Source organism: Oncorhynchus tshawytscha, linkage group LG09 (genome assembly GCF_018296145.1).
Source record: "Oncorhynchus tshawytscha isolate Ot180627B linkage group LG09, Otsh_v2.0, whole genome shotgun sequence".
NCBI classification, from domain to species: domain Eukaryota; kingdom Metazoa; phylum Chordata; class Actinopteri; order Salmoniformes; family Salmonidae; genus Oncorhynchus; species Oncorhynchus tshawytscha.
The window spans coordinates 15,817,485-15,878,689 of NC_056437.1; the positions used below are offsets into that span (position 1 = coordinate 15,817,485).

The 61,205-nt window shown below is 44.0% G+C and overlaps 2 protein-coding genes across 4 annotated transcripts in view; one reads left to right on the forward strand and one right to left on the reverse strand.

The window, feature by feature from the left end:
* Positions 1 to 2,732, forward strand: part of LOC112257430 (mucin-2-like) — a 57,224-nt gene extending 54,492 nt beyond the window's left edge. The window contains exon 4 of the mRNA XM_024430971.2: positions 194 to 2,732. Coding sequence (XP_024286739.2) covers positions 194 to 395 — 202 coding nt within the window. The 3' untranslated portion in view covers positions 396 to 2,732. The remainder of the gene's footprint in view (positions 1 to 193) is intronic.
* Positions 2,733 to 43,091: 40,359 nt separating this feature from the next.
* Positions 43,092 to 60,009, reverse strand: LOC112257437 (protein prune homolog 2). 3 transcript variants are annotated; one of them, XM_024430987.2, is made up of 12 exons: positions 59,884 to 59,981; positions 58,909 to 59,199; positions 56,654 to 56,729; positions 56,104 to 56,313; positions 55,681 to 55,857; positions 55,201 to 55,303; positions 54,396 to 54,527; positions 52,221 to 52,307; positions 45,483 to 45,581; positions 45,350 to 45,388; positions 44,822 to 44,869; positions 43,092 to 44,595 (listed from the first exon to the last, which is right to left on the reverse strand). In XM_024430987.2, the coding sequence occupies exons 3-12, from the start codon at positions 56,706 to 56,708 to the stop codon at positions 44,565 to 44,567; spliced, it is 981 nt and encodes a 326-aa protein (XP_024286755.1). In that variant the 5' UTR covers positions 56,709 to 56,729; positions 58,909 to 59,199; positions 59,884 to 59,981; the 3' UTR covers positions 43,092 to 44,564. The 3 variants fall into 3 exon arrangements, with proteins under 3 accessions (XP_024286755.1, XP_024286757.1, XP_024286756.1); XM_024430989.2 differs by having other exon boundaries at positions 44,818 to 44,869; XM_024430988.2 differs by lacking the exon at positions 58,909 to 59,199 and having other exon boundaries at positions 59,884 to 60,009.
* Positions 60,010 to 61,205: the final 1,196 nt, after the last annotated feature.

Below are 61,205 nucleotides of genomic sequence, written 5' to 3' on the forward strand. Positions count from 1 at the left end.
CATCAATTATTCTGCGCTCTGAGACTATCAAACCAGAGTGCACTTATATCGCAGTAGATTGCCAGAGTAAATTTATGAATGCACCCAATGTGAAAAGAAATATCCAAGCCAGCATGGTACAGTTTTCAGGTTGACATGATCATGTGAGATGAGTATTTGTGACATAAACCTTCCTTCTCTCCCTCCTTTGCAGTGTGGAGCATGACTTCCGACTGCAGGAGGGGGCAGTGACCCGCACGTGGAGGGTAGAGGACCCTCCAGAGGTTTCCCTCCTGCCCACTGTGACCCCTCAGCCCACCACGCCACACCGCCAGGAAACACCCCTGCCGGTGACACTGGCACGCCCCCCTCACAGCGGCAAGAAAAGCAGGAAGAAGTGCTTCTGGTTCTTGTGAACTTTAAACTTTGGAGGGAGGGTGGGATAGGGAAGGACACAATGAATAAGGCCACTCCTTCTTAAGATTGTGAAGGACGGAGATGGATACAGTACTTTACATGCTTCCTCTATAGACTGTGAGGCTCTGAATGGTAGTGTGTGAAGTGTGCGGCCCTGATGTGGATGGAGAGAGAGAAAGAAAATGGAAGCTCAAAACAAGTGTGAGAAGAAGCAGTAAACATGAGAGTTTAAAAGAGATATAAAAGAGGTATAAAATAGATATAAAATATAAATAAAAGAGGTATAAAGAGAAATCAAACATAAATAACAGAGGTATAAAAGAAACATAAAAGTAGTTAAAGGACCTGGAAGAACCGTGGTGTGTAGATGAATGGAATCTGTGCTGTTCCTGGTGTTGGAACTGTTTAGAGTGAAGAGTGAAACGAACATGCTTGTGTTGTAGTTGCACCTCAATAAATGCCTCTTCAGCACCTGTGGTCAGTTTTAAGTGCAGGGAGGGAGGTACTGTAAAGGCAATTGTTGAAGTGAAAGTGTAGAAGATGAAAATAAAGGGTAAGGACAAAATGAAGGTCAAGAAAGTGAGGAGGTATAAAAGGCTAGGCCATGGTGGGATTAAAAAAGAGCGGAAAAGAATGAGTGTACAGAGAGAAGAGTGGAAGGATCCATCCGCATCCCTAATGGACAAATGATGGTTAGAACACCAGCTTTTATACCCTGAGACGTTTCAACAAATCAATTATTATGATGACCCTTATTCAAAACTTTTAATAGAATTGATTATACAAAAACCACACACATACATACAACAAGACAGGCTGAGAAATGCACCAGGAGGAAAAGTGAGGGGGAAAAAAACATATTCTACTGGTTGAATTGCTATATTTCAGATACGGATTACTGCTCTATAAAGTATTTTACAACAACTTGTTTGGGAATATTGTCATTAATGCTGTCATTGATTTTTTACAAGATTAAGTCTTGTGATGAGTCACAAGTTGGTATAGATTGTTAGCAGTGCTTTTTGTCGTCGGGTAACTACAGAACACCTGTTGCCTGGCCTAAACACAATTAGCGTTGTTACCTCGTACCCCTGCACATCGACTTGGTAGTGGTACCCAGTGTATATAGCCAAGTTATCGCTGCTCATTCGGTATTTATTCCTCATTATATTATTTTTCTATTATTTCTAATTGTTTCTTTCTGCATTGTTGGGAAGGCCCCTTAAGTAAACCTGTTGTTTACGAAGCATTTGACAAAAACAATTTTGTTTGAGCTCCACTGTTATAGCATCCCACTCTAGCTCTCTGTGAATTCCCACCGATCCTCTTTTACGCGTTTCTGCCAGTGGTTTATATTCAGCCAACATTGAACTGGGTGCCTTTCCATTGATTCTTGTGGCTCCCTGTTGGCCAAGGCAGCCTTGGTTCACAGAGATCATTCTCCTTCAGGGAACAGTAGTTATGGTCACAATGTTACATTCTTAGAATGAGGTCAACCGTGAAACGCCTGTTGACCTAAATGCAGGACCCTAAACATTTATGCATCTAATATGATTACGCAACCCAACACAAGGAGATGCAGAAGCAGTGCATCATATTTCCCCAGATGGCTGTGCAGACAGCTCACTTCTCCTGGACGCTGCAGGGCCCATCACACAAAAAGAAGCCTCATCTGCTTTAAGACTGCAAACAACGAAAACCACGCCAGATTCCTTGTTAGTGATGGTCTCTCTCATCGTGACACATACTTGTGTCAACAATGTACACAAATATTTGATAACAACAGTGTCATTTTGTTTTCTTCTAAATTCTATTCAATTGATTCAAATGATTCTACCCATCCCTATTTGATTCAAATGATTCTAACCATCCCTATTTGATTCAAATGATTCTACCCATCCCTATTTGATTCAAATGATTCTACCCATGCCTATTTGATTCAAATGATTCTACCCATCCCTATTTGTAACAGAAATGTAGATGCCAGTTTCCCAATAGAGACCAGACAGTGTTCTCTGAAGGAAGGAGAATGGAGTATTTTGTATGTGAACAGATGTAGTCTGGCAGATATAGCAGAGAGGGAATTGATATTTCAAGGCTTCACAGACACAACCCAACAGCCTAACTGTTTCAGGGTGCAACGCTCTGAACAGGTTTCAAGCAACATGCCCCTGTTTGTCGATAGATAGGACACTTGGCTGGACATTTGGAGAGAGAGAACTGGCATGTTTTGCTGCCACTGAGCACTCAGACATGGATCCTCACACAGTCACAGAGTCTCTCTCTCTCTCTCTCTCTCTCTCTCACTCTCACACACTCAGTCAGTCACTCACACATACACTACCGCTCAAAATGTTGGGGTCACTTAGAAATGTCCTTGTTTTTGAAAGGACAAATACATTACAGTGTCTAGTTTGAGAAACAGACGCCTCACAAGTCTTCAACTGGCAGCTTCATGAAATAGTACCCGCAAAACATTAGTCTCAATCTCAACAGTGAAGAGGCGACTCCTGGATGCTGGCCTTCTAGCCAGAGTTCCTCTGTCCAGTGTCTGTGTTCTTTTGCCAATCTTAATAATTCATTTCTATCGGCCAATCTGAGATATGGCTTTTTTTTTGCAACTCTGCCTAGAAGGCCAGCATCCCAGAGTCGCCTCCTCACTGTTGACGTTGAGACTGGTATTTTGTGGGTACTATTTCATGAAGCTGCCAGTTGAGGACTTGTGAGGCATCTGTTTCTCAAACTAGACCCTCTAATGTACATGTCCTCTTGCTCAGTTGTGCACCGGGACCTCCCACTCATCTTTCTATTCTGGTTAAAGCCAGTTCGCGCTGTTGTGTGAAGGGAGTAGTACACAGTGTTGTACGAGATCTTCTGTTTCTTGGCAATTTCTCGCATGGAATAGCCTTCATTTCTCAAACAAGAATAGACTGACGAGTTTCAGAAGAAAGTGCTTTGTTTCTGGCCATTTTGAGCCTGTAATCGAACCCACAAATGCTGATGCTCCAGATACTCAACTAGTCCAAAGGCCAGTTTTATTGCTTCTTTAATCAGGACAGCAGTTTTCAGCTGTGCTAACATAATTGCAAAAGGGTTTTATAATGATCAATTAGCCTTTTAAAATGCTAAACTTGGATTAGCTAACACAATGTGCCATTGAAACACAGGAGTGATGGTTGCTGATAATGGGCCTCTGTACGCCTATGTAGATAATCCATAAAAAATCTGCTGTTTCCAACTACAATAGTCATTTACAACATTAATAATGTCTACACAACATTAACAATGTCTACACTGTATTTCTGATAAATATTATGTTATTTTAATGGACAAAAAAATTGCTTTTCTTTCAAAAACAAGGACATTTCTAAGTGACCCCAAACTTTTGAACGGCAGTGTACATTCTGGGATGTTGCATCACACAACCTAACTCAGTTTAATAGAGGCCCGAGGCATACCAACTGAACTGTCCATCCTGCTGTGCTTCAGCGAGGTATACAAATCAAGTCAAATCAAAATGTATTTGTCTGTCACGACTTCCACCGAAGTCGGCTCCTCTCCTTGTTCGGGAGGCGTTTGGCGATCGACCTCACCGGCTTTCTAGCCATCGCCGCTCCATTTTTCTTGTCTTGTTTTCATACACACCTGGTTTTCATTTCCCCGATCAATCTACTTGTAATTTACCCTCTGTTTCCCATCATGTTTTGTGTGTAATTGTTTTCATGTCAAGTGATGTTCGTTAAGCTCTTTACTTTATTGTTCAATTTTTTGATCGCGTTTGTTGTGCTCCCGGTTTGGAACTATAATAAAGTGCGCTTTATTTAATCATACTCTGCTCTCCTGCACCTGACTTCGCCTTCATACACACCTTGACATTGTCACATGCACCGAATACAACAAGTGTAGATCTTACCGTGAAATGCTTACTTACGAGCCCTTAACCTACAGTGCAGTTCAAGAAGAGTTATGAAAATAAAAGTATAAGTAGATGTGCTTTTGCGGTGCAAGTACCACAGTCCTAAAATTATAAACACACATACACACACCCTCCCACCAACATACACACGCATCAGCCCCCTATAACACACACACAAACACCCCAACACACACAGACCCCGACACACATGTATTGTGCTTCTCTCAGAGAAAATCTCTCAGACAGAGCAACACAGTTGTTTCTCACCCACACATCCAGAGGCCTATCCCCATCTCTCTTCCCTGGCTCTGTGTAAGGAGTATAGAGTTGTCAGTCATTAATCCTGTACAGCAGTGAGCTGTAATCCTGATGACAGAGCAGGGTTTACAGAACAGAGAAGAAGATCTGAGGTCCGCCTGGAGGAAGGAACAAAGGGGAAGAGAGGAAGACTGGCTCGGAATGCACAAAAAGCCAGCCAGGTTGGACTGGAAAACGGTAAGGTAAGACAGATAAGGGTGATACACAAAAGAGTCCCCCCTCTCACGCCAATGCAGCTCTGCTCTGTCGGTGTGAGTTCCAAGGCAGTTGTCAGAGTTTATCAGATGGGCTCGGCTCTGTGAGGGTCATTACGGAGAAGCAGGAGGGAAGCAGGAGTGATGGGTTCAAATGGATGACCATAATGTCTGTTATCGAGACACTTCAAAGCAATGCCAGGGTCAAAGTTGGCCCAAGCGACGCAATCCAATGCAATGTGGCTAATAGGCTTCACTGACTCTGACTCGAGGCATCAGCAAAAGTGCATGAAGTCCATGTGACAACTGAGACTTCCCTTGTGCAGTAGGTGCTGGAGAGCAAAGCTAATATGAATCATTGGCCTAAGCTGTTAAATAATAGAGAAATGAAGTCTCACTTACATCAGATCATAACAGAGGACATAACAAATGTACCTTTATTAAACTAGGCAAGACAGTTAAGAACAAATTCTTATTTTCAATGACAGTGGGTTAACTGTCTGTTCAGGGGCAGAACAACAGATTTGTACATTGTCAGCTTGAAGATTTGAACTTGCAACCTTTTGGTTACTAGTCCAACTCTCTAACCACTAGGCTACCCTGCCTAGTCTCAGTCAATGTGATAAAAACTGCCTGGGTGTCAGAGGCAGACACATAGAAATCATACCAACCCCTGAGACAGTTTGCCAAAATGTCTAAGAAATTACGCGGAGCAAGCTAATGTCGATTATTATTTCCTAAATAGTGGTTTCATTAAATACACCCCTGGCTTGCCAAATGTCTAGATGTGCAAAAGATGAATGTGCAAGTAGAGATTCTGGGAGAAGAAAAAAAAAGTTTAAATAAGAGTATGGGGATGAAGTAGTTGGATGGGCTATTTACAGATGGGTTTATGTACAGGTGCAGTGATCTATGAGCTGCTCTGACAGCTGGTGCTTAAAGTTAGTGAGGGAGATATGAGTCTCCAGCTTCAGTGATTTTTGCAATTTGTTCCAGTCATTGGCAGCAGAGAACTGGAAGGAAAGGCGGCCAAAGGGGGAATTGGCTTTGGGGGTGACCAGTGAAATATACCTGCTGGAACGCGTGCTATGGGTGGATGCTGCTATGGTGACCAGTGAAATATACCTGCTGGAGCGCATGCTACTAGTGAGTGCTGCTGTGGTGAACAGTGAGCTGAGATAAGGCGGGGCTTTACCTAGCAAAGACTTATAGATGACCTGAAGCCAGTGGGTTTGGCGACGAATATGAAGCGAGGGCCAGCCAACGAGAGCATACAGGTCATAGTGGTGGGTAGTATATGGGGCTTTGGTGACGAAACGGATGGCACTGTGATAGACTGCATCCAATTTGCTGAGTAGAGTGTTGGAGGCTATTTTGTAAATGACATCGCCGAAGTCAAGGATTGGCAGGATAGTCAGTTTTACGAGGGTATGTTTGGCAGCGTGAGTGAAGGATGCTTTGTTGCAAAATAGGAAGCAGATTCTAGATTTAATTTTGGATTGGAGCTGCATAATTTGAGTCTGGAAGGAGAGTTTATAGCCTTACCAGACACCTAGGTATTTGTAGTTGTCCACATATTCTAAGTCAGAACAGTCCAGAGTATTGATGCTGGGCGGGAGGGTGCAGTTAGCGATCAGTTGAAGAGCATGCATTTAGTCTTACTTGCATTTAAGAGCCGTTGGAGGCCACGGAAGGAGAGCAGTATGGCATTGAAGCTCGTCTGGAGGTTTGTTAACACAGTGTCCAAAGAAGGGCCAGAAGTATACAGAATGGTGTCGTTTGTGTAGAGGTGGATCAGAGAATCACCAGCAGCAAGAGCAACGTCATTGATGTATACAGAGAAAAGAGTTGGCCCGAGAATTGAACCCTGTGGCACCCCCATAGAGACTGCCAGAGGTCCGGACAACAGGCCCTCCGATTTGACACACTGAACTCTGTCTGTGAAGTAATTAGTGAACCTGGTGAGGCAGTCATTAGAGAAAACAAGGCTATTGAGTCTGCCGATATGAATGTGGTGATTGACAGAGTCGAAAGCCTTGGCCAGGTTGATTGACTACAGTGGAGAGGGGAAACATGATAATATGATACTGAATGGTTAGCAGAAAGATATGGCATTTCATGCAAGATTTGAGTCTTGTGTTATAGCATGTGCTAAACTCATTCCACGGAGGGCCAAGTGTCTGTGGGTTTTCCCTCCCTTGTTCTTGACTGATGAATTAAGGTCACTGATTAGTAAGGAACTCCCCTCACCTGGTTGTGTATGTCTTAATTGAAAGGAAAAAACAAAAACCAGCAGAAACTATGCCCTCCATGGAATGAGTTTGAAACTGCTGTATTAGAGGCACACTAATACACTCACACATATAGTGGAGCTGGAGAATAAACTTTGCTTAACTGCAGGGGGTTAAACAATGCCCGGCACATCTCCTAGCAAAGGCAGAACAGCCGTACTTATCCGAGTGCCATCTACATGTGTACTGCCGCTGCAGTGGCTGTCACAGGTGCGCAGTGAATGATTCATTAAAAAGACGAGTTTCTAAGTCAACTCAGGCTCAGATTGGTTTAATAAAATATTAGCTAAATTCTCGCCTGCCTCCCCCCACATCAACGAAGTGAAGAAATACCAGGACATTAGTCAGTATATGTAAATAAAGCCCAGTTAAATAAATTGCTTTGAATCCCATGGTAATGCTGGTGTGATTTAGTGCTTCCAAGCCCTTTTAAGCATTGTGTGTTTGAGCGACAGACTGCATTGGACTGTTTCATGCATTGGATTTGTCTATTTCTTCTGCATCCGCTGATACCAATGGGGGATGAACTAGAGCCGTGTTTGTGAGAAAAGAGTGAATGCCGAAAACAGGTCTTCTCACAAAAACGTCTATAAGGTCTGAACAGTATGAGTTACCAACTATTGTGACCACAATATGAAAAGCTGATACTCTCACGAACATTAACACATACATGACATTTTGCTTAAGTCATTAGAATTGTATTTATTATTTGTATTTAACCGTTATTAACTAGGCAAGTCAATTAAAAACTCATTCTTATTTGTAGTGATGGCCTTTCAAGAGTCAAAATACCTCCTGCGGGGACGGGGGCTGGGATGAAACATTTTTCATGTAGGAAAAAATACACATCACGACAAGACACCACAACACTACTTAATTAAAGAGAGACCAAAGACAGCAACACAACATAGTAGCAATACAACATGACATTCCTCTTGCCACATGACCTTTGTTGTGGAGGTGTTCAGAAGAAGGTTAGGGGCAGAGAAAGCTTGTTGGACAATAAGAAAGCTTTGTTGTAGAGCATTTAAGGAGGTAAGCCTTTTGGATTAATAAACATTGTAAGACTCCAACAATCTGCCTCCTGTGTCTGCATCTGGGTCTTGCCTTGTGTCATGATAGTTCACGTCAAATCGTTTTGTGTTCTACTTGTAGCCCTGGTTGTTAGGCTAAATATGAGGGCAGGGTAAGCAGGTGAATGAAAGCAGTGAATTGTAGGTTTTTCAACCAGAGGATTCCCTGGGTATGAAAGAAGTCTGGCTTCCATCATCAGGAGGAATAAAGGGTTGAGGTATTCATTGTGCTGTGAATTACACTGCTCAAAAAAATAAAGGGAACACTAAAATAACACATCCTTCTTTACAGAGTTGAATGTACTGACAACAAAATCACACAAAAATTATCAATGGAAATCAAATTTATCAACCCATGGAGGTCTGGATTTGGAGTCACACTCAAAATTAAAGTGGAAAACCACACTACAGGCTGATCCAACTTTGATGGAATGTCCTTAAAACAAGTCAAAATGAGGCTCAGTAGTGTGTGTGGCCTCCACGTGCCTGTATGACCTCTCTACAATGCCTGGGCATGCTCCTGATGAGGTGGCGGATGGTCTCCTGAGGGATCTCCTCCCAGACCTGGACTAAAGCATCCGCCAACTCCTGGACAGTCTGTGGTGCAACGTGGCGTTGGTGGATGGAGCGAGACATGATGTCCCAGATGTGCTCAATTGGATTCAGGTCTGGGGAACTGGCGGGCCAGTCCATAGCATCAATGCCTTCCTCTTGCAGGAACTGCTGACACACTCCAGCCACATGAGGTCGAGCATTGTCTTGCATTAGGAGGAACCCAGGGCCAACCGCACCAGCATATGGTCTCACAAGGGGTCTGAGGATCTCATCTCGGTACCTAATGGCAGTCAGGATACCTCTGTGCGGCCCCCCAAAGAAATGCCACCCACACCATGACTGACCCACTGCCAAACCGGTCATGCTGGAGGATGTTGCAGGCAGCAGAATATTCTCCACGGCGTCTCCAGACTCTGTCACGTCTGTCACGTGACTCAGTGTGAACCTGCTCTCATCTGTGAAGAGCACAGGGCACCAGTGGTGAATTTGCCAATCTTGGTGTTCTTTGGCAAATGCCAAATGTCCTGCACGGTGTTGGGCTGTAGGCACAACCCCCACCTGTGGACGTTGGGCCCTCATACCACTCTCATGGAGTCTGTTTCTGACTGTTTGAGCAGACACATGCACATTTGTGGCCTGCTGGAGGTCATTTTGCAGGGCTCTGGCAGTGCTCCTCCAGCTCCTCCTTGCACAAAGGCGGAGGTAGCGGTCCTGCTGCTGGGTTGTTGCCCTCCTACGGCCTCCTCCACGTCTCCTGATGTACTGGCCTGTCTCCTGGTAGCGCCTCCATGCTCTGGACACTACGCTGACAGACACAGCAAACCTTCTTGCCACAGCTCGCATTGATGTGCCATCCTGGATGAGCTGTACTACCTGAGCCACTTGTGTGGGTTGTAGACTCCGTCTCATGCTACCACTAGAGTGAAAGCACCGCCAGCATTCAAAAGTGACCAAAACATCAGCCAGGAAGCATAGGAACTGAGAAGTGGTCTGTGGTCACCACCTGCAGAACCACTCCTTTATTGGGGGTGTCTTGCTAATTGCCTATAATTTCCACCTGTTGTATATTCCATTTGCACAACAGCATGTGAAATTTATTGTCAATCAGTATTGCTTCCTAAGTGGACAGTTTGATTTTGCAGAAGTGTGATTGACTTGGAGTTACATTGTGTTGTTTAAGTGTTCCCTTTATTTTTTTGAGCAGTGTATAATGACTAACTTACTATATTACTCATATGGCTAGCCCTGCAGCCACTTGCCACAGTAGCTAGTACGTTTTATTAGAGGGGTTGTGTAGGTAAAGTAACCTGGCCTATTGCCTGTGTATTAGACTGTATAAAGGACATATTTAAAGGGAGGGCTAAACCATTTTCTTTTAGCAGTTATTACTGGTTAAAAGAGTAGCAATAGCTGCTGAAACACAGTCTCAGACCGAGATGGTCCCTGGAAACACATTCAAATAATTGAACAATCCAAAGGTTTTAATAGCAAGCAACAACAGCTGAAAACAAAAACTAAAGACTTTCAGAATTTCAAAACTTCAATAATGTTTTGTGTGTATTTCCATTCAACAACTGACCCCTAGGGACCTGTACACTAGAGGTGCAATAAAAGTTTGCATTACAGCAATACTTTTTAAAACCAAATAAATAGGTAGGAGGACTGGTGCCTTAGTTACCTGTGGGGCAGTCAAGGTGCTCAAGAACACAGTTTAACAATTATTTCCAGAGGAATTTGCCATTTATTTGAAATGAATGTTTTTAAACATCAAAGTCAGTCTCTCCCAGTATATGTTATATAACTTCAAAGTGGTGTGACTGCTTGCCGAGAGGTGCATTTTCTTTGTTTTGTTCAGCTTTCATCCAGTTAGTTTTTTTTTCCCAAAGTGGAATACTAGATTAATACTCCAATTCAAAAGGAATACATTTAACTCAAAAAGGGAATTAATCTTCGAGCACAACTATTGCAAAACATTGAATACACAATGCAGAATTACAATGAATGATTCATATCAATAATAAATCAACATTGGCTCGATGATGAAATTATAATATACAGTGCCTTCGGAAAGTATCCAGACCCTTTGACTTTCTCAACATTTTATTAGGTTACAGCTTTATTCTAAAACTGATTAAATTGTTTTTTCCCCCTCATCAATCTACACACAATACCCCATAATGACAAAGAAAAAACAGTTTTTTAGATTTTTTTTTGCAAATTAATACAACAAACCCCGGAAATATCACATTTATGTACGTATTCAGACCCTTTACTCAGTACTTTGTTGAAGCACCTTTGGCAGTGATTACAGCATCGGGTTTTCTTGGGTATGGCTACAAGCTTGGCACACCTGTATTTGGGAAAATATCCCATTCTTATTTTCAGGTCTATCTCTGGCTGGGCCACTCAAGGACATTCAGAGACTTGTCGCTAAGCCACTCCTGCGTTGTCTTGGCTGTGGGTCGTTGTTCTGTTGGAATGTGAACCTTCACCCCCAGTCTGAGGTCCTGGGCGCTCTGGAGCAGGTTTTCCTCAAGAATCTCTCTGTACTTTGCTCCGTTCATCTTAGCCTCGATCCTGACTACTCTCCCAGTTCCTGCCGCTGAAAAACATCACCACAGCATAATGCTGCCACCACTATGCTTCACTCTTAGGGATGGTGCCAGGTTTCATCCCAACGTGACGCTTCGCATTCAGGACAAAGAGTTCAATCTTGGTTTCATCAGACCAGAGAATTTTGTTTCTCATGGTCTGAGTCCTTTAGGTGTCTTTTGGCAAACACCAGGCAGGCTGTCATGTGCCTTTAACTGATGAGTGGCTCCTGTCTGCCTATTCTACCATAAACGCCTGATTGGTGCAGTGCTGCAGAGATGGTTGTCCTTCTGGAAGGTTCGCCCATCTCCACAGAGGAACTCTGGAGCTCTGTCAGAGTGACCATCGGGTTCTTGGTCACCTTCCTGACCAAGGCCCTTCTCCCCCGATTGCTCAGTTATGCTGGGTGGCCAGCTCTAGGAAGAGTCTTGGTGGTTCCTAACCTCTTCCATTGAAGAATGATGGAGGCCACTGGTTTCTTGGGGACCTTCAATACTGCTGAATGTTTTGGGTACCCTTCCCCAGATCTGTGCCTTGACACAATCCTGTCTCGGAGCTCTACGGACAATTCCTTCGAAATCATGGCTTGGTTTTTGCTCTGACATGCACTGTCAACTGTGGAACCTGATATAGACAGGTGTGTGGCTTTCCAAATCATGTCCAATCAATTTAATTTACCACAGGTGTATATATAGATTTTTTTTTCTACATTTTCAAAAATTCTGTTTTCACTTTGTCATTTTGGGGAATTGTGTGTAGATTGCTGAAGAAAATGTTTTATTTAATCCATCTTAGAATAAGGCTGTAACGTAACAAAATGTGGGGGGTCTGAATAATTTCTGAAGTCACTGTATATATATATATACCATTCAAAAATTTGGGGTCACTTAGAAATGTTCTTGTTTTTAAAAGAAAAGCACATTTTTTGTTGATTAAAATAACATCAAATTGATCAGAAATACAGTATAGACATTGTTAATGTTGTAAATTACTTTTGCAGCTGGAAATGGCAGATGTTTTATGGAATATCTACATAGGCGTACAGAGGACCATTATCAGCAGCCATCACTCCTGTGTTCCAATGGCACGTTGTGTAAGCTAATCCAATTCATTTATCATTTTAAAAGGCTAATTATTCATTAGAAAACACTTTTGCAATTATGTTAGCACAGCTGTAAACTGTAGTCCTGATTAAAGAAGCAATAGAACTGGCCTTCTTTGGACTAGTTAAGTATCTGGTACATCAGCATTTGTGGGTTCAATTACAGGCTGAATTTGGCCAGAAACAAAGACTTTCCTCTGAAACTCGTCAGTCTATTCTCGTTCTGAGAAATGAAGGCTATTCCATGCGAGAAATTGCCAAGAAACAGAAGATCTCGTACAACGCTGTGTACTACTCCCTTCACAGAACAGCGCAAACTGGCTCTAACCAGAATAGAAAGAGGAGTGGGAGGCCCCGGTGCACAACTGAGCAAGAGGACATGTACATTAGAGTGTCTAGTTTGAGAAACAGACGCCTCAGAAGTCCTCAACTGGCAGTTTCATTAAATAGTACCCGTAAAACATCAGTCTCAACGTCAACAGTGAAGGGACGACTCCGGGATGCTGGCCTTCTAGGCTGTGTTCCTCTGTCCAGTGTCTGTGTTATTTTGCCCTTCTTCATTTTGTGTTTTTATTGGCCAGTCTGAGATATGGTTTTTTTTCCAACTCTGCCTAGAAGGCCAGCATCCCAGAGTCGCCTCTTCACTGTTGTCGTTGAGACTGGTGTTTTGCGGGTACTAATTAATTAAGCTGCCAGTTCAAACCCACAAATGCTGATGCTCCAGATACTCAACTAGTCTAAAGAGGGCCAGTTTTATTGCTTCTTTAATCAGGACAACAGTTTTCAGCTGTGCTAACATAATTGAAAAATTGTTTTGTAATGATCAATTAGCCTTTTAAAATTATAACTTGGATTAGCTAACACACATGCCATTGGAACACAGGAGTGATAGTTGCTTTAGCTATTCCATAAAAAATCAGCCGTTTCCAGCGACAATAGTCATTTACAACATTAATAACACTGTATTTCTGATTTTAAAAATGGCTTTTCTTTAAAAAAAAAGGACATTTCTAAGTGACCCCAAACTTTTAAACGGTAGTGTATATATATCAGCAAATCATTTAAAACATTATCACGTTCTGGGAATGGATTGAGAATCAAATGTTCATTCAGAGGGTGTCAGTTCAAGGTCTTCTTAAAGTGATACTTTGGGATTTTGGCAATTAGACCCTTTATCTACAACCCCAGAGTCAGATGAACTTGTGAATACCATTTGTTTTTCTCTGTGTCCAGCATGAAGGAAGTCAGACCTAGTTTTGCTAGTCAATGCTAACTACTGTTAGTGTTAGCGCAATGATAGGAAGTCTGTGGGTATCTGCTAATACCCATAGACTTCCAGTCATTGTGCTAATGCTAGTTAGCAATTGTGCTAGCACTAATTAGAAACTTTCTTCAAACTGTAAGCAGAGACATAAAATGGTGTCCACAAGTTCGTCTGACTCATGAAAAGTAGATAAACGGCCTCATTGCCAAAATCTCTTTAACACAATAAATGCTGGTTTTAATGGATAACAGATAGCGATAATATTCCACTGACGTGTAGATCCCAGTTTATCCACTACCACTGTCCTGAACTGATCCTGAATGAATAGGAGGGCTCAACCATCTCTGAGTCTGCCATAATTACATTGTTAGCATCATCTCAAGGACAGCGGTGTCAACTCCTCACTAATCAGGCTACTCGTCTGCCATACAAAGAAGCCTAGTCTAGGCCTAATCATACTGTGCAATTCAACATTTCGAAGGGAGGGATTGTGTCAGTCACAACATGTGTCCGTCACTAAATCCTTCATACGCTAGGCCATTTATTAACTCTTAATGCTGTATAAAGTATTTGTAAATGACAAAATTGTTGTCAATCAAATCACACATAGGCTCCATACACTGAGTTTACAAAATATTAGGAACACCTTCCTAATATAGAGTTTCACCCCTTTTTGTCCTCAGAACAGCCTCAATTCGTCGGTGCATTGATTCTACAAGGTGTTGAAAGCGTTCCACAGGGACATTGGGCCCATGTTGACTCCTAAGCTTCCAACACTCGTGTCAAGTTGGCTGGATGTTCTTTGGGTGGTGGACCATTCTTGATGAAACTGTTGAGTGTTAAAAACCCATTCACCCTCTGAATAGAAGAGCACATACACAATCCATGTCTCAATTGTCTCAGGGCTTAAAAATCCTTCTTTTACCTGTCTCCTACCCTTTGTCTACACTGATTGAAGTGAAGTTAACAAGTGATATCAGTAATGGATCATAGCTTTCACCTGGATTCACCTGGTCAGTCTATGTCATGGAAAGAACAGGTGTTCCTAATGTTTTGTACACTCACAGTATAGTGAAATCTGCAGTTTGACCAATAAGCCTAGTTGATTTTATCACCTGTGAGTGACTGAAAGAAGATTATGCAGGGCCATTGAAGATGGCAATCTGATATCTAGGCTAGTCTGCTTTCTAAATGAAGTCGGTCCTTCAATGGTAGATTCAACAGAGAAAGTATATTAACTGTAACTAGAGTCCAATATAACTAGAGTCCACTGGAGGTGTTATTGACACACTCCTACATAATTTAGCAGCTGCATGACGTCCTGCACACACGCAGGCACACACGCATAAGACATACTACATTTACATAAATACATATATATGAATATAATTGGACCTTTCACCTGTAAGGAATTCAGCAGAATCAGCAAACATGCAAAACAAAAGTGTGCATTCCATACTAAGTAGCTGACAGTAGTGGTCCTGTAACCTCCATGTCTCTGGAGGTGGAGTGGATGCAGCAGCAGGTGGTCCATCAGATGACCAAGAGGAACTCCAGAGCCAGTCACATCTACTCAGTCGATGTCAGGACTAAACACACTCATCTAGGCCCCACCCAACCTAACCAGACCCAGAACTAGACCCAGAATCAGAACCAGAATCAGAACCAGAGCTGGACCCAGACACTGGTCTTTAATGACCCCCAGTAGAGCATTCTGTTGTGCATTGTATTATACTATCCCTCCACTGAGCTCAGACGAGGGCACAGACTACACTGCAGAAATAATGGCCCCGTTGCAACACTTTTAAAATGGATCCTTTGTTCTTACCTTGAGGTAATCACTAATCTGACATGACATGATTGATGAGAGCAATGTAAAGTGAAACAGATCAGTGATTACCTCAAGGAAGAAAGGAAGGATACATGTTAAAGTCACTTGAAAAGTATTATTGATTACTACATTGTCGGGGTTAGAGCTTGCAAGAAAGGCTGTACTTGTGCATGTGAAATTAACACTTGAAACTTGGCCTTTGGTTTACAAACATGCTGCAGGTTTGTGTGCATGACCCACATATGCCCCATTGTTTTGTGTTTTGCGAGGACCCCTTCCAGTTATAACTATTACTAAAGTAATAGATAATGATCCGACTTAACAACTAAACATGATATTGCTGTGGGACTTGATTCTATTCAGCCACAAGAGCATTGGTGAGGATGGAAATTAGGCCTGGCTCGCAGTCAGTGTTTCAATTAATCCAAAAAGGTGTTAAATGGGGTTGAGGTCAGGGCTCTGTGCAGGCTAGTCAAGTTCTTCCACACCAATCTTGACAAACCATTTCTGTATGGACCTTGCTTTGTGCACAGGGGTATTATCATGTTGAAACAGGAAAGGGCCTTCCTAAAACTGTTGCCACGAAGATGGAAGCTCAGAATCGTCTAGAATGTCAATGTATGCTGTAGCGTTAAGATTTCCCTTCACTGGAACTAAGGGGCTTAGCCCGAACCATGAAAAACAGCCCCAAACCATTATTCTCTTCCACCAAACTTTACATTTGGCACAATGCATTCGGGCAGGTAGTGTTCTCCTGGCATCCGCCAACCCAGATTCAAACCCAGATGTTGAAGCGTGATTCATTACCCCAGAGAACGCATTTCCACTGCTGAGTCCAATGGTGGCAAGCTTTACACCACTCCAGCCGACGCTTGGCATTGCAAATGGTGATCGTAGGCTTGTGTGTGGCTGCTTGGCCATGGAAACCCATTTCATGAAGCTCCCGAAACAGGTATTGTGCTGACGTTGCTTCCAAAGGCAGTTTGGAACTTGGTAGTGAGTGTTGCAACCGAGGAGAGATGGTTTTTGAGCACTACGGGCATCAGCACTCGGCTGGCCCATTCTGTGAGATTGTGTGAGCCATTGTTGCTCCCAGAAATGTCCACTTCAATAACAGCACTTAAAGTTGACCGGGGCACCTCTAGCAGGGCAGACATTTGACAAACTGACTTGTTGGAAAGGTGGCATCCTATGATGGTTCCACATTGAAAGTCACTGAGCTCTTCAGTAAGGCCGTTCTAATCTCAATGTTTGTCTATAGAGATTGCATGGCAGTGTGCTCAATTGTATACACCTGTCAGCGGGTGTGGCTGAAATAGCTGAATCCACTAATTCGAAGGGGTTTGGCAAATGGCCCAAATGTAAAAGTCCAGAGCTGAGACAATATGCAGTCAAAGCTCTTGGCCGGGAGATTTTAAACGTCAATGCAGAGTATTAAAATGGAAGCTAAATGTCTGGTGTACTTTCGTCTGCAGACACCGCCTGGTTGATTTGTGAGTAAATAGGTTCGGACTGGTGTGATGGAAGAAAAAGCACCAGACTAGAATGGAGGAAAAAAGGCCAATTGATCACTAACATTTTTTTATGTCAGTGTATCTTAGGACCCCTTTGCCCGTCATGATGTCAATGGGAATGATGATGATCCCACAGCCAGATATGACTCCAGCCATGACGTCTGCGCGACAGGTAGCCTAGAGGTTTAAGTGTTGGGCCAGTAACTGAAAGGTCGCTGCTTTGAATCCTCGAGCCGACGAGGTGAAAAATATGTCAATGTGCCCTTGAGCAAGGAACTTAAGTCAAACTGCTTCTGTAAATCGCTCTGGATAAGAGTGTCTGCTAAATAAGTCAAATGTATATTACAATGTACAGATCGCTTATTGCTAGAGCCAGGAGTTTTCCTTGGTTAGGCCACATGGTGGAGGCAGATGCCAGGAGAACTGCCAGGTCTCTGACCTCCTCCCAGCCCGAATGCATTGTGCCAACTGTAAAGTTTGGTGGAGGAGGAAAAATGGAAGCGAAGGTAACCTTCCTAAATGACTACCACCCCGTAGCACTCACATCAGTAGCCATGAAGTGCTTTGAAAGGATGGTCATGGCTCACATCAACAGCATCATCCCGGATACACGATACCCACTCCAATTTGCATACCGCCCCATCAGATCCACAGATGACGCAATCTCAATCACACTCCACAGTGAGTCCATGTGACAGTTCATAGGTGGTGAGTCCATGTGACAGTTCATAGGTGGTGCGTCCATGTGACAGTTAATAGGTGGTAAGTCCATGTGACAGTTCATAGGTGGTGTGTCTATGTGACAGTTCATAGGTGGTGAGTCTATGTGACAGTTCATAAGTTCATCAAAAGTTCAGAGTTCTTTATTAGTCGCGTTTATAAAAGCATGAAATGTGTCCTTTAGCGCCAACACACAAGACAGAAAATGAAAATATAAAAAAATGACACATACTGTATATTCAGTAGTTCAAGTTCAATTTTAAAAACAGCACATATGGGTAAGGGAGGCACAGTATATTGTATATTGAAGAGGCATACATACTGTATGTACTGCAGGTCAGATGGTCCCGTAAAAATAGAATCTCTAGTAACACTTTCTTTGTATAGTCCATCTGTAGATGCTCTACAAACTTTCTACTAACCCTAACCCTTACCCTAACCATTATTCTAACCCTTACCCTAGCCCTAACTCTAACCTTAACCCTTACCCTAACCATTATTCTAAGCCTAACCCTAACTGTAAGTTTAGCAAGCAGTTGCTTATCAACAGATAGTTTGTTGATAGTATGACCATCTGCAGAGCATCTACGGATGGAAAATCTGGACTATCCAAATAAGTTCCAGTCTATTCCTATGGGTGATTCACCCTATGTATTGAATGCTAAGGTTATGAAGGTCCCTCCCCCTCCCATGTCTGTAGGTATTCGTATGCTGGAAGGAGATGTGATGGACATGGTGGAGGCCCCATCGCTGAGCTTCAGGCAGCAGCATGTTGATATCTACTCTGCCAGCTTGGAGCCGGGGGATGACGGGAGGACGGTGGAAGGACCTGGCCATCTCCTCTCCTCGCCTTAGAGAACGTCATACACACTGTAAGTGGGTGTGTTTGTTTGTGTGCGTGTGTGGGTGTGTACATTAGAAAAGTTGATTATCCACTGTGTGTGTGTGTGTGTGTGTGTGTGTGTGTGTGTGTGTGTGTGTGTGTGTGTGTGTGTGTGTGTGTGTGTGTGTGTGTGTGTGTGTGTGTGTGTGCATGCGCGCCTGAATGTTTGTCTGTGTGCGCCTTCGTGTGTGTGTGTGTGTGTGTGTGTGTGTGTGTGTGTGTGTGTGTGTGTGTGTGTGTGTGTGTGTGTGTGTATGTGTGTGTGTGTGTGTGTGTGTGTGTGTGTGTGTGTGTGTGTGTGTGTGTGTGTGTGTGTGTGTGTGTGTGTGTGTGTGTGTGTGTGTGTGTGTGTGTGTGTGTGCGTGTGCGTGTGTGTGTTTCCGCGTGTATATATGTATATTTGTGTGTATGAGTGTTTGTGTGTGTGTTTGTCTTAGCCTGAAAATGTGTTTGTCTGTGTGTTAGTCTTTTGCCTTGGGTTGTATGTTTACTTCTAGGATTTATCTTATCAATATGTAAATAACAGAAGATGCCCTTAGGCACAGATCTAGGAAGGATAAGCTTACGCTCCCCAAATCCCAACCTAAACCAATAATGATGGGAATTATAATCCTAACCTAAACCAATAGTGAGGGGAATAATAAACGTAACCTAAACCAATAGTGAGCGGAATAATAAACGTAACCTAAACCAATCATGAGGGAAGTAATAAACGTAACCTAAACCAATAGTGAAGGGAATAATAAACGTAACCTAAACCAATAGTGAGTGTCACGAGTCCGACCGAGGGTGGCTCCCCTTCCCAGTCGGGTGGCGCTCGGCGCTCGGCGGTCGTCGTCGCCGGCCTATTAGCTGCCACGGATTGTCTTTCCTCCCCCTCCTTGTATGTTTATTGTTAGCACCTGTTAGTGAGTCATTAGTTGGGCTTTATTAGACGGCCCGCCTGTTTCTTTGTGCGGGATTAATTATTGTGACCTTTGGTTATGTAGTAGAGGAACGTGTTTGTTCCTGGTCGTGTATTTTGCTGTACTGTTTTCGTCCCCCGTGTTTGGGGCATTTGGTTTTGAGCACCCAGTGTTGCGTTAGTGCATTAAAGAGCACAGTATTGCATTCTCTGTTTCCTGCGTCTGACTCCACACCCATGACACCCGGAGCGTTACAGAATCCCGCACCATATGGAATGGAGTCAGCAGGAGCAGCAGCCAACCATCTCCCATCGATGGAGGAACGGGTTCTCCACCACACCACCGTCCTCCATCGGATCGGATCGTGATGGATCATACGATGGAGAGAATGGACCGATGGGAGAGGAGTGGTCTCCTCTCTCCACCTTCGGCACCCCCGGCTCCGGACTCCCCATCTCCTGACTCCAGCCTCCGTCTGATGCTCCCGAGGGCTTATGATGGAGCGGCGGCGGGTTGCCAGGGGTTTTTACTCCAACTGGAGCTATACCTGGCCACCGTCAGACCCACTCCCTCGGGAGCGGAGAGGGTGAGTGTCCTCATCTCCTGCCTCACGGGTCATCCTCTGGAGTGGGCGAACGCAGTCTGGGAATGGCCCAGACTCAGCGAAGGAGCACTACCCAGAGTTTTCCCGCCGCTTCCATGCCGTGTTTGATCACCCTCCAGACGGCCGAGCGGAGGGAGAACGACTATTTCATCTCAGGCACGAGAAGAGGAGCGCCCAGGATTACGCGCTGGAGTTCCGGACCTTGGCAGCAGGATCTGGGTGGAACGACAGGGCCCTTATCGACCACTACAGATGTCCGCAGGGAGCTAGCGTGTCGGGACACCGCTCTTTCCCTGGATGAGCCAATCGATATGTCCATCCGATTGGACAATCTGCTGGCTCAACATCAAATACCTCCGGGAATGCTAGCTAGTTACCTAACGTTAGTTAGCTACTAATACATCAAACTTGCCAGGCGGTATATTAACTATCTGCTATCAAACTAACTACCCAACATTTATTGACTTGATTATTCACATCATTCTTAGCTAAGTGGTATAGGCATTGAGCATTTCAATGGACATGGTTAATTCTCGCTCTCCACTCCAATTTCAGAGCACTCTGAATGCTGCCAGAGTGAAAGGCTCTGAATTTACAAATGGAAAATCTGACAAAGCTCTGGATTTACGAATGCCCAGAGTGAACTTTGGCACTCCAGATTGAATTTACGAACACACCCGAAATCATAAAATGTCTAGCTAGGAATTTATTATGCTAAAAATCTAGCAAGAGGTTGCATAGCAACAGCATCAACTTCCGGTAGACAGGCGAAGTGCTAGTATGCTCAACTGAAATTATACAGTTTGTTTACAGTGAACTAAAATGAACTAATAGTGTATAGTATGTAGTATATACTCATTAAGTATGTGGTATACAGTATGTTAGTATGGGTATCCGAACACACCTATTGACTTGTCAAGTCTGCTTCTCAATGCATTCCCGGTGGTATTGCGATGTTGAGCCTTTGGGTTTAGAAACTCTATCATAAAATGTCACATGGTCGTGTCGTGCCGAACTTTGTCACACGACCATTAGACCCGATGACATGTTTCTGCATGTGATCTTAGCTAGCTAACGTCGCCATGTCATCGCCTACGAGTGGCGAGCGTAATCAGGGATTTTTATTGGAGAAGCAGTTTTTAGGCATCTTCATAGTAAACTATTTGATTCTACAGTCACACAGCATTACTGTTTCTATCTGCCAGGTAACGCTAGACCTTAAACAAGGCAGCAAGAAGGAACATTCTGGGACCTCAGTCTCCACCCAAGTAACGTACTTTCCTAAAGATATCATCACTGATATCTAACTGTATTGAGAATAATATAGGTAGGACAAGGAGGTTTTCCTGACTACATGATCTGACCAGTAACAACTCTGGGCCCTAGTTACATGCCTTAGTTACAGGCACTATAGTTACAGGTCCTATAGTTACAGACCCTAGTTACAGACCCTAGTTACAGACCCTATAGTTACAGACCCTAGTTACAGGCCCTATAGTTACAGACCATAGTTACAGACCCTAGTTACAGGTCCTATAGTTACAGGCCCTATAGTTACAGACCCTAGTTACAGACCCTAGTTACAGACCCTAGTTACAGACCCTAGTTACAGGCCCTATAGTTACAGGCCCTATAGTTACAGACCCTAGTTACAGGCCCTAGTTACAGGCCCTATAGTTACAGGCCCTAGTTATTGGCTAAAACTTGGGCTGCAAATATTTCACTGTCAGAGAAACTCCTGCCTCTATTTATAATGTACTGAGAATATTATTTTAGTATTACGACATTATAATATGCTATACAGACTTTTTAACTTGTGTATGTGTGACCCTGATCCAGCCCACTGCTGACCTGGAGTTCAAACCCCCGAGCTGACAAGGTACAAATCTGGCGTTCTGCCCCTGAACAGGCAGTTAACCCACTGTTCCCAGGCCGTCATTGAAAATAAGAATGTGTTTTTAACTGACTTGCCTGGTTAAATAAAGGTTAAAAAATTTTTTTTTTTAAATGTGCAGCACATTATTGTCAGAACGTTACAGGCCAGTCACCAGACCGCCCATGACTGGCACTACAACAGAGCTGGATACAAGGGAATCTGGTTTGATTGAATTTGATTGAATTTGTTCCCCATACTCTGTGCAAACCAAAAAATGTAATTTTTGGATAAAAAACGTTCCTGTTTTAAACAAGATATTTTGTCACGAAAAGATGCTCAACTATGCATGTAATTGACAGCTTTGGAAAGAAAAAACTCTGACGTTTCCAAAACTGCAAAGATATTATCTGTGAGTGCCCAAGAACTAATGCTACAGGCGAAACCAAGATGAAGTTTCATACAGGAAATGCCCCAGATTCTGAAGGCGCTGTGTTCCAATGTCTCCTTATATGGCTGTGAATGCACCAGGAATGAGCCTGCCCTTTCTGTCGTTTCCCCAAGGTGTCTGCAGCATTGTGACATATTTGTAGGCATATCATTGGAAGATTGACCATAAGAGACTACATTTACCAGGTGTCCGCCCGGTGTCCTGCGTCGAAATTATTGCGTAATCTCCAGGTCCATGCGCGTTCCATTTCTTCAGAGGATTAACTAAACTGCCACAAATGACATCATCGAATAGATATGTGAAAAACACCTTGAGGATTGATTCTAAACAACGTTTGCCATGTTTCTGTCGATATTATGGAGTTAATTTGGAAAAACGTTCGCGTTTTAATGACTTAATTTTCGTTTTTTTTCTTACCCAAACGTGATGAACAAAACGGAGCGATTTGTCCTACACAAATAATATTTTTGTAAAAACTGAACATTTGCTATCTAACTGAGAGTCTCCTCATTGAAAACATCTGAAGTTCTTCAAAGGTAAATGATTTTATTTGAATGCTTTTCTTGTTTTTGTGAAAACGTTGCATGCTGAATGCTACGCTAAATGCTACGCTAAATGCTACACTAGCTATCAATAATCTTACACAAATGCTTGTTTTGCTATGGTTGAAAAGCATATTTTGAAAATCTGAGATGACAGTGTTGTTAACAAAAGGCTAAGCTTGAGAACTAGCATATTTATTTCATTTCATTTGCGATTTTCATGAATAGTTAACGTTACGTTATGGTAATGAGCTTGAGGCTGTATTCACGATCCCGGATCCGGGATGGCTAGAATCATTAAGGGGCTTTCTTTAATTTATATTTTTATTGTAATTTTCTATTAGCATTCAAGGGAACATAGAAGGATTTAATGCAAAAAGGAAGAACCATGACTGTAAAACTACACAACAAATGACAAACAACCACATTTAGGCTTTCCTATCTGATTGGCTCACTAATTGCTTCATTGATTGAGCCTATTGGTTTGTTTGTGTATTCGTTCTTCCTTCCTTTCTTCCATGCATCTTTCCTTCCTACCAGCCATACTTCCTTCCTTCCATCCATGCATCCTTCCTTCCATCCATGCATCCTTCCATCCTTTCTTCCATGCATTCTTCCTTCCTTCCATCCATGCATCCTTCCATCCATGCATCCTTCCATCCATGCATCCTTCCATCCATGCATCATTCTGTCGTGGAAATTACCACCAGAGACACCTGAAGTCAGTCTTAAATTAATCATTCTTTATTAACCGCAAGCTGGAGAGGTCACTGTCAAACTTAGATGCATAAAGTACCGGTCTGAAGTGAGCTCTGCCGGGGCAGTCCCGTTAGTTATTTTATAAACTGCTTACACAGACAAACTACATAGGCATTGTTCATAGGGTTGGTTCCTGCATGTGTCTGGCACCGTATCCTATCTTAACTTATAGAATATATTCTGGGCGTTCTGCCAAAAGGTCTGAGGAGAGGGTCATGACCGTCTCCCCCTCATATCTCTCCCCACCACCTACAGGAACCAATGATTGTATGTGACAAAATGTACAATTCAAGGCTGTCTCCAGACTATACATTTTTCCTCCACACTTCCATCCTTCCATCTAGTCATTAATTTATTAATCCATTCATTCATTCATTGGCAGTCCAGACTGGTCCTCTCCCAGCATGTGTGTGAAGAGGCTTCCATCCAACACAGCAAGAACGGGACTGGCTGCTACCATCATGGATACAATCCTCTATTTTCTCTGAAGCATATCCATCTCCACAGATAATAATTAAGCACCATCTCTCTCTCTCTCTTTCTCATCCCCCTTTCTCTCCCCTCCCCCCTCTCGCTCTCTTCCTTCTCCCCTTCTCTCTCTCCACCCCCCTCTCTCTCTCTCCCCATCCCCCTCTCTTTCTTTCCCCCTTCTCTCTCACCTCTCTCCCCCTCTCTCTTCTCTCTCTCCCCATTTCTGTCCCTCTCTCCCCCTCTCTATCTCTGCCCCCTCTCTCTCTTTCTCCCCCTCGCGCTCTCTCTCTCTCTCATATAACACAACTATTTCTTCAGGCCTTGTGATGAGGTCTGTGTATGACTCCACTGGCTGCTCCAGCCATCCCCTGCAGCACGTTGTCTATCTGGAGCACGTCGTCATCCAAGTCACTAACACCCGGAGTCACAGAGGTGACCTATCCTCTCCAGGTCACTCATTTCACATGTATGGGCCAAACCGAGCTGAACTGTACTGAGCTGTCCTGGTTACACATCCACCCATAGTTGCTGGAACCGTGAAAACAACCATGTGAAAAGGGACTATCTGAGCCAACACAATACGGTTCAGGTTGGTATATTAGTGTTAAAAGGGTATTATACTGTAGTATGGTCACTCCACCCACTCATAACAAACCCTAAATATATTTTGATGATACTAACTGGCTAATGTGCTGAGTGAGTTAAAGTGATAGTTACTTCGAAATTAGTCTCTCCGATTTTTTCTTACCTAAAACGTGGTCCATGTCCCATACCATCTGCTGTATAAGCCAGATACATCCCTCAATGCCAAATTAATAGGACATGTAGAATCACACAACAGATGGCATGGGACGTGGACTCATGTGGACATTGGATGACATTGGGTATGAAAACGTACTGACAAACCTTGTATTTGGAGAGAATCAAGAAGTGACAGTGTACCAAGGCCTGTGTTGAATCTTGGTTTGGGTCACAGTGGCAGTATATCATGCAATGGTTGCGTTTTGGTCCTGGTCACAATGGCACTTATATGTAGGATCTGAGTGTACAAAACGTTACGAACACTTTCTTAATATTGAATTGCACCCCCACCTTTTGCCCTCAGAACAGCCTCAATTCGTCAGGGCATGGACTCTACAAGGTGTCAAAAGCGTTCACAGGGATGCTGGCCCATGTTGACTCCAATGTTTCCCACAGTTGTGTCAAGTAGGCTGGGTGGTGGAGAATTCTTGATACACACGGGAAACTATTGAGCATGAAAAACCCAACAGCATTGCAGTTCTTGACACAAACCGGTGCGCCCTGGCACTGACTAATATACCCCGTTCAAACGCACGTAAATCTTTTGAGAGACTCATCATCAGTCATACCTGGACTTTATTACTCCCTTGATTACCTACCCTTTATATAGCACTCTTTTGTTATCAGTCATCAGGTAGAATTCTTTATGTTTCTATATCAGACGCTTCTCTTGGTTTGTATCGCTCCATGTTCGTTATTATTAAACTCTGCACCTGGTTCCTGAATCCTTGCGTCTACGTTACAGAATACTACCTCAACAACTAGAAGCAGCAGTTAACCAAGACATCTGCCAGATGGTCGGCGAACAGGGACACCTCCTTCATCAACACCATGACATCTCCCAGATGGTCGGCGAACAGGGACACCTCCTTCATCAACACCATGACCAGCTGGCTCATTTGGGGACGGCGACGGATGAGGTAACCCACGTTCTTTCAACATTACTCAAGAGGCATCATCTCGTAAACAGTGGAGGATTCTCTATCACAAATCGACCCAGCGAGCCAGTAGTCGCGATGGCCATACATCTAGATAACCTTCTTCGGGGGCATTGGTACCCCCATCGCCTCTCTCCCTCCTCCGTTGATCATTCTGAGTCAGAACCTGAACCCATGGAGGTGGGGGCCACATGTCTCTCTGCGGCTGAGCGACGCCCTCGTAGACAGCTGGGGCTGTCTTGTTCATCCAACGAAGCCCACTTGTTCATCCAACGAAGCCTTCCGCCTACTAAAGGGTCGTTTGACCTCCACCCAACATCCAGATCCTTCGCTGCCCTTCATAGTGTTGGTGGACGCTTCAAAAGTAGGTGTGGGGGCTGTCCTGTTCCAACGTCAAGGTAATTCACAGAAATTGTATCCATGCGCATATTACTCAAAAAAGCTGTCTCTTGCAGAGACAAACTATGATGTTGGCGATCGGGAGCCCCTGGCGGTGAAGTTGGCATTAGAAGAGTGCAGATACTGGCTCGAGGGCGCCCAGGAGCTATTTCTCATCCGCACCAACCATCAGAACTTGGAGTACATATGGACAGCGAGGTGACTGAATGCTCACCAAGCCAGGTAGGCCCTTTTATTCACCAGATTCGATTTCACGCTGACATATTGCCCAGGTTAACAAAAACATCAAAGCCGATGCCCTGTTCCATCTCTACAATTCGGGAGAGGTTCCTGTCTTGAGTGCACCCATAATCCCACCCTCTCGAATCATAGCCCCCATGCTCTGGAGAACATAGATGTGGGCATTCGCAAGGCCCTGGAGAGGGAACCCACGCCTGCCACCTGTCCTCCTGAGCGCATCTATGTTCCCACAGGGATACTGGATCAGTTATTGACCTGGGTGCACACAGCTGTTGTCGCTGGACATCCAGGTATCACCCACACCATTCAAATTAAATCAAATGTTATTTGTCACATGCGTCGAATACAACAGGTGTAGTAGATCTTACCGTGTAATGCTTACTTACAAGCCCTTAACCAACAATGCAGTTAAGAAAATAGAGTTAAGAAAATATTTACTAAATACAATACAGGTTAGGGGTACAGGTTAGTCGAGGTAATTTGTACATGTAGGTAGGGGTAAAGTGACTATGCATAGAAAATAAACAGTGAGTATCAGTAGTGTGAAAAAACAACGGGGAGGAGCTGTTAAGGAGCCTTTTGGACCTAGACCTGGCACTCCGGTACCGCTTGTCATGTGGTAGCAGAGAGTCTGACTTGGGTTACTGGAGTCTTTGACCATTTTTTGACACCACCTAGTATATACAGTGCCTTGCGAAAGTATTCGGCCCCCTTGAACTTTGCGACCTTTTGCCACATTTCAGGCTTCAAACATAAAGATATAAAACTGTATTTTTTTGTGAAGAATCAACAACAAGTGGGACACAATCATCATGAAGTGGAACGACATTTATTGGATATTTCAAACTTTTTTAACAAATCAAAAACTGAAAAATGGGGCGTGCAAAATTATTCATCAGGTTTGCCACCACACTGCCAGGTCTCTGACCTCCTCCCTATAGGCTGTCTCATCGTTGTCGGTGATGGTGATGGTTAATGATGGTGCTGGAGTCGTGCTTTGACCTGCAGTCGTAGGTAAATAGGGAGTACAGGAGGGAACTAAGCACGCACCCCTGAGGGTCCCACATGTTGAGGATTCCTACCCTTACCACCTGGGGGCAGCCCGTCAGATTGTATTGATGTGAGCCATGACCAGCCTTTCAAAGCACTTCATGGCTACCGACATGAGTGCTACTGGGTGGTAGTAATTTAGGCAGGTTACATTCGCTTCCATGGGCACAGGGACTATGGTGGTTAGCTTGAAACATGTAGGTATTACTATTATTTCAGGGAGAGGTTGAAAATGTCAGTGAAGACAGTTGCCAGTTGGTCCGCACATGCTCTGAGTACACGTCCTGGTAATCCGTCTGGCCCTGCGGCCTTGTGAATGTTGACCTGTTTGAAGGTCTTGCTCACATCGGCTAAGGAGAACGTGATCACACAGTCATCGGGAACAGCTGTTGCTCTCATGCATGCTTCAGTGTTGCTTGCCTCGAAGTGAGCATAAAAGGCATTTCATCTGGTAGGCTCGCGTTACTGGGCAGCTCACGACTGGGTTTCCCTTTGTAGTCCGTAATAGTTTGCAAGCCCTGACACATCTGATGAGAGTCAAAGCCGGTGAAGTAGGATTTAATCTGTCCTGATTAAATCCTACTTCATAGTCCTATATTGATGCATTGCCTGTTTGATGTTTCGTCAGAGGGCAGAGGAGGATTTCATATAAGCATGCGGATTATTGTCCGGCTCCTTGAAAGTAGTAGCTCTAGCCTTTAGCTCGGTGCGGATGTTGGCTGTAATCAATTGCTTCAGGTTGGGATATGTGCGTAAGGTCGCTGTGGGGATGACGTCGTCGATGCACTTATTAATGAAGCCAGTGACTGATGTGGTGAACTCCTCAATGCCATCGGATGAATCCCAGAACATTTTCTAGTCTGTGGTAGCAAAAAGGTCCTGTAGAGTAGCATCAGCGTCATCTGACCACTTCAGTATTGAGTGAGTCACTGGTACTTTAGTTTTTGCTTTCAAGCAGGAATCAGGAGGATGTAATTATGGTCAGATTTGCCAAATGGAGGGCGATGGAGAGCTTTGTAAGCATCTCTGTGTGTGGAGTAAAGGTGGTCTAGAGTTTTTTCCCTCTGGTTGCACGTGACATAGAAATTAGGTCAAACGGATTTAAGTTTGCCTGCATTAAAGTCCCCGGCCACTAGGAGTGCCGCTCCTGGATAAGCATTTTCTTGTTTGCTTATGGCCTTATACAGCTCGTTGAGTGCGGTCTTCATACCAGCGTCGGTATGTGGTGGTAAAAAGACGACTATGAAAAATATGGATGAAACTTCTCTTGGTTGATAATGTGGTCTACAGCTTATCATGAGGTACTCTACCTCAGGCGAGCAATACCTAGAGACTACCTTAATATTAGACATTGCTCACCAGCTGGAAAGTACTGGTAGCCCACCTTGGCGCAGGAAGTCCCTCATTATGTCAATTCCTGTTCCGTATGTGCCCAATCCAAATACCCCCGGAACGCTCCAGCAGGGAAACTCCTTCCCGTGCCTCAGCATCCGTGGTCTCATCTGTCCATTGACTTTGTTACTAATCTCACCTCTTCTGTTGGTTTTACCACAATTTTGATGATAGTGGAAATATTCTCTAAATCATTACATTTCATCCCTCTCTCTGGTCTACCTACCACTCTTCAGGTCGCTGAGGCATTGTTCCAGCATGTCTTTCAGCGCTATGGCCTTCCCGGAGGATATCGTCTCCAATCGTGGCCCCCAATTCACATCACGTGTATGGAAGGCTTTCATGGAAAAGCTGGGGGTCACAGTCAGCCTCACTTCCTGGTACTGGCTTCAGTCTACGTTACAGTCTTGCCCATTCACCCTCTGAATGGCACACATACATAATCCATGTCTAAATTGTCTCAAGGCTTAACAGTCCTTCCTTAACCTGCCTCCTCCCCTTCATCTACACTGATTGATGTGGATTTAACAAGTGACATCAGTAAGGGATCATAGATTTCACCTGGATTCACCTGGTCAGTCTATGTCATGGAAAGAGCCGGTGTTCTTAATATTTTGTACATTCAGTGTATTACACAATGGCTGTGTTTTGGTCCAGGCCTCTTGACCACTCTACTGAAGGCTTCCAGAGATGGAAGTTCCTGACCACTCACTGCTGGGAGGAGAAAGCAGCTGGAGAATGGAGTATGGAGATCCTGGATACTACCTCTCAACAGAAGGATAACAGTGAATCAGGTCTGCCAAGCTATACTTTTACCACCATTCAATACCACAAAAAGTACACCAGATATCAAATAATGCAATTCGTGAGTAGGGCCCCTGGGTATTTCCTGATCATGTGACCATGCCAGGAAAAACTCAGGTCCCTAGTTGATCCTGGTCAGGTCATGTGATCAGGAAAAACGATGGTTTGTTTCCTCTCTTGTCCACAGGGAAATTGAGTGTTCTTTAGTGCTTTATGGCACCTCAGAGAACACATACTCCCTGCGGCGTGAGCAAGCCCGCTCAGCAGAGCTGCCAACTGATGGTGGTGACCTCACTGAGGAATACAGAGGTGAGTCACCTTACCCGCTGTCACAGAACAACTCTGGTACAAGACAACACACAATTATCACACCCTTTTATAGCCAAGCCAACGGAATCCAACTACTAATTGTAGCCTGTATCAGATTTATATGTGTTTAAGGAGTAGCTTTTCAACCTCTCTTTTGTAGTCCTATTTTCTTATCCATATCTCACAATATACCGTGCGGCTCTGCGGATTTGAAATCTGTAGGATGGAATATTCAGTATATGTCCCATGTGGAGACAATCCTAGTAATGCAACATCATCCAACCAACCAACGAGGCATGTGCTTCTTCTCTTATAGGATGTGTGTGTCTGCGTGCCTGGCAGGGTTCTGGTGTGACAGACGCCATTGTAAGAAGTACTTCCCTTCCTGTGAGAGCTACACGGGCAGTCACAGTGACCAGGGTGTCCCCATAGGAGAACCCTTTTTGACACCATCTGACCATGGGAACCAATGGCTGCATGGTCAGCTGTGGCAACAACTACTACCTGGACCACGGTATGTCCCGGGATGCATTCCAAATGACACCCTATTGCCTAAGTAGTGTGCTACTTTTGGCTAGAGTCTCATAGAGTTCTGGTCCAAAATAGGGCACTGTATAAGGAATAGAAGGCGATTTCAGAATTGCCCCCTATGTTGTGAGGCTGAGAGATGAAGACAGGTCTCCACCCACCAGTAGTGTAGGGAGGCCATTATATCTCCATTGTATGTCCCTATTGTGGTCCCATTTTGGGATCCTGGTGACTTGGGAGGGGTAGAGAATAATGTGTAGGCAGTTTTTTTAATGATATTATGCTGTATTGTTGTAAAAACAAGATGATGTCTCTACTGAACACATGCTTAATGAACAATGCATTTACGTCAACTGAAGTGGGCTTATATTTAGCAATATGAACACTTCTATTGTTGTGTTTTCCCTACAGATGTGAATGTGTGCAGGAAGCGCATTGGAAACTGCTTGAGATGCACCTCTGCGAACATCTGTACGGAACGCAAACCAGGCACAACCAATCCCTCTGATGACTCCTGAATTACCAACTCATGCATTTCTACTCCGTACACAGTGATTCTCCATCTCAGCCACAGAGAATACTAATTCACACACTCACAGAGATTCTAAATCTATTGCAAACAAAACAAACTCCTATCTTTGTCATATCATTTTGGAGTGTGTTCTCTGGGTCGGAACACTGAGCCTAGATAATGGTTGCTCTCTCTAGCTCCCTCTCTTTCTGACTCTCTTCTCTCTCCATCCCTCTCTCTCTCTCTTTCTCTCTCCATCCAGCTCAAATCAAATTTTATTGGTCGCATACACATATTTAGCAGATGTTATTGCTGGTGTAGCAAAATGCTTGTTGTTCCTAGCTCCAACAGTGTAGTAATATCTAACAATTCACAACAATACACACAGAGCTAAAAGTAAAATAATGGAATTAAGAAATATATAACATTATGACAAGTAATGTCTGAGTCCGGAAAAATACAGTATATATATATATATATATATATATATATATGTGTGATGTATAGACATTATGGACAGTATGTGGATTGAATATTTACATCTGTAGAATACATAGGATAGAATAGTGTATATAGAGCAATTGTTGAATAGGATGGTATTGACTAGAATATAGTATATACATATAAAATGAGTAAAACCGTATGTAAACATTATTAAAGTGACCAGTGTTCCAATATTAAAGTGACCAGTGATTCCATGTCTATGTACATAGGGCAGCAGCCTCTAAGGTGAAGTATTGAGTAACCAGGTGGTAGCTGGCTAGTGACAGTGACCGAGTTCAGGGCACAGTACCGGGTGGAAGCCAACTAGTGATGACTATTTAACAGTTTGTAGCGCGGCTTTTAATTATCCTTGGTTGGGGTCTAAGCAAATTATTTGTTGCGATTGCAAACGTAATAAGATGGTGGTCCGATATTTGACTATTATTTGCCATGACTACAAGTTCTGATAGGAATTCAGGGAACTCAGTGCCTTTGTGTTTCCCATGTAGAAGAGTATCAGGAAAGCCATGGAAGTGCCACGTGACGCCACGTGTCTGAAGTGTACAGGCCCAAAGACAGAAGACACCTCTAGGTGAGTCTATGGTGAGGACTGTATCAGCTGTAGCCCCTCTAGGTAAGTCGATGGTGAGGACTGTATCAGCTGTAGCCCCTCTAGGTAAGTCTATGGTGAGGACTGTATCATCTGTAGCCCCTCTAGGTAAGTCTATGGTGAGGACTGTATCAGCTGTAGCCCCTCTAGGTAAGTCTATGGTGAGGACTGAATCAGCTGTAGCCCCTCTAGGTAAGTTTATGGTGAGGACTGTATCATCTGTAGCCCCTCTAGGTAAGTCTATGGTGAGGACTGTATCATCTGTAGCCCATCTAGGTAAGTCTATGGTGAGGACTGAATCAGCTGTAGCCCCTCTAGGTAAGTCTATGGTGAGGACTGTATCATCTGTAGCCCCTCTAGGTAAGTCTATGGTGAGGACTGTATCATCTGTAGCCCCTCTAGGTAAGTCTATGGTGAGGACTGAATCAGCTGTAGCCCCTCTAGGTAAGTCTATGGTGAGGACTGTATCATCTGTAGCCCCTCTAGGTAAGTCTATGGTGAGGACTGTATCATCTGTAGCCCATCTAGGTAAGTCTATGGTGAGGACTGAATCAGCTGTAGCCCCTCTAGGTTCATTGAAGTGACATACTGTACAGTTCAGCCATGGATGTAAAACGGTGATGTAATATTATGTTCCTCTCTGACCTCTGTTGCTCTCTTCCTGTGTCATCCTGTCTGAGACACTTCTTTTTACAAATAAAAAGTGCATTCTGGTAACTTTCCACTCCCTTTTGGTAACATTAGAAAATACAAAAACACAATTGTCCAAGAGGATAAACAAAAAGGTCCAGCACTTTTTACAGGCAATGAAAGTTCCAGATTGTACTTTTTAAGAGTGACTGCCAAAGTTTCAAGTTTTGTTTGTCACATGCACAAGTAAAGTGAAGCATTGGAAGCAAATGTAGTTTAATAGTTAGGTGCTGTTGACTCATTGTCTCAGGTCTCTGGATGAGGATCTCTGTGTGCCCAGGGAAAGTACCAGTCTGATGGCAGTCCCACCTGTGTGACCACACCTGTGCCAAGTGCCTGGATGGAGGGCCTGCCAACTGCACCAGCTGTAACACTGGTGTGGGCAAAGGACAGCTGTCATTCAAACTGGCATGGTCCAGTGGACCTGTGCTCTTGCTCTGGGACAAACAAACACACCGTGCTTCTACATCTACACTGCTTGCTGTTTGGGGTTTTAAAGAGCTTGTTTGGGGTTTTAAAGAGGTAAAAAGAGCTTTATTTGATTGATCGCATTTATACCACTAACAAAATTATATTTGACTGTAACAGACTAATTTGTGTAATCTGTCTACCTACCTGCCTGCCTGTCTTTCAACATGATTCAACATGGACCGCTGACTGCGCTGTAACTCCTCCTACTACATCACTGATGGAGTCTGCAATCGACTAGTGTGGAGAAGGTGACAGACAGAGCCAGAATGTTGTGATGTTTGATGTTGTTATAATTTGTTCTGCATAACGTATGAACATGAAAAAGAAAAGCATTTCTGTCCCCATAGAGAATCGTAATTCCCCTTTTCACATCTTCCTGTGTTGCTCTATCTCTGTATGTCTATCTCTGTATGTCTGTCTCTGTATGTCTGTCGTCGTCACCCCCCCACACACACACCCTATCTCTCTCTTGAAGGTGAGGTGGAGGATCCAGATTGGGCTGACTGTTTGGCCTGTGAGGAGGGCTGTAAGAAGTACTGTGTAAGTTAGTCTATCCCATGTAAACCTTTCCTGAACTCCTATCTAACAGTTTGAGCATGGTTGTTGAGGCCCATGGGGAGAGAAGTAGGATGAGAGGATGTTCCTCAGATAACCCCAGGCATTGCCTATCCTGCACTGACAGATTTTACAAGTAAATAGGAATGGAAATGTTACGAAAGATGTTCTTAATCTTAAAGCTGGAATCTGTAACGGTGAAACTGTCACCTCGGTTTGCGATATTACAACAACCAAGAAGTTACTTCGAACAACAAACAGTTTTATTTTTTCACTCCCTGCTGCTGTTATCTTGGACCAGGTGTCTCTTGAAAATTATATATCAATTTTAAACTAACCTTGATAAATAAAGCTTGAATAAAAAGTATAATTGCACGCACAATAAAAGAGCAGATAGTGTACAGCTATGGGCCTCTTCTTTGTTTCAGCAACAAAACAAAAACAATAACAGTGGTGCTGTTTCCCTTTATGTGGATTTAATGTTAATGAAACTCCCCTTATATTATCAAATGTGACCCCAACTCTTAATTAATGTGTGATATGTAAAGCTATGGGTAAGTGTGGAAGATGACACAAACCAACCTCTCCCATGGGTTTAAATTCCAAGATGGCTACTACAAGAACTGCCCAGCGAAGACATACAGCATAGAGGAGGAGATGACCTGTGTGCCGTGTGATGAGAAGTGTATTAGCTGTGACGAACACGAATGCTACTGGTGTCAGACCGACCTCTTCTTATCAGGTAAGGATTGGGTGTGCGTGTGTGTACTATTGTGTGTGTTCTTGAATGTTTTAAGGTATGCTCTGTTCCACCCAGAGGGGAAGTGTGTGCCAGAGCATCCAGACGGTTTCTACGGAGATGAGGACACCCAGGAGTGTGAGGAGTGTCAATCTGACTGTGTGACGTGAAACGGTCCCAACATTAACGATTGTGTGTTGTGTGAGGAGGGAAAGAGCCTGGAGGAAGGGGAGTCTGAGGAGGGGAGGAGCCTGGAGGAAGAGGAGGGGAGGAGCCTGGAGGATGGGGAGTGTGAGGAGGAGAGGGGCCTGGAGGAAGGGGAGTGTGAGGAGGAGAGGAGCCTGGAGGAAGGGGAGTGTGAGGAGGGGAGGAGCCTGGAGGGAAGGGGGGAGGAGCCTGGAGGAAGGGGAGAGAGGAGCCTGGAAGAAGAGGAGGGGAGGAGCCTGGAGAATGGGGAGTGTGAGGAGTGGAGGAGCCTGGAGGATGGGGAGTGTGAGGAGGAGAGGAGCCTGGAGGAAAGGGAGTGTGAGGAGGAGAGGAGTCTGGAGGAAGGGGAGTGTGAGGAGGAGAGGAGCCTGGAGGAAAGGGAGTGTGAGGAGGGGAGGAGCCTGGAGGAAGAGGGTGTGAGGAGGGGATGAGCCTGGAGGAAGGGGAGTGTGTCTCTGACCAGGAGTCCTGCCCTGCTAACACCTTCCTCAGTGGTGAGATTTAAAGGATCACTTTACTGGAAAAATAACCAGATAAGGGGGTATTCAGAAGTTCACCTATTCTGCAGAAAACCACTTGGTACGGAGTGAATATTACCACACTCGCAGGGCAATTTCATATATGTATTTCATTACACAGGTTATTGTTAGATGATTGCTAATGACTTGGCAGTCTTGACTTTACCCTGCAAGAGAGTTTGTCACATTGATGATGTACCTTGCTGCAGCGAAGGCATTTTGTAACAGCAACTTTTTAATCCCACCGACTGTGGTTGTAGGCTATGATTATAATGAGAATCATTCGTTGGTACTTTGTGATCTTTCCCCTGCAGGGGAGGAGAGTGTGAGGCCTGCCATGCTTCATTTGACTCATGTTCAGGAGAGGAGGAGAACCAGTGTAAAACCTGTGTAAATGGTCTGTCATACCATAGTTCTGCCTGTCAATTTGTCAGTGTGTGTAGTGTCAGACTGTGCGTGTAGTGTTTGTTTCCTGTGAGGTCAGTTTAACCCTGTGAAAAGAGAAAGATAAGCACATCTCACTAGTTCAGTTGCAGTCCTCTGACTGCATTAAAGCATTCCATTATTTCTGACCGTGGCAGTGTGTGTTCTGACCGTATCCTCCCTGTGCTCCTCTCAGGGCGGTTCCTGTCGGCAGAGCAGGTGTGTGTGTTGAAGTGTCCAGCGGGCTCGTTCGCCAGCAGGCTGAGCTGTGTGTGTGTGCAGTGTGTGGACACGCAGCGCTGCTCCTGCTGTCAGGTGGTACGCAAGGCCCCACTCCACCTGCAGGATGGACAGTGTGTTCGTCAATACCAGAAGTTAGAATCAATGATGTATAGTATATAAACCCTGGAATGCTGATGCTATGTATTGGCCATTGAGAGACTTTGAAGCCTTCAGTCAGCCATATTGGCACTCTCCAGACGAAGCAGTCCTATATAGGAATGAATGGAATTCTACAGTATTTCAATTAAATATTTCATGACCAAAGGTAATGAGGTTAAGAATTAATTAAATTCAGGAGAGGACCAGAATTGAATGCAACCACTAACTAGTTATCTTGAATTTACAGTAGCTCCCTAGCAACTCAACAAGCACCAGCTGATACCAACCTCCACACCTGTTTGCAATGCTTTAACTAGTTGCCTTTAAGTGTACGTTCTCTAATTCTCTCTTTCTCTTTCTCCCGGCCACATGCAAGCCGCGTGGCCCGCTCCTTGGTGGACCTGTGAGGCCGTGCTGCCAATCGTCGCTTCTGAGTCCTATTCAACCATCAGTACAATAATTCATTTTGTAATACAATACATTCATTTCCATTCACATTAAGGGTAATTGATAAAAGCTGCTTGGCACTCTTCATTATGCCATTAATTAGTGTGTCCAGGGTCATGTGTGACACACTTCATGGGACTGCAGGCCACACAGTATCATATTGCATACTTTTTTTAATGGTGTCCGTCCAGCCATGATTGTTCTCACTTGTTATTTTGCTCTCTTGTGCCCCTTTACTTCCACTAAACTACTTCTCCCTCTTTCCGGTTGGTTGGCTATGGCTGCCCCTCCTGCCGGGACCACAACCACCTCCACCCATGTTGCCTACCGAATGATGGCACCACTCAGCCGAGAGCCACCATGACATCCCCTGATACATCTGCTGCATATTCATTCCAACACCACCAACTCAGCCTCAGCCTCAGATAAGGCCTCAGACTTCAACCCAGGCCCCCAAACCATTTTCGGATGTGGCTTCTCTCCCAGCCTCCGATTACGACTTGGCATCCGACACAGCCTAAGTCCTTGCAGCTACAGTTCCCCCTGATGGCCCAGCAGGCCAGCTTTCTCACTCCCCCGTTTCTAATTCCTGACACAGCTACACGTTCCTCTCCCCTGTCTTTTTATTTATATTTTTTAATTTCCCCTTTATTTAACCAAGTTCTCATTTACAACTGCGACCTGATGACCGACCTGCGACCTCTCACTGCCCCGGTCTCCATGCCGGCAGTGAACTACCTGCATCCAACAGCTGCTCTGGCCCCCCAGCTCCCTTTCCTCTTGCTACTATTTTACTCTGGTCCCACTGGACCTGTGACTGTTGCTCAGGCAGTGGCTCACTTACCCTCTGCCAGCGATGGACTATCTCTCAGCATACTGCTTCCTCTACTCCCCTCTCATGCTCTGTCTCTGCTGGCCATTGCCTGCTCTAGCCTCTTGACTACATCTTCACAGCCTCTGGCTCCTTTTGGGTCTCACTGGCCCTGTGACCGTTGCTCCGGCAGTGGCTCACCCACTATCTGCTAGTGTTGACCTCTCTTTCCCTCCTTGTCTCGCTGACTCCTGGCTACCTTGCCAATCTTCACAGCCTCTGCCCCCTCCTCCCACTCTCACTGTCCCTCTGCACTGTCTCCCCTCTCTGCCAGGAATGACCTCTCACTTCCCCACCTACTCAGTTATGTGCTCACTGCCACCACAGCGGTCCGGTCCCTGGCCCTCCTAGTCGCGAACCTGTCCCAGTTCAGTGAAACAACCGTCTCGCTGTTCCAGTCTTCACTGCTGGCCACTCTGGCCTCCTGGCTACATAGCCTGCACCATCACAGCCTCTTGCAGCGCTCCCCTTCTCAGGTCCAGCTGGCGCCGTGTCCACGGCTACAGCAGCGGCTCATCCCCTCTCTGCCAGTGACGACACTCTCTTCCCCCCCAGGGATCACTAGCCCGGTGAGTGCTGCAGCGGCTCACCCCCTCTTTCTGCCAGTGAGGTCCTCTTCCCACCTTGGGCTGGCCTGTGACAGCTGCTCCCATGTTGACACAATCTCCCTCTCCACCAATGACTACCTCAAACTTCGCCACTTGTCCTGTGACCACCACCCCTGCAGTGCCTCAACTTCTCAGCCAGCGATATGTGCCTGCTCCCCCCCTCCTGTGGCTTGGCCCCTGCTTCCCCCCCCTCCTGTGGCTTGGCCCCTGCTCCCCCTCCTGTGGCTTGGCCCCTGCTCCCCCCTCCTGTGGCTTGGCCCCTGCTCCCCCCCCCTTCTGTGGCTTTCTTTCTGTTCAGTGAGCTGATTGCTTTGATGTTTTCACTGCTGGCCCCAGCCCTGCCCTCTGGCTCACCATTCCCTCTACTTGGGACTCCAAGCCAAACTCTACATTCCACCCTCTGGATCTTTCATCTGCTGCCCTTGGATTCATTTATCTGGTCCATGCTCATTCCTGACATCATTCCATTTCCTTATACATATTCTAAACCCATTTCAGTGTCTGGTTCTTAAACTCATCAACATGTATTTGTCATTGTAGTGGGTACCGTAACATTACTATTCTAAAGAAATGCATGTTTTATTTGTATGTTTAGCTCACATAATTTTAATTTAAAGTAGGCATTAAGGTGTACCAAAACATTTCTGAAGGTCCCCAAGAATACAGTGCCCTCCATTCTTAAATTTGGAGTTTGGAACCACCAAGACACTTCCTAGAGCTGGCCGCTAGGGGCCAAATTGAGCAATCAGGGGAGAAGGGTGTTGGTCAGGGAGGTGACCAAGAACCCGATGGCCACTCTGACAGAGCTTGAGTTCCTCGTGGAGATGGGAGAGCCTTCCAGAAGGACAACCATCTCTGCCACACTCCACCAAATCAGGCCTTCATGGTAGAGTGGCCAGACGGAAGCCACTACTCAGTAAAAGGCACATGACCGCCTGCTTGGAGTTTGCAAAAATTCATCTAAAGGACTCTGACAATGAGAAACAAGATTCTCTGGTCTGATGAAACCAAGATTGAACTCTTTGGACTGAATGCCAAGCATTACGTTGGGAGGAAACCTGGCACCATGCCTACAGTGAAGCATGGTGGTGGCAGCATCATGCTATGGGGATGTTTTTCAGTGCCAGTTACTGGGAGACTAGTCAGGATTGAGGGGAAAGATGAATGGAGCAAAGTATAGAGATCCTTGATGAAAACCAGCTCTAGAGCACACAGGACCTCAGACTGGGGCGAAGGTTCACCTTCCAACAGGACAATGACCCTAAGCACACATCCAAGACAATGCAGAAGTAGTTTCGACACTAGTCTCAATGTCCTTGAGTGGCCCAGCCAGAGCCTGGGCTTGAACCCGATCAAACATCTCTAGAGAGACTTGAAAATAGCTGTGCTGCGACGCTCCCCATCTAACCTGACCGAGCTTGAGAGGATCTGCAGAAAATAATTTGAGGAACTCTCCAAATACAGGTTTCCCAACCTTGTAGCGTCATACCCAATAAGACTCGAGCCTGTAATCGCTGCCAAAGGTGTTTCAACAAAGTACTGAGTAAAGGGTCTAAATTAGGGTTGGAAACTTTCTGGTAAATTATTGGAATTTCCCATGGGAAATTAAGCCCTGGAATTTTGGGAATTCTGCTTAAATTAATCAAAAGTTAGCTTTTGACAGTGAACCTTTTTTTGTGGGATACACAAGGCAATTCTAGGTCTTATGGCATATTTTGGTTAAACTATCCCCAATTCAATGGAATTGCAACCCTCTGCATGCACATGTGCAGTGCGTTCTTCTATCACGTGTACAGATGATTCTCAAGATCTTGCACACTAATGAGATGCTATTGAGCCCACACTACTACACTGAGCCAAGGACTACATTCTTTCTGGTAAGTTTTGATTAATACTGGATGGGGTGAATATATTTTATGACATGATTTTTTTTGTTAACTAGTAAATATTAGCCGACAGCAAAGCGTGTTGTAATTCATTTCTAACTTTTTAACATGTTCTGCTAGTTAGTTTTTGCTACCATGTGGGTTTTAGCTTGCTTGAGCCTGCTAACTGAGTGTTATTTCACTGGTTTCTATACATGTTTCATTTTAAAACATTTGTCTTAAAATGGAGTTGTTTAAACTTTGTTTGACTCAATTTTTTTCTAATCTTTACAGGAAAATGCCATGGGCACTATCTGATGTGTGGAGACATTTCACGCAAGCTAATGTAGAAGGATGTATATGTGTACATTTGCAAATACTGTGCCAAATCATATGTGAAGAATGCAACAAAGATGCAGAATCATCTGGCCAAGTGCATAAAGTTCCCTCAGTGCTCACAACAAGCAACCTCTGACAAAAGTCCCTCTACTTCTATTCAAGGTGAAAATGATGAATCAGACACCTTATCGATAGCAACAGCTCATGGTCCTGCTGGAATCAGAAGTTTTGACTCGATGGAGGAGCGTAGTCAGAGAAATGCTGATGAATGTCTTGCTCTGTATGCAACTGGTTCACCTCTGATGCTCACAGGCAATGTGTATTGGAAGAGATTTCTGAATGTTCTTTGCCCAGCATACACCCCTCCAACCAGCCATGATTTATATACTCATTTGCTGGATGCAGAGTTCAATAGGGTTAAAGTGAAGGTCAAGCAAATCATAGAGAAAGCAGACTGTATTGCAATCATATCAGATGGGTGGTTGAATGTTCTTGGGCAAGGAATAATTAACTACATCTCCACCCCTCAACCAGTATTCCACAAGAGCACAGACACAAGGGACAACACACACCGGTCTCTACATTGCAGATGAGCTGAAGGCAGTCATCGATGACCTTGAACCACAGAAGGTATTTGCACTGGTGACAGACAGCTGCTAACATGAAGGCTGCTTGGTCTAAGGTGGAGGAGTCCTACCCTCAATCACACACATTGGCTGTGCTACTCATGCATTGAATCTACTCAAGGACATCATGGCACTGAAAACAATGGATACTCTACAAGAGCGCAAAGGAAATGGTTAGGTATGTGAAGGGACATCAAGTTATAGCAGCAATCTACCTAAACAAGTAAAGTGAGAATAAGAGCACCACATTGAAGCTGCCCAGCAACACCCGTTGGGTTGGTGTTGTCATGGTTGACAGTCTCCTGGAGAAGGAGTCTCTACAAGAAATGGCCATATCACAGTCTGCCGATATGGACAGCCCCATCGAGGGTCCTCCTGCATGATGTATTTTGGGAGAGAGTGGTAAGCAGCCTGAAACTCCTGAAACCTATAGCAGTAGCCATTGCACGGATTGAGGGAGACAAATCCATCCTATCTGATGTTCAGACTCTGCTTGCAGATGTGAGAAGAAATCCGTACTGCCCTGCCCACTTTACTGTTGCTCCAAGCAGAGGAAACTGCAGTTCTGAAATGCATCAAAAAGCGTGAAGACTTCTGCCTGAAGCCCAAACACGCAGCAGCATACATGTTGGACCCCAAGTATGGACCCCAAGTATGGACCCCAAGTATGGACCCCCTGAATCAAAGAAAATACTTTTCAGATTCACACCCTGTTTGTATATCCGCCTCTCCCTTGTCATCCTCAGCTTTGGTCAGGATTATGAGAACTGTGATGGTTCCTGTCTGGACTGTAGGGGGCCTGATCCATACAACTGCACTATTTGTCCTGCCCATGCCATCCTCACAGCCGGGGGGCTCTGTCTGAGCGAGTAGAGGGACTCCACAGCATCGGGAGTGCTGCAACTACAGAGACGAGGTGGGCTCTGTTCCAACATCCCGACTAGGCATACCCCTTAGAGCAGACCAGGGTTTAAACACTATTTCAAATGGCTTGATTGAGCATGCCTGGTGCAATAGAAGCAGTAGAAAAACAAATTGAAATCTATTTGTCACAATGCTTTGTTAACAGGTTTAGACTAACAGGGAAATGCTTCCTTACGGGCCCTTCCTAACAATGCAGAGGCCCAGTCGGTGTAATTCACAGATGGCTGGATGGGCCGGGTTAGATATGTTAAATACATGGATCAGGATGGAACGATCTACATGAAGTTCAGGTACGGGCAGCCAGGGGATAATGACGAGAGCTATACATTTTGCTGAAGGGTGATGTATCTTTAGCAGGATTTTTCTCTTTCTGCCTCATCGCTCACGCTCTCTCGTTGAATCGCTCTTTCTCTCAGAGCTTGCAGCCATCTTATTTGTCCTTGTTTGACATAAAACACAAAGATATTTCATGTTGAGGTGTTTTAATAAATGCTGTTCATACACAAAATTGTGTAGGTTGTCAAATACCAGTTATTTTTAACATTTAGGGGAAAAGTATATTCTTTGACTTTATGGTTTATTTTGTCTGACTTTAACCACGGCCCCTGAAATACAATATCATGCGCAGTGAAATCAGTTTCAAAATATTATTCCTCTTTTGTAATTGTGGGAGTGTTTAAGTTCAATACTTTAAATCAGTTATGGTTTTGCCACTTCAAATAACATTGACAACATTTTGTTGTGATACAAGCCATGTGTCACTATCATTGTTATTTAACTAGGTAAGTCAGTTAAGAAAACATTCTTATTTACAATGACAGCCTACCGGGGAACAGTGGGTTAACTGCCTTGTTCAGGGGCAGAACGACAGATTTCTTTTTTACCTTGTCTGCTCATGTAACAGTATAATTTTAGACCGTCCCCTCGCCCATACCCGGGCGCGAACCAGGGACCCTCTGCACACATCAACAACAGTCACCCAAGAAGCATCGTTACCCATCGCTCCACAAAAATAATAAGGATGCAAATTCATCACTGGCCATTTCATTCACAAATGAATACAACTGACATTGGCATAGATGGCACGTGAGGAAAAACACAGAATTGCTCAGCGTAAAACTATTTATTGATTTCGTGTTCCATCATATTACACACACTGTTGAAGGCCATCATTCTGAGGAAACATGCATTGACACACACGTATACACCCACACGTGGGATGCGAAATTGTGCTTTACAGAGACCCATGCTGCTCTCTCTATCCCACTCTGAGGTCATATCCTGTTTGGTGCAGCACGAGCCCTAGACGGTGAATATGTAGAAAGTCTGACGGAAACACACAGACACAACACACACACACACACACGGCACGCTCGACTTATAGGACAGGTATCTGAAAGGACATGCTCTCACAATTTACTGACAGCTTGTTTTCACACATTACCACATGGTTACACACAGAAATATATTTCTATGGTTACACACGGCATCCTCTGTATTTCAGATTAATTCAACGTGAAAACATCTAGAGATTTTAGTGGTAAAACACTTTCATCAAGATCCAGAGTAATAAGATCAACAACAAAAAAGATTGAGACGTGTAACTTGGTCATTTCCTAAGGGTACTAGGTTTTATCATGCCATCGATATGTCAGATTGATTTTGACATACCATCGTTGATGTGCTGTTGTCTCAAGGACATAATGACTTGTCTAAATCCCAGATGGACTAACATTAAAGGTAGACTCAGCGATGTGATTTAGATGCAGAAAGTCAACAGCATAGTGGGTCAATTTCCGCAAGAACTAAGAGCAATGAAGCGTGAAACTCAAACTTCCCCGCTGTTTTGGTCCTGTGGCTGTGGCTACCATGCTGTGGACACCGTGAAGCGTGCACCTGCACAGATACTGTGAAAGTCAAGTCTTGCATCTCGCTCCTTTCAATATCTGCGGTGCTGCTCACGGCCACATCAGTCCACTGAGTCTACCTTTAAAGGATGATATATTATTGCTTCACTGCTGCTCATGCATTATTACCAAAGTACAACATTAACTTTGATGCTAAGAATGGAAGTATGTACTGTACTGTGAGAGACCATTTGTTATTCTGTCCTTAACAAACTATCATGTATGTGGATTTACAGTGTCAAGCATCTTAGTACTGATCCTGGGCAACCCACTTGTGTGCAAATTCTGTTACAACCCAGCACACACACCTGATTATTCAACTAATCATCAAGACCTTGGTGTGCTATCAGGTGTTAGTGCTGGGAAGAAACAAAACAGTGCACCCCTGTGGGTCCCAAAGACCAGGATTAAGAAACCCCTGGTGCTAATCTAAAGTCTGTCAATTGTGTTGTAGATTCATGTTATGGTGATGTTATAGGATACTGCGTCTGAGTGCTAACAGTGATTATGGACTGTTTTCATAGTCGTCTCCGTGTCTGACAAACACACAGGAATAGTACATCAGTCTTACTGTTTCTAGTGTACGAAACATTCAGGAGTTCTAAAACAATGTGAAATTCCATGTTGAAGCGAAGCCACAACCATCCATTTCCAGTGTCGTTGAACACCACTGTCTAGGAGCTGTTCGTGTTGGTTTTATCGGCTCTGCAGAGGAAGAGAAGCCAATGAAACACGCAGTAATGTTAGAGGTAGCATCCCAAATAGCAAACTATTCCCTAATATAGTGCACTGCTTTTGACCAGGGCCCTAAAGGGAATAGGGTGCCATTTTGGGACGCAACCTTAGTGTTTATATGAAAGACAGACAAGCCAGACAAGGCCATCTCTCTTCAGACTGCACTTAAACAAGTAGCTTTAGTGGTCTTACTGACTCTGGTCTCCCAGACGTTGGCTCAGGTCCCTGGAGGAAGCTGCTCACACTACAGAAGAAAAAGGAAAACAAGTCAGAAGGGAATCTGGGGTGCAGTGGTAAATATATCCAAGGGCTACATTCTATGGACCATATTGAATCAATGGTATTCCTTGTGGGGAAGGCTGAACCAAATATAGTCAAATGAGTATGTTTCTCATTGGAATTCTACATCTCTTTCTCAGACTCATCTCATTCACCATCTGTGATATATCACCATAATTAATCATCAATAAACCATAGATTATGGTAATACATGGAAGACAAATGCTTTGCGGGATACATTTATCACATTTCCATATTACTACAGTGTATGAAAGTAGTCAGAACAAACACACAAGTGAGAAGGCTGATCCAACCTAGAAGCCTTTCTGATCTTAAACAGGATCATGTGATAGATGGGAGTCTAGTTAAGAGAGAACAGACATGGGGGGGTACATAGTTTCTGTTTCTACAGCCGTAATAATAAGGGAAGGGAGTCAATGCTTACGTCGAGCTCAGCGCCGCTTCCTTCAGCTCCTCGTCAAGGCTAAGGGGTGAGAGTTGACAACAGAAGATAGTCAGTTACAGTGAAGAGGAGGAGAGGAGAAGAAGGGAGAGAGGGATGTGTAGACTGGGCTCACCTAATGATGCACTCTGGGATGTGGACATACTCCATGGGGATGAGTTCCTGCAGCTCAGCCAGGCTGTTCACGTACTTTATCTTATTGCTGAACTTGGTGCTGTGACAAAACACACAAACACACTCCTGCTATCTTTATCTACCAGATTATTTTATTTGAACAGAGAAATGTACACTGAGTGTACAAAACATTAGGAACACCTTGAATATTGAGTTGCACCCCCTTTTGTCCTCAGAACAGCCTAAATTCATCTGGTCATGGACTCTACAAGATGTCAAAAGCGTTCCACAGGGATGCTGGCCCATGTTGAACCCAATGCTTCCCACAGTTGTTTCAAGTTGGCTGGATGTCCTTTGGGTGGCGGACCATTGATACACACAGGAAACTGTTAAGGGTGAAAAACCCAGCAGCGTTGCGGTTCTTGACACAGGCCAGTGCACCTGGCACCTACTACCATACCACGTTTAAAGGCACTAACATCTTTTGTCTTGCCCATTCACCCTCTGACTGGCACACATACACAATCCATGTCTCAATTGTCTCAAGGCATAAAAATCCTTCTTTAACCTGTCTACCTCCCCTTCATCTACACTGATTTAAAGTGACATCAACAAGGGATCATAGCATTCACCTGTTCAGGCTATGTCATGTAAGAGTAGGTGTTTTGTACACTCAGTGTATACCATGCTTTCGTGAAGTATTCACACCCCTTGACATTCTCCACATTTTGTTGTGTTAGAGCCAGAATTTTAAAATGGATTAAATTGAGATATTTTGTCACTGGCCTACACAAAATACCCCATAATGTCAAAGTGGAATTATGTTGTTAGAATTTTTGTAAACAAATTAATTAAATATGAAAAGCTGAAATGTCTTGAGTCAAGTATTCAACCCCTTTGTTATGGCAAGCCTAAATAAGTTCAGGAGTAAACATTTGCTTGACATGTCACATAATAGTTTGCATAGACTCACTTTCTGTACAATATTTTTACAATATTTTTTGAATGACTTCCTCATCTCTGTAACCCACACATACAATTAACTGTCAGGTCCCTTAGTTGAGCATTGGATTTCAAACACAGATTCAACCACAAAGGCCAGTTAGGTTTTCCAATGTCTCGCCGCAAAGAAGGCACCTGTTGGTAGATGGGTAAAAAAAAGCAGATATCGAATATCCCTTTGAGCATGGTGAAGTTATTAATTACAATTTGGTTGGTGTATCAATACACCCAGTCAATACAAACATACAGACATCCTTCCTAACTCAGTTGCTGGAGAGGAAGGAAATCACTAAAGTAATACTGCAAAAAAATTGGCAAAGAAATTCACTTTTTGCCCTGAATACAAAGTGCCATGTTTGGAGCAAATCCAATACAACACATTACTGAGTACTACTCTCCATATTTTCAAGCACAATGGTGGTTGCATCATGTTATGGGTATGCTTTTTAAAATGATTTTCTTATTTCACCTTTATTTAACCAGGTAGGTCAGTTGAGAACAAGTTCTCATTTACAACTGTGACCTGGCCAAAATAAAGCAAAGCAGTGCGACAAAAACACATGTGATTAACAAACGTACAGTCAATAACACAATAGAAAAGTCTATATACAGTGTGTGCAAATGTAGTAAGATTTGGGAGGTAAGGCAATAAATAGGCCATGGTGGCGAAATAATTACAATTTAGCAATTAAACACTGGAGTGATAGGTGTGCAGAAGATGAATGTGCAAGTAGAGATACTGGAGTGCAAAAGAGCAAAAAATAAATAACAATGTAGGGATGAGGTAGCTGGGTGGGCTATTTACAGATGGGCTGTGTACAGGTGCAATGATCGGTTTGCTGCTCTGACAGCTGATGCTTAAAGCTAGTGAGGGAGATATAAGAATCCAGCTTCAGTGATATTTGCAATTCGTTCCAGTCATTGGCAGCAGAGAACTGGAAGGAAAGGCGGCTAAAGCAGGAGTTGGCTTTGGGGATGACCAGTGAAATATACCTGCTGGAGCGCGTGCTACGGGTGGGTGCTGCTATGGTGACCAGTGAACTGAGATAAAGCAGGGCTATACCTAGCAAAGGCTTATAGGTGACCTGGAGCCAGTAGGTTTGGCAACGAATATGACGCGAGGGCCAGCCAACAAGAGCATACAGGTCGTATATGGGGCTTTGGTAACAAAACGGATGGCCCTGTGATAGACTGCATCCAATTTGCTGAGTAGAGCGTTGGAGGCTATTTTGTAAATGACATTGCCGAAGTCAAGGATTGGCAGGATAGTCAGTTTTACGAGGGTATGTTTGGCAGCGTGAGTGAAGGATGCTTTGTTGCAAAATAGGAAGCTGATTCTAGATTTCATTTTGGATTGGAGATGCTTAATGTGAGTCTGGAAGGAGAGTTTACAGTCTAAACAGAAACCTAGGAATTTGTAGTTGTCCACATATTCTAAGTCAGAACCGTCCAAAGTAGTGATACTAGATGGACGGGAGGGTGAGGGCAGTGATCAGTTGAAACGCATGCATTTATTTTTACTTGCATTTAAGATCAGTTGGAGGGCACAGAAGGAGTGTTGTATGGCATTGAAGCTTGTCTGGAGGTTTGTTAACAGTGTCCAAAGAAGGGCCAGAAGTATACAGAATGGTGTCGTCTGCGTAGAGGTGGATCAGAGAATCACCAGCAGCAAGAGAGACATCACTGATGTATACAGAGAAAAGAGTCGGCCCGGGAATTGAACCTTGTGGCACCCCTATAGAGACTGCAAGAGGTCCGGACAACAGGCCCTCCGATTTGAGAAACCAAGGCTGTTGAGTCTGCCGATAAGAATGCGGTGATTGACAGAGTCGAAAGCCTTGGTTTCTCAAATCGGAGGGCCTGTTGTACGGACCTCTTGCAGTCTCTATAGGGGTGCCACAAGGTTCAATTCCCGGGCCGACTCTTTTCTCTGTATACATCAGTGATGTCTCTCTTGCTGCTGGTGATTCTCTGATCCACCTCTACGGCTGTGTACAGGTGCAATGATCGGTTTGCTGCTCTGACAGCTGATGCTGTTGAGTCTGCCGATAAGAATGGGGTGATTGACAGAGTCGAAAGCCTTGGCCAGGTCGATGAAGACGGCTGCACAGTATTGTCTTGTATCAATGGCGGTTATGATATCGTTTAGGACCATGAGCGTGGCTGAGGTGCACCCATGACCAGCTCGGAAACCAGATTGCATAGCGGAGAAGGTACGGTGGGATTCGAAATGGTCGGTAATCTGTTTGTTTACTTGGCTTTTGAAGACTTTAGAAAGGCAGGGTAGGATAGATCATCCCCCCCGCGGCCGCTTTCCAATCTTTAGGGATCTCAGACGATATGAAATAGAGGTTGAACAGGTTAGTAATAGGGGTTGCAACAATTGAGGTAGATCATTTAAGAAAGAGATGGTCCAGATTGACTAGCCCAGCTGATTTGTAGGGGTCCAGATTTTGCAGCTCTTTCAGAACATCAGCTATCTGGATTTGGGTGAAGGAGAAATGGGGAGGCTTGTGCAAGTTTCTGTGGGGGGTGCAGAGCTGTTGATCTGTGTAAGGGTAGCCAGATGGAAAGCATGGCTTGTTAAAATATTCGATTATCATAGATGTATCGGTGGTGACAGTGTTTCCTAGCATGAGTGCAGTGGGCAGATAGGAGGAGGTGCTCTTATTCTCCATGGACAGTGTCCAAAAACCTTTTGGAGTTTATGCTACAGGATGCAAATTTCTATTTGAAAAATCTAGCCCTTGCTTTCCTACCTGCCTGTGTATATTGGTTCTTAACTTCCCTGAAAAGTTGCATATCGCGGGGGCTATTCAATGCTAATACAGTACGCCACAGGATGTTTTTGTGCTGGTCAAGGGCAGTCAAGTCTGGAGCGAACCAAGGGCTATATCTGTTCTTAGTTCTACATTTTTGAATGGGGCATGCTTATTTAAGATGGTGAGGAAAGCACTTTTAAAGAATAACCAGGCACCCTCTACTGACGGAATTAGGTCAATTTTCTTCCAGGATACCCAGGCCAGGTCGATTAGAAAGGCCTGCTCGCTGAATTGTTATAGAGAGCGTTTGACAGTGATGAAGGGTGGTCTTTTGACGACAGAACTATTACGGACGCAGGCAATGAGGCAGTGGTCGCTGGGATCCTGGTTGAAGACAGCAGAGGTGTATTTAGAGGGCAGGTTGGTCAGGATGATATCTATGAGGGTGCCCGTGTTTACGGATTTGGGGTTGTACCTGGTAGGTTCCATGATAGTTTGTGTGAGATTGAGGGCATCTAGCTTAGATTGTAGGACGGCCGGGGTGTTAAGCATATTAAGCATATCCCAGTTTAGGCCACCTAATAGTACAAACTCTGAAGATAAATGGGGGGCAATTAATTCACATATAGTGTCCAGGGCACAGCTGGGGGCTGAGGGGGGTCTATAACAAGCGGCAACAGTGGAGACTTATTTCTGGAAAGGTGGATTTTTAAAAGTATAAGCTCGAACTGTTTGGGCATAGACCTGGATAGCATGCCAGAACTCCGCAGGCTATCTCTGCAGTAGATTGCATCTCCACCCCCTTTGGCCGTTCTATCTTGGCGGAAAATGTTGTAGTTGGGAATGGAAATTTCAGAATTTTTGGTGGCCTTCCTAAGCCAGGATTCAGACACGGCTAGGACATCAGGGTTGGCTGAGTGTGCTAAAGCAGTGAATAAAACAAACTTAGGGAGAAGGCTTCTGATGTTATCATGCATGAAACCAAGGCTTTTACGTTTACAGAAGTTAACAAATGATAGCGCCTGGGGAATAGGAGTGGAACTGGGGGCTACAGGGCCTGGGTTAACCTCTACATCACCAGAGGAGGAGTAGGATAAGGGTACGGCTAAAGGCTATAAGAACTGGTCGTCTAGTGCGTTGGGGACAGAGAATAAAAGGAGCAGATTTCTAGGTGTGGAAGAATAGATTCAAGGCATAATGTACAGTATGTATGTTAGGATGTGAGTACAGTGGAGATAATCCTAGGCGTTGACTGACAATGAGAGAGGTTTCGTCTCTGGAGGCACCAGTTAAGCCAGGTAAGGATTTTTTGTGTGTGTGGGACAAAAGAGCTATATAAGGCATTTTGAGCGGGACTGAGGGCTCTACTGTGAAATAAAACAATAGGAACTAGCCAAGACAGCAGTGAGACAAGACATATTGAAATTAGAGAGTGGCATAAAGCAATCACAGGTGTTGATCAGGAGAGCTAAGACAACAACGAGTAAATGGTGATGAATGGGCAAGAGCAGGTCAGTTAGGTACATACGGGACCTGAGTTCGAGGCTGGGGCTGACAGGTAAACAAATGAGGTACCGTGTTATTGAAGCAGTCCAGGGGCCATCAGCTGTGTAGCCGAGTGATCATAGGGTCAAAAGAGCAGCAATAGGTAAGTCGGGGTGAGGTTCGCTAGTCACTACTACGCTAGGTGAACAGGGGACACAGCGTTCAAAAAAGCTAGTGGGCCGGGGCTAGTAGATGGTTCTTTGGCGACATCGTAACAGAATAGCCTGTTGAGACCACATCGGGCGATCACGTCGGCAGTCCAGTCGTGATGGATTGGAGGGGCTCCGTGTCAACAATTAAGGGACCAGGCCAATTGGCAAAGGAGGTATTGTAGCCCTAGAATTAGCTGGTCGAGCGGCCTAGCTCGAGGCTAGCTCAAGGCTAGCTGCTGCTGCTTCAGGACAGAGGTGTTAGCTAACAATAGCCACTTGTTTGCAGCCAGCTAGCTGCGATGATCCTGTGTAATGATCCAGAGCGGCAGGAATCCGGTGATATGGTAGAGAGAAACAGTCTGATATGCTCTTGGTTGATATCGAGCTGTGCAGACTGGCAGGTGTTGTCTGAGCTAAAGCTGGCTGATGACCGGGAAAAAGATGAAGACTGCTAGCCGTGGCTAACAAAGACTAGTAGCTAGTTAGCTGGCTAGCTCCTGATGGAAGTTCCAGTTATAATAAATAAAAATAGCAGATCTGTACTACATTGGATGAGGTGGGTTGCAGGAAAATATATTTAGTTCGTAGATAGAAAGTGAGATTAAGATATATATACGAAAAAGACCGGCTATTTAAACTGGTTAAGACACGAGAACATAACAAAGACATGGATGCTTGTGATTGTTCAGGATAAAAAATAAACGTAATGGAGCGAGGCACAGGCAGAATCCTGGAGGAAAACCTTCCACCAGACACTGGGAGATGAATTCACCTTTCAGCAGGTCAATAACTAAAACACAAGGCCAAATCTACACGGGAGGTTTTTACCTAGAAGACAGTGAATGTTCCTGAGTGTCCTGGTTACAGTTTTGACTTAAAACTGCTTGAAAATCTATGGTAAGACCTGAAATTGGTTATCTAGCAATGATCAACAACCAATTTGACAGAGCTTGAAGAATTGTAAAAATAATGATGGGCAAATGTTGCACAATCTATGTGTGGAAAGCTCTTAGAGACATCCTGAAAGACTCACAACTATACAACTATAATCACTGCCAAAAGTGATTTAATATATCAAGATATACTAGTTTTCCTTTTCTTTTTTTTTTCTTTTTTTTCTTTTTACAAATGTTAGAGTTTTCTTGTACTTTGACATAAGAATATTTTGTGTAGCTTGTTGACCAAAAAAATGACAAATCAATTTTACTACCACTTTGTCACAACAAAACGTCATGGGGGTGTGAATCATTTCTGAAGGCACTGTCTACATGTGTTTACCTTATGAAGGGCCTGGTGATGGCTAGGATGGTCCGTATAAACCAGGACGGGTGGACAATGATGAAGGATTTCAAATTCTTCCTGAGCCTGTAACCAAACATTCATAAAAATTATCATATTGAGTGTTTGTGTGTGGTGGCATGATACAATGTTATTACTGTTGAACACATGGGGTAATACAGTTGAAGTCTAAGTTTACATACACCTTAGCCAAATACATTTAAACTCAGTCAGGAATTGTGAAAAATACAGTTTTTCACAATTCCTGACATTTAATCCTAGTAATAATTCCCTGTCTTAGGTCAGTTAGGTCATCACTTCATTTTAAGAATATGAAATGTCAGAATCATAGTAGATATAATTATTTATTTCAGCTTTGATTTCTTTCATCACATTCCCAGTGGGTCAGAAGTTTACATACACTCAATTAGTATTTGATAGCATTGGCTTCAAATTGTTTAACGTTTCAGGTAGCCTTCCACAAACTTCCCACTGTCACACCCACACTTTTAATCTTGTCTAGGGATTTTGTATGTTTATGGGGCTGTTTCCTTTCTAGGTATATTGTATGTCTATGGTTGCCTGGATTGGTTCTCAATTAGAGGCAGCTGTCTATCGTTGTCTCTGATTGGGAACCATATTTAGGCAGCCATATTCTGTGGGTACTTTGTGGGTGATTGTTTCCGTGTCTGTGTTTGTTCACCACACGGTACTGTTTCAGGCTTCAGTTGTTCACGGTTCGTTTATTGTTTTGTAGTGTTCAGGTTATTTCATTAAAAACAACTATGGATACTTACCACGCTGCATATTGGTCCGATCCCTGCTACACCTCCTCTTCAGACGAAGAGGAAGAAATCAGCCGTGACAGAATTACCCACCAAAACAAGACCAAGCAGCGTGGTGACAGGCAGCGGCAGGAGGAGCAGCACAATCAGGACTATTAGACTTGGGAGGAGATACTGGACGGAAAAGGACCCTGGGCACAGCCAGGGCAATATCGCCGCCCCAAAGCGGAGCTGGAGCCATCTATTTTGTGAAGTGCACCCGTCCCTCCTGCAGCAAAGCACCCCCACAACATGATGCCCCGTGCTTCACGGTTGGGATGGTGTTCTTCGGCTTGCAAGCCTCCCCCTTTTTCCTCCAAATATAACGATGGTCATTATGGCCAAACAGTTCTATTTTTGTTTGATCAGACCAAAGGACATTTCTCTAAAAAGTACAATCTTTGTCCCCATGTGCAGTTGCAAACCGTAGTCTGGCTTTTTTTATGGTGGTTTTGGAGCAGTGGCTCTTCCTTGCTGAGCGGCGTTTCAGGTTATGTCGAAACAGGACACATTTTACTGTGGATATATACTTTTGCCTGTTTCCTCCAGCATCTTCAGAAGGACATTTGTTGTTGTTCTGGGGTTTGATTTGCACTTTTTGCACCAAAGTATGTTCATCTCTAGGAGATAGAACGCGTCTCCTTCCTGAGCGGTATGACAGCTGCGCGGTCCCATGGTGTTTATACTTGCGTACTATTGTTTGTACAGATGAACGTGTACCTTCAGGCATTTTGAAATTGCTCCCAAGGATCAACCAGACTTGTGGTGGTCTACAATGTTTTTTCTGAAGTCTTGGCTGATTTCTTTTGATTCACCCCTGATGTCAAGAAAAGAGGCACTGAGTTTGAAGGTAGGCCTTGAAATACATCCACAGGTACACCTCCAATTGACTCAAATTATGTCAATTAGCCTATCAGAAGCTTCTAAAGCCATGAAATCACTTTCTGGAATTTTCCAAGCTGATTAAAGGCACAGTCAATTTAGTGTATGTAAACTTCTGACCCACTGGAATTGTGATACAGTGAATTATAAGTGAAATAATCTGTCTGAAACAATTGTTGGAAAAATTAATTAATTAATTGACAATTAATTCTACAAAGTAGATGTCGTACCCAACTTGCCAAAACTATAGTTGGTTAACAAGAAATTTGTGGAGTGGTTGAAAAACTAGTTTTAATGACTCCAACCTAAGTGTATGTAAACTTCCGACTTCAACTGTAAATACATGTTAATCCTATCACATTTTATCCCGTGGTCCTGATTCTATCCCCTTGCACTTTTTCATACTACAAATATAATTAATCCATCCATCTACTCATCCATGAATCAAACATTGTAAAAAGCAATCTACCTCCTGTCAATCATCTGGTAGCACTTCTTGAGCCAGCCCATTCCAGGCATCCTCCTGTGGGGCGTGGCTCCGTTCAAATAGACAATCATATAGTCCTCTGCCACCATCAGCTCCAACGTGCTGATCACATACCTGCCGGCAGGGCAAACAGCAGGCAAGTACACATCAAACTACTATCACTGACTTCGCTGATAACTACTTTATTGAGGGAAAATGTACTTACTACCACTGTGATATGAGTTTGCCTCACCTAGCTATCTTAAAATGAATGCACTAATTTGTAAGTCGCTGTGGATAAGAGCATCTGATAAATGGACAAAATGTCAAATGTAAATCAATCTAATCACTAGATTTTAGTGTATGATTTAAAACATGTCCAAAGAGTAGAGAAACATCTGAAATATCACTGAAATGAAGAACAAGAGAGGAGTATGACAGTGAACAATTGGAAGGTACATGCAGAATATTTACAACATTGCTCTTCAAGTTATTTTTCTTGGAAATAAAGACAGACAAGAACTTAACCATAAAACGCAATTAGTTATCAGTATATCCATCAAAACATCTACACATAATGTGTGTATTGTTCGGTCACAGGTCTACGTTTCGAACCAGGGATAGGGGAGTAAGGTCGGGAAACATTCCGATCCACACAAGATCTGAGTAATAGCTTGCTTGACATTTAAAGGTAATTTCAGATTGAGCTGAAATATTCAGCATTTATAGTGAATGTGATCTCCGCGTGCATCACCTTTAGAAGGTGCCTAAGTCAGTACTAAGGAGAGTGAGGATAGGTGCAACTTACAGGAAGAGGTTCTCCATGACTTCATGGTAGTCCTCACTGTCACTGTCTGGGAGGAAACACGCTGCAAACACTATTATGGCGTTCACTCCGTTTCCATAGTACCCTGATGAAGGAAAAACAACACTTCAAAAGAAATATTAAAATATTGCCCACACTACAACAGTTTACAAGAGTACCCTGTCTCAGAGGCTAGATCGTGGGTTGGGTCTGGGTTGGGTGGGGTAGGGTAGGGTGTTGTTGGGTGAGGTGTTTGGCTGTTTCGTTTCTCAGTTTGTTTGTATTTCTCTCTGTCATCTGCCATCGGTATGTCAGTGTATGTCTGAATATTACATTTTTTTACCTGTAATTAAGTCCCATTACATTCCATGAAATTAAAATCTGTTTTGTATGGGAGACCCCATCAAGAGAAAGGAGGTAAAATAAGGTATATAAAAAAAGAAGGTATGAAAACACTAAACAACAATCAGAACTTTCCTGTACCTCCATGGGATATAACTCTCTGGTAGGGCTCGATGATCTTCATGTTGATGCGGTGTTCCTGCTCTCCGATGACCACGGCCCTCCACAGCTTCGCATCCTGACGCTCCTCCGCTGCACTGCACGTAGGAATCGGCTCGCACGGCTCTTTTGATGTGTTGCGATTGGCTGTCGGGGGTTCTGGTTTGGGGAAAAAAAAACAGAAACACAGCTAGTAGAAAACACAGACATACTATAAATCCAACAACAAACATTTTATTACAGAGAAATTAGGTATACGAAATAAAATGTTCATTTTCATTGATAGCTTGATAGCTTCCCAAGTGGTGAAATATCTTGTTTGGTATATTAGACTGTCTGAAATGGACCTATACTGTAAAGTGTACTTAAGAGTGCCATTTGGGACGTACTCCTAGACTGACTCACCCTCCCAGTCCAGCTCATTGTCGGTGTAGTCCAGATAGTCTGTGTCGTCAGGCGTATCCAGGTCGTCCACATTAATGTCCAGGTCATCGGGTGTCTCTAGGGCGTCGTCTTCACTCTGGTCCAGTGAAAGGCTGATACGCGGGGCGGAGAGCTTCTTCCTTTGGGAGGGGCCACCCGGCGTGCCCTGCAGGGGCAGCGAGTTGGGAGGGGCTACAGGGAGAGAGGGGGAAGAGTCACTGTACATGTTAGAATGATCCATCTGTCTCTCTTCATCACTCCTTATCTCTTGTGGAGTCGTGTGTTATGGCATTTTGTCTGGTTGTCTTGTGCTAAAGAACATTTGGACTTTTAAATGATATAGCAGTAAATGTGCATTAGGAATGAGTTAATGTGTCTGTATGAGTAACTAGCCTCATCATGCTGCTGTATGTAACTGTGAGAGGGTGCCTAATTAAGTAAACTGACAGCTCAGTCCTGCAGGTAGCCAAAGAGTAATGATGGAATAATAACCTATCACACACAGAGTTGCCAGTGTCTAACTGAGGCTCACCTGGTCTGCCCTCGGCCACCTCTGAGCTCATCTTACTGTGAGATGCCAGGTCCATACCCTCATCACCCAGTGGGACCTGAAGAGAACACAGAGACCAATGATATACTGAATATAGACTCAATAAAGAGTGTGTGTGCGTGCGCATGTGTGAGTTTGTCCATGTCAGAGAAGGCTGGTGGGAGGAGCTAACTCCTCTGGTTCAACTGTGTGTGTGTGTGTGTGTGTGTGTGTGTGTGTGTGTGTGTGTGTGTGTGTGTGTGTGTGTGTGTGTGTGTGTGTGTCATTATCTAAACAACAGGGCTTTCATTTCTTGCACCACAAAGAGAGAATAGATTTTTCACTTCAACAGACAGGTTACAAGGTCCCAAACCCTCTACTGTGGTCCTTCAACCTCTACATTGCTGGGGAGAATCATCATCCATCATCCAAAATAGTCCCTATACTACGAAATCATCCACAATAGTCCCTATACTAAGACATCAAACATAGACACAGACACATGCATACACAGACACACACAATAACATATGCACTATACACACACTTACACATGGATTTTTCTACTGTAGATATGTGGTAGTGGTGGAGTATGGGCCTGAGGGCACACAGTGTGTTGTAAAATCTGTGAATGTATATGGGGACTGCCTTGGCAGCAGCTAATGGGGATCCATAATAAATACAAATACTAAGACATCATCCACAATAGTCCCTATCCTAAGACATCATCCACAATATTGCCTATCCTAAGACATCATCCACAATAGTCCCTATTCTAAGACATCATCCACAATAGTCCCTATCCTAAGACATCATCCACAATAGTCCCTATCCTAAGACATCATCCACAATAGTCCCTATCCTAAGACATCATCCACAATAGTCCCTATACTAAGACATCATCCACAATAGTCCCTATACTAGAACTATTGATACTGCGTACCAGTGAGAGCTTGACTGTGTTTTGTGTTTGCTCATACACACACAGTGAGTGAACTCAGTTGGGAATACTGTAGTACACACAGTCACACAGTCACATCTCCTACAGGCACACTGTCTTAAAGGATTGTGTCTCTATCATTGCTGCTGGGATGATTTGAATTTACCCCACTAGAGGGGAGAAGGGGAAGAAGGGGAGAGGGAGAAAATGGGGAGAAGGAGAAGAGGGAGGGTGGATGAGGGTCAGAAAAGGAAGGGGAGTAGAGTGGAGGAAGAGGAGTGGGAGGGAGAGGGAGTAGAGGGGAAGAGGAAGAAGAGGGGGAGAGTGGAGGAAGAGGGGAGAGGGAGATGAGGGAGGGGAGTGGAGGAAACGGGGGAGATGGGGGGTGGGAGGGGAGTAGAAAAGAGGAATGGGAGTGGAGGAAGAGGGGGAAAGGGAGATGGGGGAGGGGTGGGATGGGAGTAGAAAAGAGGAATGGGAGTGGGGGAGAGGGAGATGAGGGAGGGGTGGGAGGGGAGTAGAAAACATGAATGGGAGTGGAGGAAGAGGGGGAGAAGGAAAAGAGGGAGGGGAGAGGAGAAAGAGAGGGAGAAGAGGGAGGGGAGTAGAGAAAGAGAGGGAGGAGAGGAGGAGAGGGAGAGGGAGAGGGAGAAGAGGGGGGAGTGGGAGGAGGGTTGGGGTAAAGGTCGTCAGATCTCTCCTTCTCTGTGAATCATCCATCCGTTTATTGCAGGAGGAGGCGGAGAGAGGGATGGGGAGGTAGGGTAAAGCTGTTACATCATCAGCAGCCCATTCTCCTCCCTCTCTCCTCCCGTTCTCTTCTCTTCCCTCTCTCCTCTTTTCAGTCTCTCTGCTGATTCAAATGTCCACACGCTCACTCGAGCACAGATTAGGCACAGATGCAAATGAACCAACCTTCACGTGCACTCACGTGCATGAAAATACTGAACTGATCCTAGTTTCTCTTCCAGACGGGAGAAGAAAAATCTGATTGCATTGGCAAATGCAACAAACAAAAAACATGCTGATTAGAATAGCTGAATTCTGAACAGAAAAGATGAATTACATACTGCTGATTCACACACACACATACACACAGACAAACACACATATGGTCGGTATAGCAAGACCAGCATCAGCTGCTTTGCTCCATGGACGGCGATGAACCACCTAATACACACACCGCAGCACAGCAACACAGTGCTGATGACAGCAGCCCCTCCCTCTCTCTCCCTCTCTTCCTGTCTCTAGAAAAGAAATACATCTCTCTCTTCTCCCTTTTCCTTTATTCTGCATCACATTTAACCCATCCACTCACCACTACTGGGGCACAGGAATCTCTGTCCTTCTCTGTCTCAGAGCATGGATTTCAGCTGTGTCTCCCTTTTTGTCTTTATTTTCCTCCCAGGCTCTTGATAGAGATGCTCAGCTTGCAAACTGCTCACAGCTTCCACCATTTTGTGGTCACATGACCCAGGCTGGCACCAAATAAAGGCAATCCCCTGCGTCTCCAGTTGTGCGTGCGTGTGTGTGTTATTATTAGAGGCCAACTGAGAGGAGTTGTAAGCCCAACTGCGCAGCTAAAAGAGGTTTTTATTATCCCTCAGGGCTAAAAGAGAAACAATGAGTTGAAAGGAAACAGTATAATTAAAATGAATCCCTTGCTTTCACTATTTAAGACAATCGATGTATTTTAGAAGCCATTCCATGTTATTTGATGAATCTAAATAAATCGATCAGACAATATTGTAAATACGTAGCAGTGCTTTATGATGAGCATTAAACTGTATGACTACCACCTTTACTAATGTTCTAATTTTACGACCATTTGCTAGTTCCACCCACTATAAATGTTCAGTTATAACTACATCATGTCTGGTCACCTTAAATTGCTTCAGTGTCTCCTAAATAAACACACCTACCTACAGTCTCATCTCTCATATTCTCCATGTACAGTATCTGCCTTATATATATATATATAATACACTATCTAAGGATAACAAGCACTTGATATTTCAATCAAACAATAGAAAAGAAATACAGCACCTCCTCACCTAATGCAATCAAAAATAAAAATATATAAAAAAACAGGAAGATCAAACAATAGCCAGTGTCTCCTACTACACAATAGAGATGTGGAACTTTAAAATATGAGCAGGGCTTTCAAGTATACAGTAAATAGTTGCAAACACTGGTTGTTAAACGACAAAACATAATTCTACATAGTTGGAAGACTTTTCCTCTGAGGAGATCCTCTTTGGACGGGCGCATGTTTGTTTGTTTAGTCACTCACCTCTGTTCTTGGTCTCGGTCTCACCAGTTAAACAGGAAGAGATAGGAGTCTGAAAGTACAGCACACATGACTGCTGCCTGTTTGGTACAAAGGTCGTTGCCACGATGTCCTGCCACCGTCATACCTGTGTGTGTGTGTGTGTGTGTGTGTGTGTGTGTGTGTGTGTGTGTGTGTGTGTGTGTGTGTGTGTGTGTGTGTGTGTGTGTGTGCGTGTGCGTGTGTGTGCGTGTGTGTGTGTGTGTGTGTACGTGTACGTGTGCGTGTGCGTGTGCGTGTGTGTGTGTGTGTGTGTGTGTGTGTGTGTGTGTGTGTGTGTGTGTGTGTGTGTTAACACCAGAGCTTGACTTGTGATGAAAGAAATGCAGGAGCTGTCTTTTCCCAAGTCATCCATTAGACTATGTTCACTGAAATTCACAAATGACATTATGCTATAGATACCTCTGATTATTCACTGTTAATGGTTAATACATATTTTCCTTGACTTCTCCATGACTTTTAACTACATTTTCATTCATATTAATATTATATATAGCTTACATGAAAAAGTAAGCATTACTGACACTGGAAAAGTGGTGTGTCCAATCCCATGTAGACCTACCACCTCCTACCATTGTGCCCTTGATCAAAGCACTTAGCCCCCACATAGAACTGCACTGTTAGTCACGTTGTCAACATGTGGTCAACCCTCCATCTGGAGAGCTCCTGGGTGTGCAGGCTTGGCTTTTTCAACATTACAACCAAATACATTTGTCTTTATAAAATTATTAATGTGTTGTGGAGATCTATGCACAGAAAGTTATTTGTCAATTAGGATATTCTTAGAATATTTTCTAATGATGATCGCAGTTATATTGCTTCTGTTTAATAGAGGGGAATCCCAGTTTTCTAACAGTGAAGAATTATTTAGGTTATGCAGTGCTGGTGGAAAGACACCAACGAAATGAATGCTTAGTTAGCCAATTCAAAACAAACCTATAGCTATCTAGTTAGTCTGTCATTATTTTATACCTGCTGCTAAAATTTGGTTTTCTCTCACTCCTCGGGAACCGCCCACTCGCACTGGGACACAAGCAGCACCACAGACATGCACTGAAGGGTCAAAACGATAATGGCTGATATGTCGTTTTTTTATTGATTGATCATATTTATACAAGTGTGGTTTCATGAATTACCTGAACAATTAGGAAACTAATTTCCATGACTTTCCATGACCTTACAAACCTGATTTGACCATTTGGAACAGCGCATCATGACATTCAGGTTGGCACATTTTCAATCTGCGCAATCTCCAACAGTGTACTGTCATTCACTGAGTCACAGAC

Bases quoted from the DNA above. Each gene is read 5' to 3' on its own strand.
- LOC112257437 (XM_024430988.2), bottom strand. From the start codon at position 56,708: ATGGACCTGGCATCTCACAGTAAGATGAGCTCAGAGGTGGCCGAGGGC. The intron at 56,314-56,653 runs GTGAGCCTCAGT...CTCTCCCTGTAG, and splicing joins GGTGGCCGAGGGCAGACCAG to CCCCTCCCAACTCGCTGCCC. The intron at 45,582-52,220 runs GTAAACACATGT...GTTTTGTCACAG, and splicing joins ATCACCAGGCCCTTCATAAG to CACCAAGTTCAGCAATAAGA.